Source organism: Amblyomma maculatum, chromosome 6 (assembly GCF_055883805.1).
Source record: "Amblyomma maculatum isolate TAMU_Amacu chromosome 6, ASM5588380v1, whole genome shotgun sequence".
NCBI classification, from domain to species: Eukaryota; Metazoa; Arthropoda; class Arachnida; order Ixodida; family Ixodidae; genus Amblyomma; species Amblyomma maculatum.
Genome location: NC_139349.1, coordinates 126,016,883 through 126,088,971, shown reverse-complemented (window position 1 = coordinate 126,088,971; position 72,089 = coordinate 126,016,883). Strand labels below are relative to the sequence as shown.

Here is a 72,089-nt window from a genome sequence, read left to right as displayed (position 1 = left end):
TTCGTGCTATTAGGCCAACAAATTTATATTTGGCGTACACAATAGATATAAAAAGTGTGTACGCTTTGACAGCTTTAAGGAAACGCAAATGTTTTTATTTGTTAAAGTGCTGTAGAACACTACAAGGCGCTAAATTATTGTAACATTCGTCTCGAAAGCCCTTGTGCAATGATGAGCTTTCTGTACTGTGAGGGGAACGATATTAACGAGGCTTATCCAGAGTCTGTGGCATTGACATTTTCTAGGGCACTGTTGTCAAATGTTGCCGGCGATTTTATTTCGCCTTCATATTCCTAACCAACGGACAACAGGGTGACGGACCATCACCTGATGCGAAACCACCAAATGCTGTGTAAGAAGAGGCTGTGGTGCTCGTTTATCGCCGAATTAGTGTTAATTAAATGGTGGAAGAAAGTAACGCGAATCTATGCTCATTGCATGACATCTTTCATGATAACGTGTTCCGGGTATGCCTCGCTTCGTTTCGCATTTAGTCAAGCCTGTGCAAACTAACGTGTGGATAGAAGGAGCCGAAAAATGTTTGGACATTCAGAGGGCTGTTGTGACGTTTGTGATGTTTTTCGAAATCAAAATGCAAAGCAAACAATAGGAATATATGAGATCATCAGCACCACAAAGGCCAAGGCTGTTCTGTCATCATGCCTGGTTGCACTTAGTGTGCTTTGGGACTGTCCTGGTAGTTTGCTCGCAGGCTGTGCCAGGAAACGGTTAAGAAGGAATTATTGAGCGTCACACTAGGTTGCGATGCGTTATCAGAGCGAATAGTGCAGATAATGTAATATAAAGTGTCCGTCTTCTCCAAGACAACGTACTAGCTCAGTCAGCACAGCTCACGTTAAGCTCTTTACATTTATAACATTATCAACGCATGGAAGCATTTCTGTGACGTAAAATTCAGTCTCCGCTTTTCACTACTCTCACTTCCACGTTGTTGGTTTTCTAGGGTGCTTAGTGCCAAGAACGCAGTGCTAGCTCGGATCCTCTCCTTGGCCATAAATACATAACGAGGAATAGACACCACGTCAAGCTCTTCACTGAGGATCTCCTTAAAACGGCGGCACCCTCAGTATAAAAGACGCCAGCCTAAAGAACAATGCAAACTCTGAGGTGTCACGCTGGTATTTTCGGTTCACAACACGACCCGTTCAGACCGCTCTGTCCGGCGTCGCTCGGTCGTCTTCCTCTGTGCCGCCACGCCATCGGCTCTGCCCGCTAGGACGAGATGGGTGAAAGAGGGGTTCTTCCTCACCCTCTCCGTAGTAGTTCCGAGGAATGCCGGAAGGGGAAGTGTAGCACACCTGACTATGACAGATTGCAGAGAATGTTCATGGCCTCGCGTGAGTGAGTAACAAAACAGTAAACGTCAAATAATGCGGCTTCACACTCTAGTTTAGTTTCACACTCTACACTGTAACAACACACTTGACAATCATTTAATTTCAGCGCCGACATGCATTTCACAATATCTGTACCACCTTCATAAATTATATGTTCTAGATACTACAGCACTACATTTAAATACATGTACCGTCTTTGCATAAGTTACCAAGCTGCAGGGTCTGCTTCTCGGCCGTATGGTACTAAATCCATACCATATCTCCATTTTTAGATCTCTGCAAAGTAAAGGCGAACACCTCTTCTTACTCCTTAATGAGTTGGGATCCTCCGGGAATTTTTATTGGCTTTATATTACTAGTGAGAAGCGAAACATGCAGCTTGATTACTTTTGGCTGATGCTTCTCACGAATAAGAACTCTAGTCGCATTCCGGAATAGTACTTGCCAAACTATAACCATTTTATTGAAAAATTTTCTGTGCTGATTTTGCCCTCCCAATTATTAATTTTCTTCCTGATTAATAATTTTTGAAGTGAAGCCCTTGTAATAACAGGCGTATTCTACTTTTTCTGTACATTAACGAAAATGTTGTTGGCGAATTCTCAATAAAATATAAACTGACCATAAAAAAATATATCTGCTGTTCCTTTCCTTTTCTACTTTGGCAAGTAAAAAAGAGCGTTTGAGTTTTTCAGAATTCCTGGCCAATCTTGGAAGTGATTAATTTTAGCGGTGCAGCGGTGGCGTAGCGGTAGAACATCCGCCTCGCATGCAAGAGGACCGGGGTTCAAATCCCGGTGCCGCGCAATTCTCCACCGGATGAAAAAAAATAAAAAAAAAAAATCCGCGTGTCGATGGAATTGCATAAACAGGTTTGGGGTGCGACCTGATGCCGGTGAACACCTCCGGCAAAGCACTCCCTCACCAGAACAGGAGTTGGCCACCCTGGTGCAGTAATTGGCCACAACCTCCTATGATAAGCTCCATAAAACCCCGGCCCTCAGTCACCAGCGGCTGCGGAACAACTGACCACGGCGGCGGTCAGACCTGTGACGCAGCAGGGGGTGCTAAGAAAGCCTGGCTCCGCTGGACAGGCCGCCAATGGAAACTGACCCTGGCAACGTTTAATGCTAGAACCCTAGCTAGTGAAGCTAGCTTAGCAGTGCTGTTAGAGGAACTAGAGGGCATGAAATGGGATGTCATAGGGCTTAGTGAGGTTAGGAGGCCGAATGAGGCATATTCTGTACTGAAGGATGGGCATGTACTGTGTTATCGAGGCTTACCAGAGAGGCGACAACTAGGAGTAGGTTTCCTTGTCAATACGTATATAGCGGGTAATATAGATGAATTCTATAGTATTAATGAGAGGGTTGCAGGCATCGTAATTAGGCTTAATAAGCGGTATAAACTGAAGGTTGTACAGGCCTATGCACCTACATGTAGTTATGATGACCAGGCAGTTGAAAGCTTCTATGAAGATGTAGAATCGGCAATGCGAAAAGTAAAGACGCAGTATACTGTACTAATGGGCGATTTCAATGCCAAGGTAGGGAAAAAACAGGCAGGAGACAAGGCAGTAGGTGCCTGTGGCATTGGTTCTAGGAATAGCAGGGGAGAGTTACTAGTTGAGTTTGCAGAGCGCAATAACTTACGAATCATGAATACCTTCTTCAGCAAACGAAAGAACCGGAAATGGACGTGGAAAAGTCCTAACGGAGAGACTAAAAATGAAATCGACTTCATAATGTGTTCAACCCCCGCCATTATGCAAGATGTAGAGGTAATCGGGAAAGTGCGATGCAGTGACCACAGGATGGTGAGGTCCCGAATTAGCCTAAATCTGAAGAAGGAACGCTACAGATTAGTAAGAAAGAAACCCATTAACGAATTAGCGGTGAGGGGGAGGGCAGAAGAGTTCAGGATCTCGCTACAGAATAGGTTTTCAGCTCTAACTGAGGATGGCGACGTTACCCTAGAGGCAAGGAACAATAATTTCAGAGATATCATTACTGAGTGCGCGGTAGAAGTAGGCGGTAGGATAGTTAGAGAGGATACCGGCAAGCTGTCTAAGGAGACGAAAGATTTGATTAAGAAACGCCAGAGTATGAAAGCTTCCAATCCAACAGACCAGATCGAATTGGCCGAGATATCAAAGCTAATCAATAAGCGCAAGGTGGCCGATATAAGGAAGTATAACATGGAGAAAATTGAGCATGCTGTAAAGAACGGGGGAAGCCTTAAAGCGGTAAAGAAGAAATTGGGCATAGGGAAAAACCAGATGTATGCAATAAGGGACAAGGCGGGCAACGTCATCACTAATATGGAAAAGATAGTCAAAGTAGCCGAGGAGTTCTATACAGATCTCTACAGTAGCCAAAGTAGTCAGGACCGTAATGAGAGTGGCGGTAGGGAAAAACAGTCAGACGTTCCACCGGTGACGAAGGACGAGGTCAAGAAAGCACTAGAAACTATGAAAAGGGGGAAATCAGCTGGAGAGGATCAGATAACTACAGATTTGCTGAAGGACGGGGGGGATATCGTGCTAGAAAAACTGGCCACCCTGTATACGCAGTGCCTGGTGTCATCGACGGTACCGGAACCATGGAAGAATGCAAACATTATCCTCATTCACAAGAAAGGGGACTCTAAGGACCTTAAAAATTACAGACCAATCAGCTTACTGTCTGTTACGTATAAGGTATTTACTAAGGTAATCGCTAATAGAATCAGGACAACCTTAGACTGCAATCAAGCAAAGGATCAAGCAGGGTTTCGGAAACGGTACTCTACTATCGATCATATCCATACCATCAATCAGGTGATAGAAAAATGCTCGGAATATAACCAGCCCTTATACATAGCATTCATTGATTACGAAAAAGCATTTGACTCAGTTGAAACTTCGGCGGTGATGCAGGCATTGCGAAATCAGGGGGTAGACGAGCCGTACGTGAAAGTGCTGGAAGATATATATAGTGGCTGCACAGCTACCATAGTTCTGCATAAAGAAAGTAACAAAATTCCCATAAAGAAAGGTGTTAGGCAAGGAGACACAATCTCCCCAGTACTATTCACAGCTTGTTTAGAGGAAGTATTCAGAGACTTGGAATGGGAACAGTTAGGGATAAGGGTAGACGGAGAATACCTCACTAATCTGCGATTTGCTGATGACATTGCCTTGCTAAGCAACTCGGGGGATGAACTGCAAATAATGATTGATGACCTAGACAGGAAAAGTAGAAAGGTAGGCTTGAAAATCAATATGCAGAAGACTAAGGTAATGTTCAACAGCCTCGGGAAGGAACAGCAGTTTACATTAGGTAGCGAAATACTGGAAGTAGTAGGCGAATATGTCTACTTAGGACAGGTAGTAACCGCAGATCCGGACCACGAAAAGGAAATAACAAGAAGAATACGATTGGGATGGGCCGCATTTGGCAAGCACTCGCAGATTATGACTAGCAGCTTACCAGTATCGCTCAAGAGGAAAGTATACAACAGTTGCATCTTGCCTGTACTCACCTATGGGGCTGAAACGTGGAGGCTAACCAAGAGAGTTCTACTTAAGTTGAGGACAACCCAGAGGGCTATGGAACGAAAAATGGTAGGGGTAACATTAAGAGATAGAAAGCGTGCAGAGTGGGTCAGAGAAATAACTCAAGTTACCGACATTCTAGTAGAAATTAAGAAGAAGAAATGGACTTGGGCAGGACATGTAGTGCGAAGAGAGGATAACCGATGGTCGCTGAGGGTAACAAACTGGATTCCAAGGGAAGGAAAGCGTAGCAGGGGGCGGCAGAAAGTTAGGTGGGCGGATGAGATTAAGAAGTTCGCAGGGGTCAAGTGGATGCAGCTATCACAGAACCGGGTTAAGTGGAGAAATATGGGAGAGGCCTTCGCCCTGCAGTGGGTATAATCAGGCTGGTGATGATGATGATGATGAATTTTAGTAGCAATAATTGCAAGCAAGAATTGTGCAAAAAGCTTCGCTGAATACCGGTGATGCTTTCACCCCCCCCCCCCCCCCCCCCCGCATATCTAGAGGAGCGCAGATGATCATGCGCTAAAGGAAGAAAGGTTGTTGGAGCTGGTGGTGACACTTAAACTAACAAATACCAAACAGAATTGTAAAACACCTGACTTAGCTACTATTACAAGCAGAGGAGTGCATATTTGCGGCACGCTACTAAAGCGCGCAATATGCCGGAGGTATACTGCGCTGGTGAGGACTGAAGTGACAACTGTAGATAGATAGATGGATTTATTGAAAGGAAAAGGCAGAGAGGTTGGCCGGAATAATTCAAATCTGACCTGCTACTCTGCACTGGGGAAGGGGAAGGGGAGAAGAAAGAAGGTCATGATGTGTGACGATGTGGGAGAAGGCATATGAAGTACATGTACAGACACAGTAGCTTGTTTTACAAGCGCGAATCAAGTCCGCTGGCGCACAAAAAACGGCAAAGAGCACGCACTACCTGGACACCCTTCCCCTTGTCCTGCCAAGCGCCCAGCAGCAGTTCCTCCGACAGAGGCCTCTTGTCTAAACGCTCCAAGGAAGCGGCACACTTCTTTCGCACGCATACGCTGGGCACACCAATAATATATGGTCCACAGTCTCTGGGATGCCACAAGTTGAAAATTCCGGCGAGTCCATCTGTCCAATTAAATGTAAGTACTTGCGCGTGAAAGCTACGTTTAAACGTAGTCTTTGTAGTAAGCATGCCTGATGACGCGGAATATCACGCGGAACATAAAATGTTAATGTTTGATCGAGCCTTCTTAGACGAATGTGTCGGGCGTCTGGCTGGGCCCAGTAAGCTGCTGTAGCTTTATTCATACAACTCGTAAGAAGGCACGTCGTGTCCGCTCTTGAAAAAGGCGCAGCTGTTTTGGAGTCCATTGATGAGCGCGCTTTTCGCTTCAATATCGGCCTGTTCATTCCCATGGAGCCCGCAGTGGGCAGGGATCCATTGAAACAATATCCTGTGGCCTTGCAGCTGGGCAGATGTGAGGAGCTCCATAATGTTTAGTGCCAGGGACTGATAGGCAGTGTGACGTAAGAAGTTTTCCAAAATTTGGACTCAACGATTGGGACAACTGCAAGCAGCAGCAGTAGTCCTAGCTTTACCTTCTCAATGCGTTCATTTTTTACCTGTTTAATGCGCATACGTTTCATTATTTATCTCTCTGTGACCTGACAGCGTACATCTGGCGGCATTTAAAGCTGAAGTGTACTTTGGGGTTGTTATCATAAAATATTAAAATTTATTTTGTTTTACTTATTGACTTATACAAAGAAAATTGCACGTTGTGGCAACTAAGCTTAATATTGTGCAAGGAGGCGCGGACAGCTTGGCGAATATCTTTAAAAAAATTCTTATAAAAGTACTGACACCTCACCTGCGAATGATATTCTGTGTTGAAACAAGGCAATTTTCGAGAGAAATAAGTTTCCGCAAGTTCCATGAAGAAATTCTAGATGGTGCATAGGCCAGTGTACGGAAGTCACGACAAAACAGAAAAGTAAAAACGCCGGAAGCACAATTTCAAGAGTATAGTTGTGAACCATGTACTCTTCATTTGGCCATAGTGAGTGTTTATGGTTTTTCTTCAAATCAATAGCAAGGAGTAGTTTATTGGCCGCTGGAGGTCTCACATTGCTGTTTGCCCTTTCGCACAGCTTGTCTGCACTAGATGCAAATACTATAGTATTATAAAGCGGATGCCACTATGAGTATGTTAACATCAATACTAATATAGAGGCTCCTTGCAGAAATAAAAAAAAAAGGCGTGCAAGTAGTCTGTCGAAAGTTTCCGACCGTGGCGTTAATAGATAGGAGCTTGAAGATGTGGTAAAGCAAGAGATTATAGTTAGTTTATAGCTGAAGTTTACGTTTACTGCAAATAAAGACGCAAAAATGGGCACCATTCACGTCACGCAAGCGAAAATTGCTGAGAAACCGCCTTGCGAGTTTCTCTAAACAAACGCAAAATAGGGTACACCATTTGTCTGAGATGTTTATCTGCGCACAGCCTTGTCGTTTCGCCGTCGTTCCCTGTTATATTTACTTTTCTTTCCTGCTATTTCAATTAAGTAAGATATAGAAGCAGCCGAACCTTCTACACTGCCACCTGTTATCGCAGTTTTGCATCACATTCCCTCTTAACCCCTGTGAAGACCGAATAATTACTCAAAATTTTTTGGGACAATTTCACTGTTGTACGTAGAAGCCGTGCCATTTTTTACATTTATAAAGCCTGTCGCAACTCAATTAGGTGTAGCTTTATGCAAGTTCTTTTTACATTCGGGGGAACGAAGAAAAGTACTGCTGGAATGCAGGTGGGAGGAATGCGCCCTATGCCCATCGATTCCGAGCACCACTGAGGCCTCAGTCGGGCCCCTTATCCACGGCTGCCACAACCGGTAGGTGACCTAACTGGTTGCTTATGCTTTCGCAGACGTCAACGATCGATGTCGCTGCTGAAGCGCTGTTCGTAAATCTCACCGTTTCCTACCCCACAAAATAAACTTCAAGCAAGGAAAAGGAGCGCCCCCTAGCTCGCGCCAGGCGTTGCACCGATTTCCTCTAACGCGAGAACAACTGACTGCCACTGACGGGTCATCGATCAGGCAAGCGTGTTAATTTCGGGTCCGAGTAACGCTCACTCGCTGCATTTTCTTTCCATTCGTTTCCACTTTACTTCTTTCTTGCGCCGCTGCATATTGCACTGCTATTCCTCTTCAGCCTTTGCGCAAAAATTCTTATGCCTTTTATTTTTTATATCTAGGTTGATGCACCACGGAGGGTGGCTAATAAAAATATGCATTATAGCCAGGTTCACGTTAATGTTCCTAAATTTGTACGTACGCTCTTCATTAAAGGACGGACATTATGTCTTTTTTTTTAAATAAAGGCAAAACACCGAACGTAATTAATGCTGTCATGCACTTCACTAAATTGTGAAAGTATACTTATGTCTCCCTGTTCTGCTTAAGAGCACACCTGCATCCTTTCAATCGTTATCCTCAATATGGAAAGTCCCTACCACCTGCTTCCCTTTTAAATAGATTGGAGTAGCAGACTGTTAGCACAAATTGCATACTTGTACCACTTTTCCAGATTCTCAATAATTTTCTCCTCTGCCTAAAACACACAATGGCCTTAGCTAGAGTGAGAGTACATTGCGACGAATAAAATTACAGCTTGGAGCCCTGCCACAATCATTGACAAAACTCACCTTGCCTAAATTTGTAGACATCATCCCTCTGCCCGACTACTGTGCCGGAGTTCCCGGGTTCGAACCCGACCGCGGCGGCTGCGTTTCGATGGAGGCGAAACGAAGTGGCGCCCGTGTGCTGTGCGATGTCAGTGCACGTTAAAGATCCCCATGTGGTCGAAATTACTGCGTAGCCCTCCACTACGGCTCCTCTTTCTCTCTTTCCACTTTCATTCCCACCCTCCTCCCTTCCCTTACGGCGCGGTTCGGGTATCCACAGAGCAAGTGTGACAGTTACTGCGCCTTTCCCTTCCTGTGAACCAATTATTATTATTATTATTACTATTATCCCTCTGCCATACACAGTTCTCCTGCGCATGCCATGAGATAATCCAGTGTGCCATTGTGCCTCCAAAAATGCTTTGCCGCATAAACGAAAGCTGCAGTGAGGTACAGCACGCAATAAAAACAACTGTTCCTTTTCTCCGTAAAAAAAGGAGCAATGCGTCAGCTATGGCTCACTCGCTATCCTTACCACTCTTCCTTCCGAAGAGCTACTCCTAACTGCACTTCTTTAAGATACAAGCTGTGCGCAACCATGCGAGTCATTTGTTGTCCACTTTTGAGCTGTAGTTCTGGAGTACAAGAGTAGCTTAATGGTTTGGACTAATTCATTTTGATCACTATTTCTGAGAAATTCCCTAGTTGACAAATAAAGCTAAACGTGTTTTGAGCTGTATGGTGTATATCTATAGCCTGAATTCGGTAGATAACTGTTCTTATTGATATGTCGCTATACTGCTCATTCTTAACGTTCATCTTATGTTCGTGAAATGCACATAATGTTTTTATGGGATTTTGGGCGATTAATGACTGAGTTTTAGACAATACGTTGTACTCGGAGCGCAACTTTGAATTTCATCTGCCTGGGGCAGGATAACGTTAACGTAATTAGATTGGTACGTCGACCAATCAGTTAAACATAATGCTCCCTGCTGTCCTCAGAAAGCAACTTAAAAGCACATAAAAAAGCGGTATAAAAAGACAATTTCAAAGGCGCTATCGCATGCCCTCATAAATAAACTTGAGTGCCCCCTAATTCAAGCCTTCAAACAATGCACAAATGTGATAAAATATGCAAATGCCATGGTTAACAAAACTGTCTCTCAAATAAGTTCGTTCAAGCCATGATTATACAAACTAATCGTTTTTTCTAACCGCATCTGCTGTCCTCAAATGCAGTATGCTTAGGTTGCTCATTTATAAATTTGTTGTTTGTTTTTTGTAAAACAGTCACAATAGTGAGAAAGAAAGCTGTAGAATAATGCAGTTCTTTCAATAATACTGCATTAAAGGCCAAGAGCTAAGCTTCGCCAGTAGATAGTTATCTTTCTTTCAATGATAAGTTTATATGATAAACAAAGCCTAATAGTATAGCTACTTCCGGCAAGCATCCGAAATGTTTTCTTGTCTACGTAATCTCGAATTGAAATGAGCAAATGTATATGCTAATTAGCGTAGTTTAATTATTTTTTTTTCAATGAAGCTTACCAACATGCTTCTCTTGGTCAAACACCACGTTTAGAAGAGCAATATTAGTAGAAATAGCTTTTGTCAATGGGATACGTTCAGTAACACCTATTATGGCTGATGTTACGCTCCTGTTACAAGTGGAAGGTTACTTTAGTCAATTGGGCATGAGGGAACCAGCCTTTAAAAGAAGCACATGCAAAAATAAAAAAACATCTGCCACAACAATTCCTGCCACAACGCGGCCTCTTTCGTTGCGCACATTTAATCAGCCATCGATGCAACATGATACTTTTATTGTTGTTGTTGTTGTGCTTATTATGTATTGGTTCGTTGTCTTTTTCTTCTGTTTTTTTTTTTTCAATGTTTCTATCATTTATATCCATTATGTGTGCTTACATGTTAAGTTTGTTTTGTCACTAGCTATTTGTTTATGTAATTTTCTTAACCCCACTGCTGCAATAGCCCTAGATGAGGCTGCAGTATGCATAAATAAATAAATAAATAAATCTACAGAGACTTCGCGGCCCTCTTAGTCATCCTTCTGTGAACGAATAAAATCTCAGTCAAGAAGCGCGTCAGGCACGGAGGCAAGACCATGTTACCACAGTATACCGCTTGTTTATGGACGCAGTCAGCGATGTGGGATTTGAAAAGCTATGCATAAATTTTATGCTGAATAACTTAATCACAGTGCAATGCACTAAAACCATGCCTAGCTAAGTAACTCAGAGGAGAACTTGCAAATTATGATCGAAAGTATCTGCAATACAGGATGGTGGGACCAAAATGGATGTGCAGAAATAAGAAGCGTTTGTAGAAATAAAACACTACTTACAGTAGACGGTAGTGTTTTCCAAGTGCTCGGGTAATAGCGTATCTACTTACGGATTGTGGTGACCGCAGATCCGAACCAGGAAAATGAAACGACAGCAAAAAAACAGGGACGCAGTACAAATTACAGGTACCATCCTTTCATTAATTGACAGTTTGCCATTATGGCTTCCTTGTACTCACCTTTGGGCTAAAGCGTGGTGTGTAAGTAAAAGGGTTGAAATTAAATATTGAGGTAACAAAAATCAACTTTGAAAACGAGAATGTTTCGGTGTAACTAATGCATACAGACAGGAAGTAAGGGGAACGCGCCAGGAAATAAGCGCGAATAAATGATATAATTGTTAAAATAAGGAAGTCGAAACTATCGTGGGCAGGGCATGAAATGCAAAGACAAAACACCTGCTTAATGTAAAGGGTTAAAACTTAAATTTGAATAATAGTCAAGCCTAAGATGGGGCGGAAGAAATCGAGATAACCCGATTTCAGAGAGACGGTGGAGAATGATACAGCACCAGATCGCACAGGAGAGGGTATTTCATGGATATGGAATAATTTTTCGCCTAGAACGGACTTGGTTAGGCTGTTGATAAACATCATGACGGTTACATGCCAGTGTTTTTTTAAGGATTAGTTAAGGACCTGGTTGTTGTGATCAAGCTGTTCTGTTAATCGACGTGAAGCGCTAAGTATGATTTACAGCAGTGACGTTCTATCGCTAGTGCTTAACTGCGAAAACATTCATACCTGGATATTTCGGTTCGACTGAAGAAGTCCACAGTAAAGGGACAAAATGAAAATAAAGCCCGGAAAATTATAGCGCGATACAATACATCACGGCGTGAAAAGATGCCGGACAGGCGCAGTGTACGCCTTTGTTTCGCGCTGCAATGTTCCTGATATGTCGAGCCATCTAGCCCAAACCGATGTTCTCTTGACCGAAGCAGTGTTTAGATGATTATTTTTTTCGTCCTTACGAAAGTGATTCGTGAGAACGTAATGTGAAGTACTTCAGCGTCGCAGTCATATCAGATTGTTTCTTTTGATACATGAAAAATAGACATAATGATAAAAGTTTTAATAAGGAATATTAGTTTAGAAATTCTATCGTACGCGAAATTTCAGCATTAGAGGCCTAATCACGCCCATATGGTTGCTATCAACTATCATATTGAGGTCGGAGGGCTCTGTAAACAAAGGAGACAAAGGAATGATTAAACTTCTCTAGCACAACAGAGATACACGCAAGCGGGTGGGGGTGAGAACCTTTATTGATACAGAGCAATATTTGCCGTAGACCGGATGAGGCCCTTGACCCTGAGCTCCAGTGCTGAGTACCGCTGCAATGAATCATCCCTGTAAGCGACGTTGATGACGCGGTTTCAAGCTGAGCAGCGCAGTTTCACAGCTCTTCGTTGAGGAGCAGGGTATGAATTCAAGATCTGGTTGATATTAATATAGCCACATTGTGAGCGCAGGAAGGGTAACTCCCAGCAGGCAGCCGGGTGAACTGGCGATTTGAGAAAATGGCAGACGTTCGAGAAAGAGCAGGATCTTGGGAGATCGGCACCAGCACATCTCAGAGAACGAGTTTTAAAACCAAAAGCAACAGTCTAAACAACGTCAGCTCTTCTTATCTTTAGGAGGAATGTTTTCGTTTTGTGTTAGGTACGTGTGCGGAATACAGCCTAGCGAAACCTCGATTGGCCATATTTTAAAAATATAATAGTACATAATCAGTGTTATTAATGATTTCTAAGTTCAGAATCTCACACCAGGACAGACGCTCTGGTTCAAGCTAGGAATAGAAGCAACACTTCTGTAAGAAATGGCACAGAAAATGACTATAATACAATCAAAATATTCACTAATCGGACCAACAGTATCGTGAAAAAGTTACCCTAAAAGCAATAATATGAGGCGTCTTCATATTCCTCAAAGTTAAACCAGTACAGAAAAAATAATAACAAATTTTAAACATTAACAACACTTTCAGGTTTCGCACAGGTAAGTCAAAATAAACACTGACGGTCGGAAACACCATAAGGAAAGTATACCGTTTTAAAACGTATCTTAGTAAGGGACGGTGATCACCTTATTTAAATGGATCGAAGCCTGCCATGATGACTCAGTGGTTACAGAACTGGAATAGTGAAACCGAGGTTGCGGATTCAATCCTGGTCGCGGCAGCCACATTTAGAAGAGGGGAAGCTAGGCGGCCGTAGATTGTGAGAAGTGCACATCAGAGAATCTCGGCTGGTTGAAATTTTCGGAGCCCTCTTTTGCGGCCTCTCGCATCCTTGTCACCAAGCCAAACTAAATAATATTAGCGCAGGTCTGCTGGGCGCTTGGAGATTAGAGTTCATCACCTCCATACACCTGCGTGATGCTAGCTCGTCGGATAGCCGACATCTGTTCGCATCTGCTGAGGTATAGTCATGAGCGCTGAATGCTTGCTGCGTGTACAATGTTCTTCACCATCTCAGCTACTTCCATAAAAGAAACGGTGAAGCTGAGGCGTGAATAATTTCTATGAGTAGTGGTGTTATGTGCAAAGGACATATTACCAAATCAGGTATGAGTGTAATCAGCATACGTTTTGTTTCTTGGGCATGTGCACGCCATTATTGAGAACGTGTATGTTGTATTAGCCTACACAGGATACAACTGGTCGCGTTTTCTTTATCCTCGTCATCCAAGCTGCTACCGCTGCAAGCCAACCCCTCCCCCCCCACCCTCCCTATTACCTTGAAAGATCCTTTTACTGCGCCACCTTAGGCTTCCTCACGTAGAAAAGCTTTTTAATCTTACCCGTCCACTTAGGCGTCAGTCGGACACCCCCTTGTTGCCTTATTTGTATGCGAATGCGTTACTCCTGGTTGCCAATTGTTACCCCTCTTCGGAATACATGCTCTCTTCATGCCTATTTCTTTTTCTTGACTTAGCTTGTCACATGAATAACCCACGTAACTATCTTGGCTAAATCTGAGATGCTCAATATTTGAATTTGCGTTTAAATATCGTGATCGCTGAATTCATTATCCTTACTGCAAGAATGAAAGCATTAGTAACTGATACTCGCTACCATCAATAAACCAACGAAAGTATGAAGAAATAGCTGAATGGTGAAAATAAAGAAATGATTTAATAATTTAATCATTAAATAAATCTATTAATAAATGAAACTGCTCATGCAAATCTTTTCCAAACATAAATTTTGCTCAGGGGAGCAGCTGGCTGTCTTGATAGCAAATCGGCCTCTAGTTATTGACAGACAGCATACAAAACGCAGATAATTGATTGCCTGCACTGAATTGACATGCTGTTAAAATTATTATGGCAATTTTATGCTGTTGTGCTGCGTAGAATGCAAATAACGTGTGTTATAATATCATGTCTCTGTTTTCCAACTGATGTGACAGAGTTAAACGATCCAAAACTAGTTTAATGATAGGGCATATGATATAGATACGCGCAAACCTATTCTAGAGAACACTGTGTCAAAAGAACAATTCAAATGAGCACTCACCGGAAGTCCTTTTTTTTATTACAACTGGTTTCGAAAAACATTTTTATGTTAACATTGAACACCGTGCCGTACTCATGATTTCTTGTTACTTCTTACGAGAAGTCTCGCTACGACGCTGTACAAATGTTACATGTATAAGAAAAAGGATGGCAAAATTCAAGTACGTTCAGCAAGGAAAATGAGGATTTCGCACATATGCACACAAATGATGCGCATAAGATGTAACTGTCTTTAAAAAGCAATTATTTTACTGTTTTTAACTTGTCAAGAAAAATATGTAAGCAATGGATCATAAAATAAATTAGTTTTCTCCTCTAAACATGAACTGAGACCAATTACGTAAAACCCATTTCCCTTATAAGGCTTATTTGTTAACTCAACTCTACCACCTATCAAGAAACCCAGAATGTGGAACTTTTCACATTTAGATAGTGTCATTTCATTGCAAACTGTGCAATGTGTACTTACTGTAGCGTTTTGTTGCTTTATAATATTGGCTCTTGCAATGTAGCCAAATATTGCAACGTGCCTAATTAGAAAATGCCCGCGGTGTCTTCGGTGTGAAGGCCGAATTTTACTTTCCCGTTCATTCTACTACTCTAATTAAGCACTCCCAATTCTCGCTCATAAAAGTTGCAACAGGGAGTTTTTCAAGCACGTTTCAGCGTTCTCAGGCCTCCCTTGAAATTAGGTTGGTGCAGTACTGTAGTCGATCACGTCTGCTTCTCGTGGTTTGCTTATTCCTGGAATCTGGGATTTCAAGGACATATTAAAATTATTTTCTAGAAGCCGCGACGGAGATTTATTGTTTTTCACCGAAGAGGCCTTTTGTCGGTTTCAGCTCCTCTGAACCAAGCTAACAATTTGATTTACTGCGATCGCTGCAATAGAAACATATTTTCAAAGACGCTTTCTACCCTCTACTCATATTTAAAACTTATAGCCCCGAATGCAGACTGAGTGTTAGAAGCTTTATATTCCTCAAGTAAATTAATTACAAAATTTTTCTTTCCACGAAGTGCTCGAGTTAGCCGCTTTCATTCTACGCATAAACAGTGAAGTGAAAAGTCGGTGATTGAGCTCAAGAATTTAGAACCCTTTTCACTTAAGATACCTAAAAATAAATATCTATTTTTTGAAACACACATTTACGTTAGCAATGGCCTGATACATTATTGCGCACCTGGAGTGGTAACAAATGATATGCTTTCAAGTGTTGTGTAAGGAAAAATAAGCTGTACATACTGAACATTGCCCCTGAATACGCATATGTCTGCAGAACTTAGTTCTTGAATGCATTGCTTATAATACAGATGCAGTCTTCCGCAAACGGTTCGAATTGAAACTTTTATTTCTTCGAAAAAATCGGCCTAGAAATCTCTTAGCCAGGCGAGTGAAATAGTGAATAAGACTGCTTTTAATTTGGAAGACTCCAGTTTTCCCTTATCCGAATTTTTTATATATTTGTTTCCTTGTTTCCACGGATAAACGCTTTCAGTAGTTCTAAAATATGCTATTCTGTTTAAACAAAAGCCTCAGTTTTGACAGAAATGAGTCAGTAGAATTACAAGAATTACAGCTGGCAACCCGGAAAGAGTTGAGGTGTGACAACGAAGTATAAGTTAAAAGTACTGACCAAGAATTATTAAATTGTGTGCTGTACTGTTTGCAGACGTTCCTATCCAAATGCTCAAATTCTGGAAATATTTCACTCAGTGAAAGCGCACCATTTATGGTCAAGGAATCGAAGTAAGAGCTACCTTCCGCACTTCCACTGTAACAGCACAACACAAATTGAAGATAGTGTTTGCAAAAGACATTGATTTCGGCCTAACCCCACTAAGGCTGTTACTACTAATAAATAATGGGGGTTACGTGTTGAAGCGTGCCGATACTAGAACAATAAGCCATTTCGCAGTCTTTTAAAATTTATTGTGCACTACAACCTGTTCTCAATGCTTTCTTATTCATGACGCCAGTTTTCATGTCTTTGAGGTACGTGCTCTGATAAAAAAAAACGCTACAAGCCGGACGAAAACAGTGGATTATTTGCTTTCTATCGAGTCAAGATCGTTGCAACTACGAATTGCTCTGCCCAGAGAAGCATGAAAAATAATCAGTTCGCACCAAGCGTTTCAATATGGTGAGTCGAAGCCTGTATCACCCAGCATGTTGAGGAAGAGACTTCTACTTTCTGGCTTCAGGTGGCCACCGGCCAACATCAACAAAGAAATGTTTCCTTTTACTTTACCAATACCAATTTCGGCTCTTTTGTTGCCAACGTTCTTATTTTGTATCTCTCAAGATATTAAAACATAATTACGACCAAGTAGCATCTCATTCATTCAAACAATGTTTAAACAACAGTGTTTCTTCTCACTCAGACACACGACACAATGTTTTGTCTTTTCTACACCCGGTACTTACCGAAGGCGACAAATGCTTTGAAACTGTACCCCATTACGAGTATCATACAAAACACTGCACGGTCATACGACTCTTCTAGATATGAAATGTGCGTAATCTTCGCTGATGCAATGAGTGGAATATAAAAGAAACCAGCAGTGCATTCAACATCGAGAACAAGTTTTCGCAGTGCGAAAGTCCACGAGGCAACGTTCATGTTGACGTCAAGAGGAAATCTGGCCGATTTCACCTTCTTTCACAGGAATGTTGTGCGCATACGGCTTAGCTAGTTCAGAAGGCATCACCATATAAAGGGCATCTGGCCGCTTGCATGGTGCTTGTCTCGGCACAGTTCATTCCGTCTTGTAGCTGACAGTGCAACGGTTGCACCACTCGGACACAGTTTGCACAAATGTGACCTTCTACGGTGTTGCTTTCGCTGCGTTGCCTTCCTGTTAGTGTAAGAACATCGGAACCTTGCGTTCACACTGGCTTTTGCAGAAAAGAGGAGCAATGCAAAAGAAGAAAATCTGAGAGGTCTGCTTCCGTCAAAGTAAAGTACCTAATGTTTGCACTGACAGAACTAGCCACCATTGTTAGCTACGCCATCATTGCCAAAATTATTGAAGACTGTTGAGACAATGCGAGTTTTGTTATCCACAGAGAGTTAGGAACCGGAGGCGTAAAATTGATCACAGCTAGTTAAATCAGTACAGGAAATACACAGATACACCTAGCAAGTTGGCCTGACAGGCTACAACCTGTTTCATTCACTGAGACTTTTCCTGCAAAAGACGTCATTAAGAGTACGAAAACAATGCGAAGAAAAAAGAAACGAAAATACATTCTTTGTTTTGTCCATTTCTTCAATTTTTCATGGGGCCGTTCACGTAAAAAAATTAGCCGAGATAAGAACTGCATACGAAGCTGTGCTCATGAAATACTCATCAGGCCTGCAAGCAGGTAAGAGTACTTTTTAGAAATTTGTTTTGATGGCAAGGCAGCTTCATTCCAAAGCATCGGTGCTAATGCAACTTAAGGTCACTCTCTAGAGCCCCTATGTTTCAATCCTGGCGAGAACCGTGCTGGCCATTATCGGCAAAATTTGCATGCGCCCAATTTTAGTACCTACATCTTCACTATCTGGAATAAAATGCGAAATATTTAACTCCGAAATAATGCTTTTCTAGTAGTTTAAGCCTTATCGTCTTTTTGAAGAAGTGCGTTGCACACGTTCCGTAGCTTTTGTTATGTTGTTACCTCTGCATTTCTCATTCCTAACCATGAAACCTTTAGTTGCCACGGTTCATGCCATTACGACTATCAGCTGGCCAGAAAATGGCATTCACCGGTCCCGATATGGTAAGAGTGCTAACCAAGGGAAAGAAGATAAAATATTTGCCGCAAAAAATGCCCCTTGAAAACACGGTGCACACTCTCAACCGTTGATCACAATATTCGCACAATTTTATAACGTTTACCCAATCGTCGGCGCAAAGTGTGCCGACAGATTTTATAGAAGCGTATTGTAGCCTTGATTAGTTAATGTCACTGAGTACTCAAGAACAGACAGGACTTTCCTTTCTTCTTTGCTGCCACCATAAATGGGCTAGGAGGGGAGTACAGACTTCTAATACAAGAGTATCTGGTGTCACCCGAAGCCGAACGCTATGACCCAAATCAGCGAATTGTCCGATTAAACTTATTTTTTACTAGACGCCTTCTTAAGCATACGACTAAAATCAGATCAATCGTTAAAAACAGGTTCTTTCGTTTCTCTAACCTAAATCGTAGCTTTTCCAAAGTAACCAACTCAGTAAAAAAATAAAAAAATTACTTTAGGGAAAACGAGGCAATAAAGGCGAAAAAAGAATCCAATCTACAGGAACACAATTGGTCTCAGATCTCAGTGCGTCATAGCGCCTTTCGCACACTGAACGAAAACCAAATATCGCACCTCTGCAAACAACCAGTGTGAACGGGCAAGCGCTTGCCTTAGAGTCAATGTTGCCGCAGCATGTTCGCCGCCGTCATCACTCGATAACAATGTCGCCCTGCGCGAGGCGCTGCTCTCGCTGTCAGGAGTAGACACCGTCATTGCTCTGGATGGAGAAGTGTCGGTACGAGATGTACTCCTGTGGAACCTCCTGCGCCTTGGCCGGTCTCCGGCGGCGTCGCCGGCGCCGGAACTTGAGTGCCGTCAACAGTACGGCGAGCACTAGCACAAGGACGGCGCTGACGCTGCCACCGAGGATCATACCAAGTGTGGAGAGCGTCACCCGAGTGCGGTCGGTGCGAGCCAAGGTGCGTACCTGCATATGAGCGAAAATGTGCACGGCAAGACGAGAAAAACTCCATATTATTTTCAAGTCAGATAATGAAACAACTTGGGATGCCCCATACTGCTATATTCACCAGGACCACTAGAAATGCTCTCTGCGCGTAATCCTTGAGGCGCTGCACTGCTTTTAGCGCTTGTATATAACGTGCTCCTTGCAAAAATGACCATTAAATTCATACACTGCTCGTACAGCGGTCGTAAGCAAGTTCAGTGAAGGTGTTCTCATATTGCTCAATGGACAGCTGCGTACACATGGATACACACTCCTACTTGAGCGGTGCTTTTTTCTGGCTAGACAGATTGATAAAACTATGATAAAAAAATAATACATGTCTTACTAAACGACACTAGCCCATGCGCAGCGATACTACTGAAAAGACGACCATGGTCGACGTTAAATTGCTTCCTGGACTGGTTTGTACGTTTTGTTCTACAAACGTGCTAAAAGCATTGGCGAATTGTTTAATAACTTTGTACGCCTAGCGTCACAATGCTAGGATCCTGACGTTTAGATCCTTAACAATGTTGTGCGCTCAATGCTTGGAAGCGCTGCTTGAATGCTCACGAATAGATGCATGATAGGGTTCGCCATTTGACGCTACATGTTCTGCCATGGGGTTGTCTTAAAACTCGCATGAAAGCGCAGTTCATCTAGCAGTACAATTGCTGCGTTTTTCACCAATAGATATCTGGCCTTCAATGTGGTTCTCTTTACAAGGTAAAGCTTATCCCCCCCCCCCTCAGCTTTTACTGTTCTATGGTCGTCGCTGAAGTGCACGCTAGAGTGTGTTCTTGCATGGGGAGCGCCAATCCTAAGCCGATATCGCTGTACCACTCGCTCCTGACTGCAATGATATTGTTCTCCAGATTGCCTTCTTCAGCTTTCTTACTAGGCGCTTCCAGGGCTTAGTCACACTGCTGAACGGACTGCCTTTTGTCAAAGATGCTAGCACGTATCACTTAGGCTTCGCCAAACTCATCGCTTGGTTTTTTTGTGCACCTGATGTTACCTGGCATTTCTTGAGCATCTCTCTAGTACAGTTCTGATCTTTCTACAACCAGCGTAGGAACGCAAGAGGATGTAGCTTTAAGAGGAAGCTGAACTATAATGGACATCGTACTGTATCCTGGGTTTGATAGGCGAAGAGCCATTCCCCCAGAAAGTGGAACGTAGACGATTAAAACAGTCGGCCATGTGAACCGACAAAGCTGAAATGTAGGGCAGCAAGGCTTACGAAAACAGTGCACTTCAACGTTTTATTAAGCAGGGTGCAAGTAATGATAGCGAGTAAAACGTGGAACTTGCCAAGACACTATATATACGTTTTAAAGACAGAGAAAATGACTGAGCAGCAGTTTTTGTTGAGATATAATACCCACAACAGGAAATACAAGACCGAAAAAAGGAACCATTTCGCTCTGGTAATGTATCATTCATGTTTCCGACTTCGTTTTACCATAATTGACGCTGCCTTCTTGCGAGCTGGGAACGCAAGCTTGGTCGTTTCCAAGCTTCGTAACAGAAGCTGTGACCTACTTACTTTCTGTAAGAATGCCTCTTCAACAGAGTTAAAAGTTTTTCAACGAACTGCTTAGATGCAACGTATTATGATTAGTACACATTCTGGAGAGGTTTTATTTAAATCCCGATCCAGACACATTTTTCTGCAGACACTGGGAACACGTGCAACTGAACACATGTGCTATTTTGATATTCGATGGTGTCAATGTGTAATTCAGTTTGAGTTTTATTTGAGCAAGAATTCATACCTTGATTTCGCAGGTGATTTTGAGTTGGTTTTAGCAAAATAACGCTTCCTAAATGAAGCAATCTCATCTTAGAAGTAAATGGACTATGAAAGTTTTGAGGCTCACATCAAGAGAGACCTGTTGCTTACCTGCAGACACTTTCTGTTGTTCGTGGACATGTCGTATGGTCTCTCGACATCTGCCGTGTAGGGCGTGGGGCGCCCTAGGCTGCGCAGGTACTTTCCTGTGGCCGTGACGCACACAGTGTACCAGGTCTCAGCGCGCAGTCCATCAACTTCATAGCGCCGCACGCCAGGCTCTAGCGACGCGCCCGCGGCAGGCGCGGGCTCCGACGTGGCGTGATACGTGACAAGGAAGCCACCGATGAGTGTACCATTCTGCACGTCCCACTCCAGCGAGAGCCGATCGTGTTCGAGACGTCGGACCTCTGCCGACGTCATCAGAGGAGCGGGGCAGAAGTCCACCGGGTGTAGTGAGGCCACTGATTGGTTGGCCAGCTTATCAGGCTGGGCGCAGCTAGGCCTTCGCGTGTTAAGCCTAGGGTGGTCCTGCAGCCACTCCCACAGGCCCAACAGCCGGCAATCGCAGTGGAAAGGATTGCCTGTAACGTGGATGTCAAGGTGTTGGTTAGCTCAATCAAAACACAAGATATACAAACAATGATACAGCATAAACTATGATAACGATGCGACACTGCTGTTTGTCTCATTTGGATCAGCCTTACATTTCTCGAGAAAACTGGCACTGTTCCACCTCAATAGAGCTTTTCTTTTTCTTGAAAAGCTAACTACTGTAGAGCATGTGAACACGAGTTATTTCATGTTTCTTATGATGAAGTACACTAATTTAAATATGCATCATTAAGGTTTCTGCCTTTTCTTTGCACTAAGCCTTCTGCACACATTGAAGTAGTGAATTATCTACAAGGGATCAAAGGCGTTTAAGTCAAATATTGCCCTTAGCTATGGGCCTGAAAATCCCCTGTATAATCCCCAGCTCGCCCGCTCAGCACGCACTCTTTCTTCAGTACCTGCCATGGTATGTATTACAATAGCAAATATAAAGATTTCTTTTAATTTGACCGGTACATTCGAGTTCCTGAACGCCATAATAAATTTAGTTTGTCAGTTTCCAGTGTATCAAAATAGTAGAATTGACATAAACTGAGCAGGCATAATGGCTACGAAGACGGTTCGTGGTGCAGATTAGTCGAGTTTGATAGTGGGACTTCAACCGCAAACGTGCACAGTTGGTTTACTTACTGCTCACAAAATTTATTGCTGTTTACCCGATGAAGCTACTTGATGCCATCAAATGTAAAAACATTGTTTAGCAAACTGCATTATGTGTCGATTAATTTCCGACTTGCCGCTTCCACCTCTATGGCAATTTCCTGCCCCAGCGTGCAGCGCTCGTTCCGAACCCCTGCAAGAATAAATCGCACCTAGCCACAAATAATATGCAAAAAGTGTAATCTTCATCATATCATATAGAATACTAAATTCGAGCTTGTGTAATTTAAGGTTGTCTATAAGTTCGTAAACTATTTCGTGCTTTGATTCAGTTTTTAAAACAATTAGCTACTTTGTTTGTACACTGATGCAGTTCACGTTAAACCAAAAGCTTTACTAGCCCAAAACTCTGAAGATCCTTGTGCCGACGGTGTTATAAACACTTGGTGACGTCCTGTAAATATAGCGTCTTCATGTAGACAGCCAATAAAGCAGGTGCGAAGCGGATGAATGATTGATTATGATAGGTGTCGGCAAGCTGAAGTGCGATGGCGGAGTGGGCAAACTGGTTCTGAGTAGGTGACGCTACACATGCAGTTCCCGATGTAGCAGAGTTGACGTTGTCTGCCGGCTCGCACAGTTATGTGCCCGATAGACACTGAACCCTCCACACACGCACACACACACACGAGGCAGACCTTACAAATAATTCGACTTAAAAGAAGCGCGGCGGCGGTATAGAGAAGCAAAGGGTCGCAAGAATGCCGCCAGATGTGCGATGCGCTCGCCGCTAAAGATGTGTGACGACGGACCACGGATATTTTTGGGTCAGTAGACCTAGCGTAGACCCCATTTCCGGTTTATAAGGTTCAAGTCAAGTCCGCGCACTGGATGATGCGATCACAAAGTGATCTTGTCACCCATCAACGCAGCACTCCGCCATCTAAAAAGGTAGCCGATGAATTGCGGCGAAAGTGAGCCCAGAGTAAGAAATACCGGCAGAGACGGAAGCAATGCTACAACAATAAGCCGTGGACGATGAATGCAGGCAACGAGATGAGGCAATCCAGCAAAAACGAACCCAGTACGAATAATAGCACCAATGGGAAGCGGTGGCAATGCGGAATGTTTAAAGCATGCCCATTTAGAAGAATACTTGCTAATAATTGATACATTTAAATATATTCGTCAATACATTGCGGCCACAAATAGTGATGCTTCCCTAGTGATAAATCCCGTATCGCACCAAACGGGTTTTACCAAGCACATTATTATCCCGTATAAATTCCATACCGGTATGACGAATCCTATAAGAAGCTTAAACAGGTTTAGACCGGACAGATCATGTCCGGTATGAATCTCAATCCGTATTGTGCGGTCCGATATGGAGCTAGTACAGGACAGACCATTTCCAGTGTGCATCTCAAACAGGACATCCTAGTCCGGTATGGATATCAAACAGGGCAGACCAATCCTGTATTGAGCTTATATAGAGGACAGGCCAGGCCTGGTTTAACTGAAACCGGACAAACCCGTCATGAATGGACCTGATACGGGACAAAGTATTTCCGCTTCTCAACACAATTCGGGCGGATGGTGAAGCTCAACCAGAATTACCACATAGGACTATGCCTGCGCGCTAAATAAGCATAAAACAATACATATTATACGTTACAGTTTTTCTGTATATGTGGAGTACGCGTTGGTTCACAAATCTCTAGAAGATGTGAAGCCGTGGATGTGTGCGCTAGCAAATGCATACGCGCATCCCGCGGCTTTTGCGCGTGCAACAGACGCTGCAGCTGTACGATCTAGAGGTGCATCTTCGTATCTGCGGCTGATCAAGATCTGCCACCTTCAACGCAAAAAAGCAAGCAAGAACGTAGCTTTTCGATAGCGAGGATAAAAACACACTAGAGAATAAATGAAACACATCGCTGGTCATCGAAATATGCACAGATTAGCCCGACAGCGGACGTCGCTTCCTCGACTCTTTACGTATGCAAAACACCTTGTCGGAAGTGAATGCATTGACGCCGGTGCTCCGCTGGCAGCATGTGAAGCTAAAACAAGCAGTATTACAAGTGTTGGTGCACCGCATATCTCTGTGTGTCGCAAAAATTACACACGTTCGAAGATCCAGGTAGAACGAAAGGAAGAAAATGGTTTGCACGGTATAAAAAAGAACTGAACAAGGGTAAATGGGGTACGCCTCAGTTCGCAGATGAGCCAACGTTTCGACAAGTGGACTTGTCTTCCTCTGGGCATAGCGATCATCACTGGCAGGGATCTAAATACGCTTTTGCTTCCGAAGAAGAAAAGCTGGGGAGGGGAAAGTAAGTGTGAAGGAGTGGGGAGGAGAGGATGTGTGAGAAGAAAGTGGGTTATGAAGTGAAAGAAAAAAAATCCTTCAGTATGTACTTATCAGCCTGGAACACGGAATTCTGTGGCCTGCAAAGGAAGTAAAAGCGGCAGTACCAGGAAAAACTACAATGCCGGATAGGTGATTAGTCACCACTTAAGCCGGTTTGGTGCAGATACACCTTACAAAGGGACCGGCTATGCAAAAAGCCCTGATAAAGCATATATCATGGGGGACAATTCTTAAAAAGGAGCGGGTAGGGGGCGAGTACAAAGTCATAGGATAATACCCGCACAGTGAACCACAACAGACAAAAAAAAATAAGAATAATCTTAAGTGTGTATCTCAACCTGGAACCAGAGATCCTGTGGCCTACAAAAGAAGTAAAAGCAACAGTACCAGGAAAAAAATCCACAGTACAGGGTAGATGATTAGTCACCACTTAGGCAGGTTTGGTGTAGATACACCTTACAAAGGGAGGCATTGCGAAGGGCCCTGATAAGGCATATATCTAAGGGGGACAATTCTTAAAACTTTCTGTAAAGGGGGGTGGGAGAGAAGCAAAAAGTCACAGGATAATAACCGCACAGGAAACCGCAATTAACATGAAAAAAAAACAATAATAATAAAAATATGAGGACAAATTCAAGTAACAAGCGATAAGGAGGAAATGTGTTTAGATGAACGTGTAAGGTTATGCTATTGCAGAAGGGAATAGAGTGTACATCCGTTGTGAATAAACTGTACAATTAACGCTATATGAGATTGTTTTCCCGAATAGTTATGATGGAGAGCGAATATACCTAAGGGATTGTAACGCTCCCTTAGATATATTTATTCCTGCTGATTCCAATGTTCTAAATTTATGAACTAGATATGCCTCTCTGTATTTTCTGTCCCTTGCAGATTTAAAGCTTGACTGGAGAATATATAATTTCATTTCTTTGAACTTATGGTTTTTCTGATTGAAGTGCTGGGAAACTGCTTTCGGGAGGTTTTTGCCTACGTCTGCCCGATGTGCATTAAGCCGTGTGTTCATTGGTTGTCCGGTCTCTCCGATGTACTGTTTATCGCAAATAAAAGTCGACTTTCTCGACACCACGGTGTGAGTGGAAAATGGAAAACTTAAAACTTCTTTGTACAGAAAGCCAACGGATAAGCAACAATACCTAGATTTTACGAATCATCATCCGAGACATTGTAAGCAAGGAATATTTGTAGGACAGGCGACATGGCTTAGAAGAATATGTAAGCGATGATAGTGACTACCTAAACGAACTACATTTATTGAAATCAACACTAATCCAGAGAAACTATCCCGGTAACTCCCTTAATACGGCCCTCGAAAAAGCAAGCACTTTAAACCGCAACGATGTGCTAAAAAAACGGCCAAAGGCCAACAATGAACGCAAACCTTCTTTTGTAACTAAATACTCCAATGCCCTTCCGAACATAAACAATATTCTGCGGAAATACCATTCCATGCTAACGTGTAATGAACGCCTCAAAAAATATTTCTGGGGGCACCAAGGATAACATACAAAATTAACGCTAACCTCAAAGATATTCTAGTACATTCTAAACTCGACAACACGCATCCAGCACAACCACGCCCTTGCTCTCGACCTAGATGTAAGACATGCAGTCATATACAAAAAGACACTGCGGTTAAAAGCGATGCAAGCGATTTCACTTTTCACATAAAATCAGGCTTTAACTGCACATCTTCAAATGTTATCTACTTTCTAGAATGCTCTTTCTGTCATAAACAGTACATCGGAGAGACAGGACAACCAATGAACATACGGCTTAATGGACATCGGGCAGACGTAGGCAAAAACCTCCCGAAAGCGGTTTCCCAGCATTTCAATCAGAAAGACCATAAGTTCGAAGAAATTAAATTATATATTCTCCAGTCAGGCTTTTAATCTGCAAGGGACAGAAAATATACAGAGGCATATCTAATTCATAAATTTAGAACATTGGAACCAGCAGGAATAAATGTATCTAAGGCAACGTTAGAATCCCTTAGGTATATTCCGTCTTCCTCATAACTATTCGGGAAAACAATCTCACATAGCATTAATTGTACAGTTTATTCACAACGCATGTACACTCTATTCCCTTCCGCAATAGCATAACCTTACAGGTTCCTCTAAACCCATTTCCTCCTTATAGCTTGTTGCTTGACTTTGTCCTCAAACATTATTTTATTGCTATTTTGTATTTCTTGTTTTTTCATGTTAGTTGCGGTTCCTTGTGCGGTTATTATCCTGTGACTTTGTACTTCCCCCCCCCCCTTTGCAGAAAGTTTACGAATTGTCCCCCTTAGATATATGCCTTACCAGGGCCCTTCGCAAAGCCTCCCTTTGTAAGGGGTATCTGCACCAAACCCGCCTAAGAGGTGACTAATCATCTACCCAGTACTGTGGGTTTTTTTCCTGGTACTGCCGCTTTTACTTCTTTTGTAGGCCACAGGATCTCTGGTTCCAGGTTGAGATACACACTTAAGATTATTATTTTTTTGTCAGTTGTGGTTCTCTGTGCGGTTATTACCTTGTGACTTTGTACTCCCCCCTACCCCCTCCTTTTTAAGAATTGTCCCCCTAGATATATGCTTTATCAGGACCCTTTGCATAGCCTATCCCTTTGTAAGGTGTATCTGCACCAAACCGGCTAAAGTGGTGACTAATCACCTACCCGGCATTGTAGTTTTTCTTGGTACTGCGGCTTTTACTTCTTTTGAAGGGCACAGAATCCCTGGTTGCATGCTGATAAGTACATGCTGAAGATTCTTTTTTTTCTTTCACTTCATGATCCACTTTCTTGTCACCCATCCTCTCTTCCCACTCCTACACACTTACTTTCCCCTCCCCAGCTTTTCTTATTTAAACACCTGCCAGTGATTATCGCTATGCCCTGAGGAAGACAAGTCCACTTGTGGAAATGTTGGCTCATCTGCGAACTGAGGCGTACCCCATTTACCCTTGTTCAGTTCTTTTTCATACAGGTTCGAAGACAATGACAAACACATCAGCACTGGGAAATTGCGACATTCTGAGGTTTGTCTGCAAGAAAGCGATGCATTGTAAAGATGCGGGACGCGGATAACCCTTCTTTATTAGCTACATATAAAGAATCATAACCACTCTTACCTTCACCGCTGTGGAGTCGTGGTTAACAAATTCGTGCAAGGCGCGCATCCGCGAGGCTCTCCATTGCTTTATCGAGATTGTGAAGTTTGTCGATGATAATCCTGAGTGGTTGCCAAAGGTAGAACCTTTGATGGATTTAAAAGAACTTTAGAACGACGAAGCCAGCCCCTGGCAGGCTTATTATATCAATGTCTTGCGTGTGTTTGTGTTGTCTTGCAAAAGTCAGGCAATAGAGGAAACAAACTGTGGAGTATGCAATTTAAAGAAAAATGATTTTCGTGCAAGGTGAAAGTTCTACCTGTTAACACATGGCTCCATCGAAAAAATATTTTTGTATCTTCTGTAAACTGCCGTCTGTGTGATGTGCCCGAAATAATTGAGCAATGTTTCAATAATTGAAAGGACGCAATTCTTTTTTTGGGATGCGCTGCAAAGAGCTCTAAAGAAAGACCTTGTTGTAAATTCGTACAGTGTGCGGTATCTTGCTGTTACACAATCTGATTACGAACCATATGACATGTTTTTCCTTATTGAACTTCATAGCTTGTGGAAGACACACATGTTGGATCGCAACGCTGAACCTGTTGTTCCACCTAGACTCTATTTTAGCAGAATGATGCTGCAAATGAAGGACACTTATGATTCGTAGAAAATGACTTTCAACCTGCTTGGTTTCCGCTGGTGACACGGTGCTTATTTTTGCCTGCCTTTTAAAAAGTTGTGTCTTCTGTGGTGCATCTCAGCAATGGCTGAAGGAATTGTAGTCTGTGTACATAACCCTTTCTGTATAATAAATACAATGTCAGAAAATAAAACTGTGGAGTAGGGGCGCACTGTTTAATCTGCAAGCAGCCGGAAACAATAGACCATGTGTTTTTGCATTGTTGGGAAGGGGTTTATTTCTGGGATGTTTTGCAACGTACGATAAAGAAAGAATTTCCACTAGACTCCCACGGCATCCGGTATTTAAGCATTGATAATGAAGATGGCGTTCCGTATGATTTAATCATGCTCATGGGCCTCCACTCTATATGGCGCTCCAGAATGGCGGGCTATCACTGCGACAGGGATGCTCGACCCGCTAGAATATACTTTCGAGAAAGTGTGAATTGGTTTATTGTCATACAGAAAGTGGCTGCTGAACCTCCCGAATGGCTCTCAAGGGTAGAGCCTTTGCTGTCGTTGCGGGAGTTTTAATGTACTGAGACGAAGCCAGCCTGACATTGGCTGATGATGACCTTCCAATATGTACTTTGTTTTGTGTTATTCGTGTTGTGTTCTTGTGAAATGGTATGAACCAAAGCCAGGAAATAAAGAAAAAAAAAACTGTGGAGTAGTGGTTAAGGCCTCTGACTCAAGGGTGTGAGGACCGAAGTTCGAATCCAGATTCTTTGGAGGAAATTCTTTAATTTTTTGTTTTATATTTTCATTTTTCTTTGCAGTCGTGTTATTTTATATTGTTGCAAGTTTTTCCAGCGTAGGGACTCGTATTTTTCCGGAAATGAGGGCCATCAACAATATAGGACATTCCGGTATCAGAGCTCCGCACGGTTTTATTCCGGACTTTCCTGCCAGTACAGTAATTTCCTTAAATAGCTGACAATCCTATAGTCGAGGTTCTGTAAAATAAACCTGTATATAATTTCCTGTATAACTTTTAGTAGGGTTTTATATTCCCACACGTAGGCGGTCCTAGTGTCTCTAGCAAAATTTGTGTACTCATTGTCGGATAGTGCACAACTGTATTGACCTCCTTTTCTCAGGTTGTGATGAAAAATAATAAGCGTTAACCACCTGGGCCCGCAGCTATAAACCAGTGGTTTTCTAAACCCCCTCTGGGGTGGCAGGCACGGGATTTGGTGCCCTGTTACACCGGGTATCTACCGTTTTTTAACGGCTTCAAGATTTGCACTTGACTCGTGGAAAAGAGGAGTGAACCGTTAGTAAAATTAGCGCTCAACCTCCCTTAGACGTTTTCTTTTAATAATGATCCATAGATTGTCATTGGAAATAGCGCATTGAGCCCTCTCTAATCTCACCATCAGACGTCCTGAAACCTCACACCGAGAGATTTAGTCGATACATAAAGTAAAGGGCATTTCTCTATATAGTCTGACTGGTCATGAGTCTTGCAGGCACGCACTCGACCTGTCTGTGGATTATAAACTGATAAACTATTTTAGCACTGACAAATTTACCTGGTTTTATGTTGTCCAAGAATGACAACCTGAGAGGAAAGGTGCAGTATCTCATGCTCGGAGTGTCGTTGTCTCTTTTAGTGATTCGAAAGCGACAATGTATCCATAAAAATTTTCAATAAGCGATGCAGAAGATTGCAATGTTATTAGGAGTAAATGCTCGGTATTTTTCAGCGGCATGCCTGAGAAGAAAAATAGAGTAAATAAGAATTGTTGCAGCATTCAATTTTACAATGCAGCTGCAACACTTCAACACAATACATCCTAGAGTTTTTGAACCTAATCCAAACTGAGGCATGGCGAAGCTCTTCCCATCATGAGTGGCATCATGAGTTGGAACGTTAAAATATTTAAATGTGTGACTCAGCTAAAAAAGAGCACATGAAGTAAGCGTATGCCCAAAGTTTCAAGATGCGTCAAGCATCACAGTAAGAAACAGTAAAAGTGAGAAACCGCTTCCAAAATAACAAAGTAATGTGGGATACGCGCGTTCTTTTTACTTCAAAAAGCCGTCCCAAAGGCGGCAAGACAATTACGCCCCTAGCTGAGCCTGAAATGCTGTCTCCTTTCAAGAATCCGGTGACATTTGGGTCGAGGGCATTCATTCAAATAATAGGACGACGCCATCAACGCATCGCGTGTGAAAACCACGATGGGAGCGCGAAGTTCGGGCAGTCACAAAGGAAGACAGAACGCTGTAAGAAGCACAGACCGGGATGAACGGCGGCCGCAAAAATAAACAAAAATGATAAATAAGGCAGAAACTGTGAATAACGCATTTCCGCGTCCTTAGCCCTAAAAGGGACGTCTGCGTTTTTAAGGCACAGCCGTGTGGCTTGATTAATGAAAAGGCCTTTTATTTATTCAGACAGCACATATAAAGCAGGACTCTCAGTGTAGTCTAAGTTATGTTTGGCACTCTTTGCATCAGACTTTATTTTGTGGATGAACCTGTTTATCGCTTTTGCATTTAAGTTATCCTAGCTTTTATTTATTTATTACTTTAGCTTTATTTTTAGCTTTTATTTTTTATTTGTATTTTTTTCTCGAGGCATTGCAGATGAAGCTATATGATGTTAAGAAGATAGTGAGGCCGGAAAGCGTGGCGTGACATGGTCCATAGGGTCACGAAGAGTCGGACACGACTGAACGCCTGAACTGAACTGAACTGAGCTTTTATTTAGTTTTCATTCCTAGTTGCCCACCAAATTCCGGTTTTACAGTACTGTCCAGGTCTATAGCGTGCTTTTATTTTCCATGTTGATTTCCGCATAGAAACTAGCAGTTCATGTGGTGAGTTCAAAAGGTGATTCTTGCTCGAATCTGTATGTTGCCTGAGATATCCGGGTGGGCATGAGACCCTATTCAAAAAACGAGGGAGATGAGCGCGAATGTTTGCCACATGTTTATGTGTGCATGTTGCTCGCGGCCGCCGAGGGTGCATAAGGACAAGCTCAAAAAACGTGGGAGATAAGCAAGAATAGGTGCTGCCTGTTCCTGCGCCAATGAAGCCGAAAACTGCCAGGCGTCGGGGTGTGTGTGTAAATATTTTGCCGGCCAATTCTGGGAGGTTGCACTTGATCTTTACAAATCCCCTGCCCTTCACCTGCTACTGTCACAGACCATAGCGGGGTTAAAAAGAATTTCCCGTCCATCGCTTTTCAACTTGTGACAAAGGGTGTTAATAGGTCTTTCCGCCCTTCATCTACTAATCGTCGCAGGTGCACCTCTTATTTAAAGGAATCTACGTCTGCCCACCTGTAATCTGTAAGAGGTGACACGGGATGCTAACGTGTATTTCCTGCTCTGCACCTGGCAACAGTCGCTGGTGAAATGCGGTGTTCATGGGAATTTCCCGTTCTCCAAGTGTCCACTGAGGCAGATGACACGTGGCGTTAACGGCTATATTCCGCTCTCCACCTGTCGATCATCATAGGTGGCATGTGGTGTTTACCTAAATTTCTCACTGTTTACCGGGAACCCGGCAGCCGCAGATAGTAAAATATCTCTATCCGCATGTAGGATATATGTAGAAGCTGGACGGAATTGGCTCATTACACCTGGAGTAGACTCGAATCGCTAGCATAATTTTCATGACAGGATGGTACTACATGAGGTTCTCTCAAATACGCGTTACCTTCAAATATCATGTGAACTTCCGCTTCGGGTCAGCCTACAGCAATGTTCTGCTGTTAGGGACATGCATAAACACTGAAAGGCACCTGTCTCCGGAATTCAGCGCCACAATATAAGGAAAGAGGACAAAAACAAAATATAGCAGAAACCGGTGCCTATGGCGCTGAAATTATTCTTGAATCCAACAAAAGAAAAAACAAAATCAGGGAACAAAAAAGGGCTACTAGTAAAGGGAGATGAAAGACGGTGTCCGGAAGGTAACAACTAGAACGTTAGAAATAAAAACACAGCAACAGCAGTGAATGAAAGTAGTAAGTAATACAACAGAGCATATTGAGCAGGAAAAAAATGTCGTCCAGTTGCTTTTGCGTTGGCACATTTTGCAAAAGATATATAGGAAAAAGTCAGAGGACTTATCAGGACATAGTTGAGCCGTCTTTATATACTCAGATGCCCATATAGCAAATTTGTTGTCGCGTCTTGTACTGTGCACGTTAAGGCACGTATATAGTCCGACGTGTTCCGCTCGCGCGAAAGCGTCGCTCACGGTCAGTCACGCTAAGCCGGTTTCGCTACGCCAGACGAATCCCCTTTATACTTCAGCGCTGCGCGCCGTCAGCGGCTCTCTTAGGAGCATGCGTAGAAAGATCGCCGACCGCAGGCCGTCTGCATCCCGTTCGCAGCCTCCACCGTTCGCGGGTAAAGTGATCTCTAAGCTTCTTCCACAACTTATAGCATTCTTCAATCACAGATAGAAAGGACAGACAAAAAAAAAAGATCAAAAGTTACGGTATAACGGTGCATGCAGCAAGTGGGAAACTCGCTTTGGCCGGCAAGCATAAAAATGAAACCAAACACAGCAGCAGCGAACAGCTCACCTGTCAAGACACCGCAGCTCCACCTTATCTGTTCACACGCGTTCTATTTGCGCTGCTGGACTCTGAAGTAGTGAAAGAAACGACTGGTCACACAAATAAAATACGAAAAGGAACAATGGCTATATTGAAAATTAACCACTCGATTACAAATACACTTCGTTTCTCACAAGCACTTCGCACATTTCTTCACGCGCCGGCTCTCATTGTCAATGCACCGCGCACTGCTGCTCGGTATCCCGTGATCGTAGTCTCTTGCACCAAAATTAGACGCTATATTCGCTCGCGGGACTATCAACGGAGTGTTTTCGCCAGCGTAACGCGATGTGTGCGAGCGCACGCGAGCGCACGCGGGCGCGTGCGTTGCGTCGAACTATATTCGCGTCTTTAGTGCGCGCTGTTGGGCCCTAGCAACCCCCTGCATTGCACTCAACCGAACGTCAAGCTTATCCTCCTAACGCTCCCTTCGCAATCCCCGATGTGCTCTGTAGGGCAGCGGTGCATTACAAGGAAGCAACGGTGAGCAACGTGTTCAAACAAATGCGCAAAATCCCAGTCAACCCGGAGCCGGTCGGCGAGTCGCATTTGCACTTCGACCGATCGGAAGGGAGCAATACGCGTCCTCGCTGATTGGAACTCTCGGGCCGCCGTCACGTGCTGCCCCGGATTGCGCAATTTGAGTGCCAATGGCTTTCCAGGCTATGTAAGCCTCTGAAGACCGAGACATTCACGAGCGTTCGTCAAGTGCAGTGCCGATCGCAAGGAGGCTACACGGCAAGCAGGGTACGCGTAGCCTCCCCAGCTGTACGTCTCTCTGCGAGTACAGTTGCGACTGGCTTGCAGTCTTCGGCCCCCGCAGTGATTTGCATTACATAATGTCCTGTAAATGGTGTGTATAAACACGTCTTTGTCCATCTCATCGACGCTGACTAGGTTTATTTGCTTCCAGCAAGGAAGCAAGCAGCTCTCGATCACGAAACGGGTGACGAGAGCTACGGGCCACACTCCGTACGGCGTAACACTGGTGATCAGCGGTGGGACGTCCGAAGCGTGACCGTGTCATAACAGTGGTTCGCAGCATTGAAATGTCCCACACGTGAACTTGCAACTAGTTCGCAGCGGTGACCTCGCAAAAGCTGCTGATTGAACGGCGGCGGGCAGCTCGGCGCAGTGAGTACCTGGAGTTTTCCTCAATCACCAGACTTTCTTTGACACAGGTTATGATAGCTTAGGGGCAGGTTTGGTGTATTGGTGTATCATTGTGTTAAGCTTGTGTATTTCAAACCTACTGAAAAGTGTTGTGAAAACCAAGGGATGCTCGCAAGGTAAAGAGGTACAGTGTAAAATACTTGTGCGTGTTTCGCTAGAGTGAGTTATCGAACATCAAGTATACTCTAAAACCGGGGCGAACGGCAATTGGCCGGTGTGAAAGATGGAGAGTTACAAGGTCAGATAACTTTTCCAATTTTTGGGGGAGTTGGATACTGATTTGGGCTCAAGAAAGCGAAAAAAAAGGAAATCCTTGAGTTTATCTTGACTAAAGGCCATACGGTTGAGGAAGCTGCGGAGGTTTGGGTAGAAATCTGGAGTCAGCGTGAGTAGAGAAAAAAAAATAAGAGAAACGACGTGAACAGGAGGCAAAGGAAGCCGTGAGCGGGAGGAAAAGCAAGGAGAAGAACGCCATGAGCACGAGCTTAAAGTGAAAGAGTTGGAGTTCGGAAATGGCTCGCCAGTACCTAGTGTTGCTTCTACGACAGTTCACTCTAATGGTCTCCAAAACCGCGACCAACTGCCGCGGTTTTATTTGAATTGAACAATTTATTTGAGTTGAATTAATTGAACAACGAGAGGCAACAAGGGATATGAAGCGAAAGTACGTTACGCCCATAGCATCCTTGTACAACGAAATGGCAGTTCAAACACCACCAATGGCTGACCCCCATCCGTGGGAATTCACGAGTATTACGACACACAAGACCACTCGGCTTCGTCGCAAAGAAAAGCTGGCATCTCGACCTCTGTTTGATGCACTTCCAGGTACCTGCATTGCATATACAGACAGCATCAATTATAGAAAATGGCGGTAGAACAGCAGCTACTAGTCCATCACACAGCGAGCTAAAGGTACATAAAGAATATGTTTCAGAATACCCAGACCCGCTTGTGATGGAACTCTATGTAATCCGTGATGCTATGGAGGCCATAAATAAAATAGATTCCATAACAGAAGCCCACATCTATACAGACTCCTTAGCCGCCATAAAAACAACTGAAGAAAGTGACGAAGACGCTATGTGTTACCCAGGAAATCCACGCACTCACTAAAAAAACAAGATATGCATCCAGATACATTGGACACAAGACTATGCTGAGAACGCTGAGCAGAGAAAGGTTGACCACCTCACACACAAAGTTCCAAACACTAATGCGCCCCCCACCAGGCTCCCTTTCGATGCCCGCTTCGCTGTTCCCATCTTAGCATCCTCTTTAGGGAAAAGTACACGTGCCCTCATTCCCCCGTGTACATTCCCACTCCCTCGTACCATAACGAGATGGGAGGAGGTTTCCCTTAGAAGGATAAGAGCTGGGGTGGCCCTTACCCCGTCGGTAAAATGCCGATGGAAATCGCAAGCAGACATCGAACCAGCCACATGCCCGAAGTGTTCCACACCAGCTGCAGAAGTGGATGCTCGCCACCTGCTATGGACTTGTGCAGGGATAAGGGCATCAAGGACACAGATTCTGTGCGAAGTGGGACTAACCACAACAAGGGAAGAGGACTTTTCTAACTGGCTCACCGACAACGCTAAGAGCGGGAGCCTGCTCCGGTTCCTCACGGAAAACCATTTACATGAGTTTATATAATATGCCTTATGGCAAGCTTGCGTACAAAAAAAAATGCTGCCCTTTTCCGTCGGCGAGGATACGGTTAAATTCCTCGTGAAATATGAGCATACGTGCGAGAGGAATGACATCGGGCGGTCCCCTCTGGACACAGAATGCGATAGTTTTGCATCCTTGGGAGGCATCGGAAGACACTACGTGCCTGTCGAAAAAGGCATTTAAAAGCTACGACGATGTCAAGGAAGCGCTACTGCGGTAGTGCAGATTGTCGCCTGAATCTTTCTGGCAGAAGTTCCGCTATGCGCATAAGGGCAAGGTGTCGCATGTTGATTTCGCATTTCGTCAAAAAGCCGAACTAGTTGAGTGGCTAAAGGGCGAAGGGGTTTACGATGACTGCGGTAAAATCGTAGAATTCATCGCGTTATAGAGCAGTTGTGCAGTTACATCGATGGTGTCCGTCTCTGATTGCTAGACAGGCTGTAAAAGGTTAGGCTAAACAAGGCAGCAGAGTTATCTGATGAATATTTCACCCGCCTAAGACTGCACAGTAGACTGGGTGTAGAAAAAGCAGAGAGGACAGATGTTTTTTCGAAGCATTCCAACGAAGAGAAGTCATTCATGCGTCGCGAGTCTCGGAAAGGCTTGCCTCTCATGAAACCAAAAACGGTAAGGAAAGGGCAGAATGGCTCTCAGAGTGCTACCGACGTTCCTAGCCAGGACAACGATGCAACACAATCTTTTGAAAGGCGGGAGTCGTTGACGTGCTATAACTGCAAAAAGGAAAGGCACATCGCAAATAACTGCGAAGAGAAAATTGCTTTTGCAACAATTCCAGAGACAGACAAAATCCAGCCACTGTACGCGTGATATTAAGGTAAACGGGTGAGTTTACGGAAGAATACGCTGGGAAGTGGCCAGGAAACAGAGTTCCTGTTCACCGGTCGCCATGCTTTACCTTAAAGGAGATTTTGGACAACTTAACACAAAAGCCGCTGTGTCAGGCGCACTCCTAGAACAATTTTCCTACCTCTTCTCGAACAGCTAGCAGCACCTGCTAAAGAGTCAGGGTAAGTCATTGTTTGCCGATTTGGCGCATCAGTAGAAAACCGCTGTAACAGAATATCTATACAGCGAGGAAGCCTCGGAGAAAATTGAACTTGCACCAGAGAATGTAATGCAGCTTGGGGAAGCGGCGAGCAACGCGACCGCAGCAGCGAACCGATCGAGCCTCGAATAGAACTCTCCAGGGTTACCTTGGTCGTCTTGGTCGAGCCGCCTGCTGATTAAAAAAAAGAATGGTTGGAGCCTTTTCTATCGGTGAGAAATCCGTAGTGGCATTTTCAGGCGAGGTAAACTACACGCCGGCCCACATATCAGTAAGTGATCCGGTTCCCCCAAATGAGAGTGGGGATCTGACAGTAACTGAACCGCGCCTCGAGTCAAAAGCAGAAGCTTATGTAGAGCACGCGGAGATGTAGCTAGTCTTGGAGATGCTAAAATTGTGATTTTCAAAATCATCATCGTCATAGAGCACGACAAGCCTAAAAATGATAGATGGCTAGCTCTCCTATGCCTGTATATACGTACCGGAAAGCAGTGACTACCTCGGAGTTAGAAGAAAATTTCTCCAGTCTTCTGCGCTGTTCGCCAGCAGCTAAACTCTCCTTGGCTTTCATTTAGAACGTGTCTTAAGTTCACCGGCGTTCTATAATTTGTTTACAAGAAAAGAAATGCGCAGCATCTGTCACTCGCGGAAGGCAAGAAGCGCCGCCCGCCGGCGTTGGGGCGCACTCATTCCCGCTTGGTTTATAGCTGACGGCAGATGGATAACGTCACATCCTTGACATCACCCTAATTGAGTGACAACTATTTTAGTCTTGGGTACTTTCAAACTACGCGCCAGTCGCAGTACCCGCCATCATCCTCGCGGTAGGCGAGTGGCACAGAGGTAAAGCGCTCGGCTGGGGATCCAAGGAATGGAGGCTCGATTCCAGGATGGAGACTAATTTTCTTCTTTAATGAAGAGGAGTCACACACCTCTGCGGCCACCTGCGCTGCATGCGACGTTACTCGGTCGCGGCATACGGCATACGCGAAGCTCGGCTCCGACTCTCGTAGTGAAGCTTTTCGCTTCAAAATGAGGTGACGCTCATGGTAATTGTGCAGCCCACGGGTTTTGATCAGCGAAGGCACACCCATGACGCAGACGCTGTAGAGAGCCAACAAACTTAGACGCTTTCATTTGTGCATTCGAGACATAGCCGCCTTCGACGAGTGTATCGCATCGAACTTTAGGCAGATCGGGGCAGCATTGAAGGCCGACCTTGCTTCCTCAGTTTTGTGTTTAAACCCAAGTCATTTTAAGGGGTCTATTTTCATTTTTATTGCTGATCATTAACTGTTGCTGTTGTGGTCAATATGACAAAGTGTTGTTTGAACCTTCTCTACTGCATCATAGACTTCTCTCTTGTTGCAGCGGGAACAAAAAGGAGGGCAGCAAAATCGTTTGATATATTTTGACTAATGAATGTATCTTAATGTTTTGACTAATATCTTTGTCTTGCCCTTTAGTTTCCATGTGGAACGGACGCGTGTGGGTTATATTTTAAACGACCTTGGCACATGTGATGTAATGTAAATGCATTGTCAATTCACACTTGTATACATAACAGCACACATGTGCATTACGTAATGTGCCTGCGATTACTCTATAACTTTTGTGGGGCTCCGCAGCCCCTTTAAGTGCTTTAAACCGCGCGTGCGTCTTCCTGTTTGCATTGTGTTTGCGCGGGCAGTGCGAGTGCGCATAAGCGAGCAGCCAATCTTGGGGTGCGGGATGTTAGCGTCGAAAACATTAGCGTAGATAAGCGCGTCGGAAGCAAGGCGCGGGGCCTTTTGGCCCGGCGGGGAGGCCAGCACGGGGCGGCCGGCGAGCGTCACGGCCAGCGGGTGTGCATGGACGACGGAAAGAAGACTGGCGACACGAAGATAGAAGGAGTGCCTGCAGAAACGGCCTAGGCGTATTCGCGTGAGTTGCTGCCATGCCAGTAGCAATGTCTCTTGTGCCGCAGCTAGTGGTTTGGCCGTATCGTTTGCCCTGTTCGCGCCGCAGTGTGTTTTGTTTGCCGCGGTGAAGCCCCGACCCTCGTTCTGTTTTATCATTGGTAGTGTAATGTCGTGCGCGTCGACAGCATGTCTCCAGCTCATTGGCGTTTCCTTGTTTGTTGCTCCTTTTATTTAATGTTTCTGCGTTTATCCGGAAATAAAATGGTGTTTTTAAAAGAGACTGGAATTAATTGTTACTCTTCGGGCGAGACCCTTTTCTCGCGAACCCCTTTTCTGAAGGGCAGACCTTCAGTTTATATCTATTTTTATTTGCCAAATATTCAACGATGCGTATATTTTCATGTACACTGATATTACAATTTACATATATGTGGTCATCACGAGCAGCCTATTTTTTTCCATACGTAAAAGGGGTTAGTGATGCATTTTCCCGTTATGATGTGTGGTATGTGTACTGTTCTGTGTTCTTAACTGTGTACATTTTCATTGTTGGTCATTTGTCACTGCTCATATCTATCTCTGATTACACGTTTTGTTTTAACACAGAGCAAGGAAAAGTTAGGCAGGGAATTAGAGACTCCTTGCGCAGTATTAAGGCCAATAATGAATGCCTCAGTGCAAAATTTGTTTTTTTTTTTCAATTTTCCGTCTCGTTTATTTTATTGGTGCCTTTTTATTCCCTCTTAATTGTTTTTCCAGCCACACTGAAAATCACAGCTACTTAATTCGACCGCGTTTATTATTGCGGCATCAAGAAACCTTTGTTGTGGCATATAGTGCGTGCCTCGCAGTTCGAAGGCATCATGTTCCCTTGTACCCTATCTAAATCAACACTATATTCTCTCCAGATCCGTTACGTGTTTTTGACCGGCGGAAGCTTCCTGAGAAATATTTTTAATCGACTTTTCACCTGTAACGTAAACCAGAATGATAGAATTAAATTTTCTTATTTTGCGCAGGTTGCTGATTGTTCTCCGAAGTCAAACAGTCCCTTTTGACCAATGTAAGGTTTTCGGAGCCATACTTTCTGCGGGACTGCGGCCACCGGGTTTCATTTCCAATTTTCCTAAAAATATTATTTGATTGCATATTTTCAACATCCACATTGACAATTCCAATGAACGCTGCACTCACCGGAGAGCAGCAGTTCTCCGAGCCGGACCTCGATTGGCTGTAGCACTGAGCTGGAGAGGTAGGCGAGCCGGTTGTTGCGTAGGTCGAGGCTCACCAGTGCCGTCAGGTTCGCAAAGGCGTTGACAGCGACCCATGCGATCTGGTTGTCGCGCATCCAGAGCGACCGGAGACCGTTCACGTTGCTGAAGACGCCTTCGTGAATACGGGCGACCCGATTGAAAGACAGGTCCAACTGCTCCAGGTAGCGTAGATCAGACCCGAACCGCGCCAGGTCCACGATGTGGTTCCGCGTCAGGTTGATCACCTTCAAATGGAACGTACCCATAATCCCAATTTCTGTCCCCTTGCAACTTTCACAGCAAAGCAGTTATGCATCAATTTGGTTCATTCTGAATGTGTTACGATCCCTTTAATAGAATGAGGAAGAAAGAGGGAGAACGTATTTCTATCTGACAAAAATTGGAACCACTTAGAACATAACGAGTGATGGCGGATATGTCAAAAGCAAGATTAATAACCGGTGGGGTGCAACGCATAAGTACCACCGGCACTGAAATAGCGGTGATCAAATGTAAATTGTCCGAGTATCCTTTAACTCGCCCGTACATATTCATGGCCAAGGCCGAGAGCACTAGGTATCCGGTCTGATTTACAAGTCCCTGCCCGAATTCGATGGTCCACGGTGGACTTCGCCACAGGCTGGAGAGTAGATAAAGTTGCTTGCTCTATACCTCGGTTCCGACATAAGACAAAATTGTGCGAACTAAGCCAGCATAACTAGCGTCTTAGTACATTACGGAAGTGATCTGTAGTATGTAGAAATATGTAGAAAACAGCTAGTAGATGAGCCCGATAAAGAAGGACTTTCCGCTGCATAATATGCGAAGGACAGCAGTAATTCTAACTGTTTCTCTCGACCAGATACAAAAGCTTCTCTCAAAAAAAGACAGATCGACATCGGCTAGAAAACACCGCGTCCCCATCCCCGCGGCAGACCGAAATAGAAGGACGGACAAATTCAACTCTGCCACTGAGGTGTTTCCTGGTGAATTCCGTAACAATAAGTTCGGGTATGTGCTTTTCATGCGCAGTCATGTGGGGATAAAAACAAGCAGCTTTCATTGCCTATTACATGCCAGATGAAACTACCGTGCGTCTTCGGCGCCAAGCTGAACCCATTTAATCGTTGTTTAACGTTGCCGCAATCTATACCAAGCGCCAAAATTTCCCACCTTTCACCATAAATAACAGTCGATACGAGTTCTGGCTGAAGTCCCCGCTCATTGTGTTCGTGATGTGTATAGACTTCTGCAAGGAGGAGATTGTTAAATTACGCGGCCCGTCGTAAAAGTATGTTTTATACACATGATGTCCCATCTAAGATGGAAACAGAATAAACAAAACGTTTGACCGTTCTTAATAACTGAAATGAAGATATTGCTGATAGGGATCATGTTGTAGCGGTCGTTGCGATTTAGTTGACATCAGCTAATACATATTTTATATATCACTCTAAGCATTCAAGTGTGAATAGGAAAGTTGTCAAGTGCCGCAATGAAAGTCCGTAAAGCTATTTTTGACAAGGGGGCCTTAGCGCAGACATTTTTATTCGACAAAAATAAAAATCGCGAAATTAAAAAAAAATAAACTTCACATTCAAGCGCGTTCCTTACAAAGGAATTTGCCACGATTACAGCGCTAATATATTTGCTGAATGGACCGGTGTAATATTTGCGCCTTCTGGGATGCCCACAAAAGTGTTTTGTTTTGCTGCTGGCTGAGACATAACCGCAAGCGGCGTTCGCCGACGAGCCGGAAAAGTCCACTGTCAGCAGTCCTTGACACATACCGCGACTAGCAGCAAAGCGAAGTTGCATCATGAGAAGTAAGCTGCACGGGAGGGGTGAATTCGGCACCGCTTTACGAAGTCGCCGCTGGTAAATTCGCTGCAATCACGGCACATACAGGCACATGGAGCACGTTTTCACGTAGTATAGTTTTAGACCTCTAGGGGCTTTCCTTTTCATTAGTTTTTATCATTTTCAGCGATCAATGCCAGTTCACATGGTGGACGATTTTACGTCCACTTCGGGACAAAGAAAAAAAAAACATTTTGTTCAGCCCTTACAACAATTCCAGGTTCTCTCACTTCAGTTGTAAAAGCTATAAGCTGGCTCTTGATGTTACGTTCACGAGGAGGTTGGATTTATAATGTCTTCTCAAGAAATGATGCTACTCAAAGGAGCTTGGAGATATTCTCGAAAGGAAGCTACAATCAAAAAATCTACATAACTATCGGTAAAAGGACTAACATACTTTAACTTCTTGAATCATTAAGGCTGGGTATGTCTCAAACTGCAATGTATACTCACCTGCAGACGATCGATGCCTTGGAAACGCTCCGAAGGTAAGATGTCGATGGCGTTGTACCCTAGGTCGAGCACCTGCAGCTTCTTAAGAGGTTTGAAGGCCCCGGGCGAGACCTTCATGATGTTGTTGTGCCGAAGCGAGAGAGTTGATAGCTCTGGAAATCCCACGAAATCATTTGACGCCACGATGGAGATGTTGCCGTGCTCTATGCTAAGGGTACGCAGAGCAGGCAGGCTTCCCTCGTTCGCGAAGTCTTCGCGTAGCCTTATCACTGGGTTGCGGTTTAGGCTGAGCGTCCTAAGTTCATCCATGTTCGAAGTGAGGAGCACGTTGGGAATGAATGTGAGATTGTTTCCGTCCAGAGACAACTGCTCAATTGTGCCGAGGTCATCGACAAAGGAAGATTTTAGAGAAGTGAGTGTGTTGTCGGCAAGAATCAGCTCCTTTAGACTCGGAAGACCGCGAAATGCACCTTGGCTTATCTCCGAAATAAGGTTGTCAGTCAAGTTTATGTTGGTTAGCTCCACATTTCCTTTAAACGCATTGCTCGGTATTAAACTTATCTTATTGTGAGAAAGTGAGATGACCTGAAGATTGGGCATTGATTCTGAAATTGATGGTAAGGAAGTCAGGTTGTTACCCTCTAGGTGGAGCTCGGTGACGTTCACCAATCCCCTAAGTTGTGTTCCATCCAAAGAACCAAGGGCGTTGCCTTGAATGTTCAAGATCCTTAGCTGAGAAAGGGGTTCAAAGAGCTTGCTTGTGATTGGGCTTATTTCCGTATTTTCGACCTTCAAAGTCTCTAGGGAAGAAAGGCCATAAAAGATGTTATCGTGAACACCGGTGAGGTTGTTGCCCGAAAGGTCGAGGTGCTTCACACTTGGCAGGTACAAGAAGTCAACCCTGGCACTGATCAGCTTGTTATTGCTAATATCTAGGTGTGTGAGAGATGTCAAGTCGAGGAAGGACCCCGCTTCGACATCTTCTGCCATAACGCTAGAGAGGAACAGTTCTTGGAGGGGTATCTGACCTTCGAACATATACTTCCTTATGACGTAAATTTGGTTATGGGACATGTGAAGCACTCGAAGCTTTTTCAATGACTGGAATGTCTGCGGCTCAATATCCATAATGTTGTTGTGCGAGAGATAAAGCTCTTCCAGGCTTTCTGCACCTCTAAACATGTCCGTGTTGACGTGACTGAGGGTGTTGTACTCCAGGTACAGAGCTCTCAGCTTGATCATCCTTTCGAATGCCCCGTCTTCTATGGCAATGATTTCGTTATGATTTAAATGGAGCCGGTCCACTTCGATGAGGTCACGGAAAATTTGTTTCTTCAGTCTTTTGAGCTTGTTCCAGTCAAGCCAGAGGATGTCCACTTTGTTGAGTCCGCTCATACTGTCCGCGTGCATGTTGCTGATTTCATTTTGTGTCAAAATGAGGGAGCGTAAACTAGATGGATACCGACTGAGTATGTCTCCCACGTCAGTAAGCCTGTTACCGTGAAGATTCAAATGCTGGAGGTTAGCCAGGCTTTGAAAGGCTTCGTTCTCGATTGTCTCTATTCGGTTGAACTGCAGGTGAAGCTCTTGCAAATTGGGCAAAGAGTAGAACACACCTTTGCGTATTTTCTTCAACAGGTTGTTTTCCAATCGGAGGTCCCTGAGCTCTACTAATTCCTGAAACGTTCCAGGAAACAGGTCAGCAATAAGATTGCTATCCAGGGAAAGAGATCGCAGTTCGCGGTTGTTCTTGAACATTGTGGGGTGTATTGAGCGTAACTGGTTGTGGGAAAGGTGAAGTTGGAACAAGTGCGGTAGAGGATAAAAGGCGGCGATCTCAATCTGCGTGATGGCGTTGTTAGCTAAAAACAATGCCGATATCTGCGAAGAGTTAAGAAAGGTATCATTTGTGATTCGCAGGATATTATTGTTAGTAAGCAGAACTTCGCGAAGATGAGTCATGTTTCGAAACGTGCCACTTTCTATGCTGTGTAAATGATTGGAACTCAACTCGATGGTACGCAATCTCCTCAATGGCGTTAGAACCTTTCTTCCGATTGTGTGTATAGTGTTCTGGCTGAGATCCAACGCTTCCAGCTCTAGAAGGTGGATAAAGCAAGAGTCATCTAGGTCACTCAGCTGGTTCATGTGAAGGGACAAGGAGGTGAGCCGTGGCATGGTGACAAAACTCCTCTCGTTGAGGTCTCGTATCTTATTTGAACTCACGTCTAACCTTTGCAGGGCCGTGAACCTTGTGAATCCATCGTCCGGTATGTCCTTGATCTCGTTTTCGGCTAGCCTTAGTGCTTTCAGACTCCGTAGTCTTCTCAGTGCGTTTAGGGGAAACTCGCGCTGACCGCTGTCAATTAGGTTCAGCTCTTCCAGGCTGTTCTCAAGGCCACCAAACGCATACTCGGTGATGTCTGTGATGTTGTTTTTGGAAAGCTGTAGATTCGTCAGCTGGAGTCCGTAAAATACGTAGCTTTCTAATGCTTCGATATTGTTAGAATTTAACTCTAGAGAACGAAGGGCTCGGAGGTCTTTGAGTGCACCCTTTGGAACTTCCTTCAGCTTGCTTTGGGTTAGGGACAAGGTCTCGAGCGAGTCCTCCAGACCTTCGAAGACGCCATCTTCTACAGTCACCAGCTGAGTGTTGGACACAAACAATCGCGATATAGTCCTGTTCGCAAAAAAGCCGGCTGGCAATGTAGTCATGTTAGAGCGGAGGTTGTAGATGCTGAGCATCTTCACAGGGCTGTGGATTTCCAGAAGAGTGCTCCTTATCTGGTCAGGCGTGACTGAGTTGCACTCGAGGAAAACATCACTGTCGAACTCGTAACACGGGCACCAGGGTTTTCTGTTCCACGAGGGGCAAACGTCTTGCTTGGCTACCTCTTCGGCGCTGAGTTGGTGTGTTAGCAATAGAAGCATGGCCACAACTGCCGGAAACCACGCCAGCAGCCAACGGCACCGGGGCGGCAAAACACGGCACTGCGTGTCTGTCATCTGGGCCCGCACCCTGCGGAGCCGTAAGATCTCCATGTCACGAGGACGGCATCTGCAAAATAAATTGTAGCAATGTAGCATGTATGCAGTTGAAAAGGCTCTTTTTTCACATCATAAATGACTATTCCCTTCTTCAGTGCTAGTCTAACTGTCCCCATATTGTGTTACCAAGGGTACTTTGAAAAGCCTGTATTTCATTGCCTTTTTCTTTCTTTCTGACATCACATGCTTTTTATAAACCTAAACTTTGCATAAACTTACTGACCGAAAATTAATTAATGACAAGATCATAGCGCAGAAGCAGCAAGTATCCAAACTTTCAACGTTTTGAAATGCCAAAAACTGCATTTTCCACCTCTAGTAATATCGGATTTTTTTGTTCGAGAAAACTTCGCCGTATATCGCAAAATTAAGGTTCCTTTGTGAAGAGGCACTTGCCCACCACATATAAAATTTTGATTCAAAACAAAAAATAGTCTTAGGACCTCGCTTACCGTTCTTATCAGGACGCACGCAAATAATGAAGATAATTTCGATAACGCAATATCGGCCCGGGCAGCTAAGCATTTCTTCTGAAAGGAAAAATTGACGTAAAGACTCAGCCCAATCCTCAAATCTGTTCAACGTAGCAAATGTTGATGCTCCACAGAATAGGATACAACAAATGACTAATATCCAGACGCCAGTGACGATGACAATTTTCCAACCTCTATGCGGACTATCGACGCGCCTGGCACATAGAGGCAAATACCACTTAATGAACTCGTAGGCTCCGTTTAAAAAAATTACACGATGTAGTTGATGGCTCCACTCAGCGGCTTCTCATTAAATAAAAGCAGTTCTGCTTGTCCATATAAAAGTTCTGCGACAGTACCACACAAACAACATCCGCGCTCGCCCTTCACCCACGTCAAGGAGCCTCCCAGAACTTTGAAAAGCGGCTCTAGTTTGATCAGGGTTCCTGTGTGCCCAATGTGAAGGCGAACTTTCATAATGCGGCTTTGCTAAGTAAGGCTAGAAGCCATTCAGTGTTACACCTCCTAGCACTAACGAAGGAAAATTCCTTAGATGGTCTAGTGCAGGCCGCGTTCTTTCAGGCAGTGCAATGGTGTTGAAATTCTGACTAAAGAATAAAAGCGTTTACAAGAATAAAACTAAGCCGCGCTATGGTGTGGTATGGTAGGGCATGCAGAGGTATGGCATGGTTTGATATAATACGACATCACATGATATGTTATGGTATGACAAGGTGTTGTGTGGTATGGTAAGGTATGACATGATGTGTTATAGGACAGTAGGTATGGCATGTTGCGGTATGTTATGGTATGGTACAGGCAGTGATAAAAGAAGGTATGATACAGTATGATGCGGCGTAGTATGGTAGTGTATGGTACGATATGGTATGATATGGCGTGGTATAATGTGTTATGGGAGTGTATGGTATGGTATGCTTTGATATGGCATGGCAGTGCATAGTATAGTATGGTATGGTATGATCTAGTATGGTATGGTATAGTATGGTATGGTATCGTATGGTATGGTATGGTATTGTATGATATGGTATGGTGTGGCATGGTATGCTACGATATTGTATCGTATGGAAGCCGCGATGCACTTCTAAAGCTCAGTATTTTCGATGACAGAGGCCGTAACGAAAGGATCTTGATTTTTTAAAATTTAGGGATGGACGTCAGGATAGAACTTAAATTCTGAAGTAGTAAAATAGAAATTTCGAGCGCACGCGTGCGCGCGCGCATGTGTGTGTGCGTGTGTGTGTGTGTGTGTGTGCGTGTGTGTGTGTGTGTGTGTGCGTGTGTGTGTGTGTGCGTTCGTGCGTGCGTGTGTGTGTGTGTGTGTGTGTGTGTGTGTGTGTGTGTGTGTGTGTGTGTGTGTGTGTGTGTGTGTGTGTGTGTGTGTGTGTGTGTGTGTGTGTGTGTGTGTGTGTGTGTGTGTGTGTGTGTGTGTGTGTGTGTGTGTGTGTGTGTGTGTGTGTGTGTGTGTGTGTGTGTGTGTGTGTGTGTGTGTGTGTGTGTGTGTGTGTGTGTGTGTGTGTGTGTGTGTGTGTGTGTGTGTGTGTGTGTGTGTGTGTGTGTGTGTGTGTGTGTGTGTGTGTGTGTGCGAGCGCGCGCGCGTGTGTGTGTGCGTGTGGTATCTGACTAATCCGCGCGAAGCGCATTCTTTCTGGCGAAGGACGAAACAAAGAAGCACAGAAAGGTTAAGGAAAAAATTAACTTACAACTTTCCCACGCTAAAGCTGAAATCGTCAGTGTCATACCTGAGCTATCACACACAAAGCAACAAACCAAATCCATATTAGACCCTTCCCCCCTACCCCCCCCCCCGCCCCACAATCATGTGCACCGCTGGCAAGCAAGCTTAGCTCAGAACGTGTTTGGAGTTTCCAGATCTGTGTCATGATATATCATAAGAGCTGGCTGCTAATGTTTCCAGTCGTCACAACGCCGTCGTCAGCTGAGGATCCGAATACATGCTGAGTGTTTGGGTAATTTTAATATGCATGGTAATGCATTAATTTCTAATTGAAATTTCAGTAAAAAACGTGTAGAGTGCGTACTCTAGATTAAAAATACTTTTTGCAATCGAACTCTAATTTCATTAAATAAGTATACTAAGCAGCTGACTTATTCCAATGTTGTTGAATATTCCGGGTGGTTGCCTCCGCGGTCTTCACGGCACGACATTTGGGCCATCCCACTCACAACAGGGGATGGACGTACACAGACTGGAATCACCCATTCTTCACCGCGAGGTACGGCTGTGTGCGCGTGTGTTGTGTGGAGTGTGTCGGTGGGTGGCGCGAGAGAGGGTCGCTCGTGCGCGTGCTCCCTTCAAGTGTAAGAGATACTCAGCGTTTACGGAACAGTGCGGTGCATAGTTCATAGAGACGCTCTCCGAACAGTGTCCATAGTGAGTGCAGTTTGGAGAATTAAAATTCATGTTGTTGTTGTTTCAAAAGTTCTCCTTAACGTCATATATTTTTGGTGCCGAAACCCGGGATATTCGCGAAAAACAACGGCAACTTGAAACCAGCGTTCCAACTGCAACGGACGACAGCGAAGGAGCGTCTCCAAACAAAGAGAGAAGTTACGCGCGCCGAACTGAAGCGACTCAACGAGGAGCTTGAGCGACTAACGACGGCGGATGACTTCGGCCCCCAGCAACGAGACTTCCTCGCGGAAATATCAGATGAGTTGGAAATTGTTTCGAGAGATTTGAAACAGTTAGATGCCCTGATTGAGCCGCATGTGCGTGACGAAGGCCTCGCGGAAGAATATAAAGGCGTTCGTCAGTGCCAAGCTCTGATGACACGAATGCGGACAAAGCTTCGGCGTTGCAGTGAAACGAATTCTAACGGTGCAACAAGCACATTGAATGCAGAAGAAACCGCGTCCAGATTACCTGCTGCCCGTTCGGGACAACTGTGGTTGCCTAGGCTGGAGCTTCAGAAATTCAGCGGCAACAAGCTCGACTGGCAACCGTTCTGGCAACAGTTCCGGCAAGCAATCCACGAGAATAACGGCTTGACCAGCATAGAAAAGTTCTTGTACCTGCGGACAGCGTTGACAGGAAAGGCGGCGGCCGCTTTGACCGGCGTCCAAGCGACGGAGAAGAATTACGACTACGCTGTAAAGACACTCCAAGAGCGTTTCGGGCGTCAGGACGTGCTCGTGCAAGAACACCTTACGCAGCTGTTAAACCTTCCCCAGGTTAGAGCTCTCAGTGACGTGAACGCGCTGCGACGCCTCCACGATCATGTTCAGTGAAACATCGCAGGACTTGAAGCTTTAGGTGTCAAATCGGACAGCTATGGTGCGATGCTGTGCGCGGCTTTGTTTCGGGTATTGCCGGCCGAATGGGCTGTTGAGTACCATAAATCCCACAGTGCAGACAAAGACGTGCTCGACAGCTCGAGTCTCCAAGCCATTCTGCAATCAGTTCGTCTGGAAGTGTAGAGCAGGGAAAAGGTACACGGAGGAATCACGAACGCTCCTCAGCAAACGCGATCTGACCGCGCCAGTGAACGGCGTCCCAACAGCGTCTACGGCAAGGGCTCAGCGGCCAGCCTCCAGGTGGGTGCCAAATTGAGCAAGGAAAGATGCCCTTTCTGCGCTTCAGAGAAGCACGAGGTGGCAGATTGCAATGCTCCGATATCAATTGATGAGAAGAAAAGAAAACTGCGAAAGGAAGGGAGGTGTTACCGATGCGCGAAGAAGGGGCACATGACGAAAGGATGTAAGAATTGGACACAACGTTGCGCGAAGTGTGGCCGACGACACATCACCTCGATTTATGATCCACTGGAACCGAACGCCGAGGGCGAGACCGCTACTGGGTTGTACTCAACAGCGTCTCTTAGCAACAGCAATAAAAATGCCGTACTGCTGCAGACGGCGCAGGTGTGGGTCGACGGACCGAAAAGAAAACGCCTCGCTCGCTGCCTGTTTGGCGGAGGCAGTCAACGATCGTTTATAACAGAGAAGCTCTTGCGAATACTGAATCTTGAGGTGATCGGTGAAGAGGAAGTTACCATTTATCCTTCCGGCGGCTCGACCAACGTTATAAAGAAAAAACGACGCCGAGTGAAGCTCCGGCTACGAAGCCAGTACGACCACAAGGAGCACAGCGTCGAAGCCCTCGAAATTGAAGAAATCTGCTCCGACCAACTGCTGCTTCCAGAAACCGCTGTTGAGATGAGTCAGGTGGCTCATTTGAAATTATCGGATGTCACCATCTCACCAACTCGCCTCTTCACACAAGGCTTCAAGTTCTGATAGGCTCTGATTATTATTGGACTTTTGTGCACGCAAAAGTAAGGAAAGTGCAAGGGGACTTGGTTGCGCTCAAGACTGACTTCGGCTGCACTCTGCAAGGCCCGATATCACTGTCTGCTTCAGGTGTGTCGTGTTCCACCGTTGCCGTTCTGCACACCAGCGTCTGTGACAAGAACGCCAACCTTTCAGACGAACTTTGAGCGTTCTGGGAGCTGGAGAGCCTCGGTATCTCCTCAAGCTGCTGCCTACTTGGAAGCGAGGAGCAGCAGGTGAGAGAAGACTTCGCTCGTTCTCTGACTTTGACCGATGGGCGATACGGGGCAAGCCTCCCGCGGAAGTCACTTGACCAAGGGCTAGTCAGCACCGAAGTTGTAGCAAGAGAACGCCTGGCCTGGTTGATGCGGCGTCTGAGACCCAACAAGAGCCGGCTAATGGTCCATGATGCAGCCATCCGTAACTACCTAGATAAAGGCTTTGCTGAAATGGTTCCAGCCGACGAAATCGACCGCACCTCGTCTCGAGTGTATTATATGCCTCGTCGTGCTGTCTTCCGTTCAGAGAGCTCTACCACCAAAGCTCGCATAGTGTTCGATGCATCTTCGAAAGCACAAGGCTACTTGTCACTTAACGATGCCTTCAGTAACGGCCCGAACCTAAACCCCGACCTGCTGCGGCTCATTCTAAATTTTCGATGCCACAAAATTGCATTGACCGCCGACATCGAGAGGGCCTTCCTTCAGATTGGCGTCAAAGGTGAGGACCTCGACGCACTGCGATTCCTCTGGTATTCATCTGCGTCATGTGAGGGCTCATCGGAGGGTGATATAGAGGTCTGGCGCATGACAAGAGTGCCTTTTGACGCCACAAGTGGTCCCTTTATGTTGGCTGCCACCATACGACATCATCTGGCTAATGTCTCTGAGGACCTCTCTCACTCCGCACAAATCTTAGGCAGCTGCATGTATGTCGACGATTTGATAACCGGAGTCAGCAGCGCGGAAGAGGCGACGAAATGTTACTAGGAGGCAAAGCAAATAATGAGCCCAGCAAGAAAGAAACTGCGAAAGTAGAGTTCCAACAACGAATTCCTACAACAACGGTTCGATGCTGATTGCGTTGGAAACACTTGCGGTGACACTGCGACAATGACTTCAGCCATGACAAGAATATTGGGGCTCGAATGGGACAGCGAAAACAACGAGCTGGAGTATTCCCTGAAAACGGCGCTAGAGCTTCTTACTGTCAACAGGAACACTAAACGCTTCGTGATCCAGGCCACAGCGAGAATCTTCGATCCCCTCGGTCTGCTGAGCCCAGTAACAATCACAGCCCAAGCACCTCTTCCGGTGATAGGAATTAGGCGCTTCAGCAATCTGAATCGCCTACAGCGAGTCACAGCTTGGATGCGACGCTTTGTTCGCAACTGTGATCGGAAAAAAAGATCGACTTGATGGCCTGCTCTGCGCATTCGAAATACAACAGGCGCAGAAATGGTCGCATCACGGAGAAGTTTCCTGGGCGAGATGGAAGAACGCGTTCCTGCATGATCCGTTTACCAGGTGGTGCTTTTGTAGCCGTTGGAAATCAGAAATTAATGAGCTAGCGTTTATTCGGCGGGGAGGATGTTGAATATTCCGGGTGGTTGCCTCCGCGGTCTTCACGGCACGACATTTGGGCCATCCCACTCACAACAGGGGATGGACGTACACAGACTGGAATCACCCATTCTTCACCGCGAGGTACGGCTGTGTGCGCGTGTGTTGTGTGGATTGTGTCGGTGGGTGGCGCGAGAGAGGGTCGCTCGTGCGCGTGCTCCCTTCAAGTGTAAGAGATACTCAGCGTTTACGGAACAGTGCGGTGCATAGTTCATGGAGACGCTCTCCGAACAGTGTCCATAGTGAGTGCAGTTTGGAGAATTAAAATTCATGTTGTTGTTGTTTCAAAAGTTCTCCTCAACGTCATAAATGTAAATGTTACTAATAGATATTGACTTTTCGTTAGCGCTAAGTAAGGAACATTGTAAGAACGTCAATATATCGGCAGATAACACAGGTACCATCGGCAGTATATAATATCGTATTCTATGACACCTGTATGTGTTAAAAAATAGAAGACCTGCTTTCTGGCGAAAACTACGGATAAAAAGAAGGTTTGATCGGTAAAATAAAGACGACCTATTTTTTTCTGTTCCTTTTCTTGTCGGATTCCTCCTTTCGTCACCTACAATATAACTCTTCCAAAATCTGCATTAGTATACGTGCCTTGTTTAACTATCGATTACAAAATAAAATCTCTCCAACCATTTTTCTTGTCCTGTGCACAATATTTATTCGTTATTAATGCCCGTTTGAAACCGGTGACCTTGTAGCGAACAAGTAAGGCCTTTAAAATACGGCGCTATTGTTTCGCTAACATCTAGCAGTCTCACGGGGCCCACAACGAAAATGGCACTTCAGCCATTCCGAAGTGTTAGAGATCCTTTTCACCGGAACGACTACACTGCTGTCATCGAAAACAAAACGCAACAGCACCCCTTTCAGGGCCACGCATCGCTGTCGAGGCAGCAGCATTAGTGCCGGGCACCAGATCCAAATAAAAGATCGCCGCTACGACTACTTAGAGAAGGGCGGAAGGCGACGACGACGCACAATTCCGTTGAAAGCTAAGATGAGGGGCAGGCCGTAGAGAGAGAGGGGCTTTCTCGCTTCCTCTCCTTCGCACTTACTCTGGCTCGGTTATTTTCTTTATTTCGACCTCAGTGCTGACGAGTATGAAAGGAGCCATTTACATCTGACTGACCTCAAAACGTCGCCACCATCTGACACTGGCTGCTTTGTGGGTCGGAAAGAGATGTGTTCGCGGTCGTTTCTGCGCTGACGTCGGCAGTGGCAGTAAACGTTATTAAAGGAACGGGTGTGACCTGCCCTCGTAAAACCATGCGTCCCTCAAGACGCCTTTGCTTCGCTGAGCGGTGCTCCTTCCCATTGCAGGTTAGAGGCAGTGGACACGGCAGAGAACGCCGTTATTTCCGCGTTATGTCTTTCTCTACATGTACCGTGTTATTGCTTTGAATCTGCACTGATCGCCGATGGTCATCGCGCCACGAATATGGCGCACTCATTGCCTCCTCACGACAAAACACGGATCGAAGGTATTTTTTCAGGGCTTGGCTGATTCTTTAACTCCAAATCCTAGTTGACTTCCTACGTTACGTCAGTTTACGTTCTCAAAAGAAGTAGCAGTGGCACATTCTGATACAAAGAAACTCATTTCCATATTCCCCAGTTTCCCTTTATTTCGCACATGAAATCTGATACATTCACTTAGCTCCAGTGCCTAACTTTAAAAGGAGGTCGGGCTTTAGGCGTTACTATTGCATCTTGCATAATTCAGGAGAAATGAGAGGGTGTGTTGTGCGGGTTTGTAAGGTGCTTCGCCATGATACCAGACATTGCTGCAATGTGGTTGCCATATGTTGTACAATCGGCATGTCATTGGATGATTCCTTAAAATCGAGGCGACTTCACTCTTTCTTCTGAATGGCTTCAACAAAATGTCGAGTTGTCAGCATTTTTCCATGTAATTTAAAAAACATAGTAAGGATAAGTGCAAAAAGGAAACCGCTCGACGGATGTGTTCCAAACGATGCGACTGTTTTTATACGCCCAAATCGCTGAACATAGCGTCGACAATCGACCTGCTAATAATTATAATCGTTTTCCATCGCAAGAATTGTCCATCATTGTTTGATTATGTATACAGAGGCAAAGTGAACTATTTCAGGTATTTTTATTGCCGATAAATAAATAAATTACATTTACCAGACATTTCTGAGGAGCAACTTGTAAAAGAAATATTAAAATTCCTCTCAGAACGACTTCAGAAACTGAAACATAAGTAGAGAGACAACAGCGACTGACAAAGAGGAAAGCATAGGGGTGGAAATTTTTTATGTAAGCCTTCAACAATGTGAGTTGATAAAGTGATCGTGGAGTTATGTGGTTAGACATCAGAAGTAAACCTACAGAGAATATATTCAGATGTAACAGGATGACGCTTTAACGCAGCTGTGTGGATGGGCTTGCGTGGCCTATAAGTATATATTGCCAGTCGAGATCGGCACAGAATGCCACTGGAAGGTTGATCTTTGTTCCGCATCGTATGGACAACCGGAGTTTGCAGCTCCTTACAGCACTTTGATTTCATGTGTTCTCGTTAAGTCGCTTAAGCCATCGAACATTGTGTTACGTCATGTACAGTCGTGAGCAAAAGTGGTATACAACACTTAGCCGATGGCGAAGCTAAGGAACACGACGTTGCAACGCCATCTATCAATAGCTACCTGGGATCAAGATAATCAGGGCGATGCCTCATTTTATCAGCATGCATATGTCTTTGTCGCTGTCCCTGTGGCTATCGCCAAATGGCGTTTAGATACCGTTTTGCTAAACTGTACCACGGGCTAGCTTTCGTACACCACTTTTGCTCACGACTGTACGTCAGTCTGCAGCTACCACCTGTCAGGGCCATGGCCACCCTTTTTCCCTGACAACTATGACCTCGGATTGTGGGTGTAATCGAAACTACCGACATCGCTAAAACACACGCTCACATGCTACCTGCGCAATATGTACACACTACCTGAAAGGTTCGCGTCCTCCATTGAATCGACAAACCTACGGTGACGGCTGTTTGATTTTCTTCTTCCTTGCGCAACGTAGCCTGTTGTTGAGAGCGTTCACCAGCACCTTTTTGAGCCGAGTTACTGTTTGAGCTACTATAATAACAGCTTCATTGCCACTGCAATTATAAATGTAATTTAAGTTATAACGGACAGATAGCCATTAATCTGGCAGGTTTTTGTGCTGAAGCTGAAAAGAGAGCCTCGACTTCAAACATGTTTAAGAAAGCCCTTAACAGTTGGCTTCGTTTGGGTTATATGGTCATCGCTGGATTAAGGTGGGGACTACGCAGTCTGCAGCCCAGAGCCTCGTTTCTGAGAGTATGACCAGAGGATCGATTTATTCTAACCGGCTCCCCAAATGAGTCCATAAATAAGGGAACTCCGAGCAAGAGCTAGAAAAAAAAACCAGGAGTAGACGGGGTCTTCGCTTGATTGTTTAGTTCTTGAGAGACTTTGTCGAGCTGCAAAAACAGGAATTCCCCACTACTCTGGAAGATCTCTTTCTTGTGAGGTAATGTGGACTTGCTTGGACTTGCAGAAGTGTTGTTACCGGTCTCGTATCGATCCCTCCGTCCTTTAGTGGTGGTGGACAACATCGGAAAAATGTAGCTGTTACAATAGATGAGATTAGGTGGGAAATATTTTTCTACCGCCGCCATCACTATGCCTTACATATATCAAATAATTCATCACTCTTTGCTCCAACTTTAGGAGAGACAAATAGGCCGCACCAAAATGAGCCCACGACTAGTCAGCGCTGTGTCTGTGTCTTACCATGTCCTTGTCTTATGCACTGCATCTATATTAACTAAAATGCCCAACCTTTTGCCTGTTTGCATGAATTTCTAGTGCAATGAGCCCATCTTCGTGTTTCAATCAGGTCTTTCGCCTTAGTTCTTATCTTCGCGGGAACCGTTTGCCACTCTCGCAAGCTTTCTCTCTCCCTGAAAGCGAAAGTTTTACCTTTATAGATCATGGCGCTGTTCGGAGGCCAATGGTTGTTGAGAAAGCACACGATAAGAGTATGCAAGATCCTGCGCAAGGAAAGCTCGCCTGTAAAAAGATTGCCTCTTCCTGAGATCACACAAAGGCGCATTTCAACGAACGCCACAAATGAAACGTGTCTGTGGGCTAACACCGCTGACACGACTGCGAAATTCCTGTGGCAGTGCACACTGCTACAGGTCAGAGCCAACACCACGAAGAAGTACCCTGAAAGACTCGACGCGGTAGGTGCTGTGTCTTGCCTCCTCTTGTCCTCGTCTAATACATTGAACCAATATTACTGCGTTAATTGCTATCTCCTCGTCTCAGCATTAATGGCTGCGCTTGTGTTCGGTGTGCTGCAAAACTAATGTATCCCTCTCACAGTAATCACAATGATCACGCCTTGATTATTTTTAGTTTCGTGTGGTTAAAACAAAACGGAGTGTATCGCAATAGTATGGAAGCGAGGTGGGACCACCAAGGGAAGGGGAGATTACATGAGCATTAGCCCATGGATACTATTTTTCTTAATCCTGCCCTGTATGCGCTTTAACGTCCCAAAGTGAATCAGGCCATGAGAGACGCAGTAGTGGAGGGCTTCGGAAATTTCGGCCAGTTTGAGTTCTGTAACGCCCACTGACATCGCGGACCACATTGGCGTCTTGGTTTTCGCTTCCATCAAAACGTGGTCGACGCTGCCGGGATTCGATTTCACATCATTCGGCACAGCATTCGAGCGCCCTAAGGAGTGTACCAGCGCGGTGAGGCCTATAACTATTTCCAAGCGAACCCAATTCAATTTAATTTAGCTTCAACCATAATTGATATGCATCTATGCATCGCGGATGTCTCGATGTCCAGCAGTGAAGCTCAGAAAATAGCCAACAATGAATTTAGCGGCCCTACGATGCAAATTTCTCGCCAGTAACAACAGACGCAGAATAAAACAGGGAGAATTTTTACGAGTCAACGACTCACAAAAAAAAATAAAAGAAAAGAAATCAATTTTCACATGCCAGCCATGGTTCGTTTAGCGTATTTGGAGAGGGAAAAAGCAAATGCTTAACGGCTGCTGGAACTGTTTCACGAAGCATTGTGTGATGGCTACATTGCCTGTGCCAGAACTTGGGATAGGGGTTGCGTGGGGCTCAGCGAACCACAGACCTCTCCACAATTTTGCCTGTTCGTGTCGCCTTTTGTCCGAAAACCGGATACGAAAAGGGTCGCTGAACGACACGCTATGCAGCTACACGTGCACTGATGCGAGGATGGCGAGGGTTTCGGGGAACGGGAAGAAAGGACCCGAGGTGACAAGGAAAGCAACAGAAGGACCGTGGGCCAGAGAGGAACGAGAGACGCTCTAAGCTGGTCAACCCAGCTTCGTCTCCCGAGGGACGACTGCCTGAAGATACGAAGACGGCTCGCTAGTCCTGGCGGCGCGTCTATTGAGCTCGCCGTGTACACTGTCACCATCAGCGCTGCCTGCAGATATGGCCATCATCTCCCACCTCAAGCACCGGATCATCGCTGTGGCGTCCAGACGCAGCCTCAAGACCATCGGGTTAGCGGGGGCATCCAGCTCTGATTAAATCTGTTACTGACCCTATTTCGTGTATGACTCCTGCTCTGCACCTCCAAAAGAGCCCTATAACGGGTGCATCACAATTGAACACCGGAGGCCAGCTAGAAATGGTTTCTTGAGGTTTCTTCCCTTTCTATTCAAGCAACCTCTAAGGGGATCCGAAGCTCTGCGCAATGGCACCCGATTTAATATGTTTCTGAGAACTCGTTCGCCACGAGCTTTCTAGACAGCCTCAAAACTAGTTGCGATCGATGTATGAGTAACATTAGCGAAGCACGACCTCCGGTACCCAATGCTTCTTGCAACCGTTCCTCAAGCCATTAGGCAGTTCCTCTTTCCCTCTCTGAACACGCCGAAGTCGAATTCGCGCAGCGGCCAAATTCTAGGCATGTAATGTACAGGAAATACCCCCCCCCCCCCCCCCAAGAATGGAGCACATATTGATTAACGAACCGCACGCCTGGTGGAATGCATCGTAGTGGCATTTACAAACGCAATTCATTCTGCTTGTTCATTAGGCCAGAAACAATTTTCATCAGACTCCTTTCGTACCGCTAAATTCTGCTGCCGAGGTCTGCGGTAGAGAGGATGCTACGACAAATCGCACTTTGGACGTAGTGTGGACGTAGTCTGGACGGCGTTTGGCGAATCTAAAAACGAGGCGACTCATCGGCAAATTAGCGAGATGGAGTGCCAGGGAACGAACTCAACAGCTTTGCGGACAAATGCAGGTGAGTGGCGCACTACGTTGAGAGGCCACCGCGGCGCAAACGTCAGCTGGAGCATGGAGGATGTTGCAGAAACGTTTGCGCCACTACGCCCACTCAAAGTCGGCCATTCTTCACCGTAGGGTCAACTGCTTGAGACATAGTTTGTAATGTGGGAGTATAGGGGCGAAAGGGGAATAGTAGGAAGGAAGTTCACTTCCTATCGAGAACGCCAGAGGAGCAGAGGTGCGTGTAGGGTCCGCGCCGCGCTTCGCTTTTTGTTAGGCCCTACGAAAGTTGGCTTGACAAATGGGTCTAGCGTCCGGGAGTAAAGTACATCGAGAATCGATGCCAGCGAAGGGCGCGTGCATCACGCCCATTTTCACGCGTCCAAACATGCGCTCGGGAGGACCGATGGGTCTGCCGATGTCTCCCGCCTTCCAATGCTGCCTTTTTTGGTGAACACTGCTTCCTCTTTCGCAGCTCCCCCTTTCACTAGTTTGTGTCCTTCCCACCTCCACCGCCAACTTCTTTTTTTTATTTATTCCTCGTTCCATTTCGCCTAACGCTAATCGCTTTGTTGCTATTTCCCCCAATGAAGTGTGAGCCAACTCACCATTTAGGCAGGAAGCGGAAACCTTCCGCAAAGGCCACCACGCTTTAGCAGGATTGAACGTCTGTAGAGCGGTGCTCTAATTACATCGAAGAGGCATCGCTGACGCACCTTTCGCTATTCTAAGAGTCACATAGAATTAGTACCACTAAGATACAGCGAAAGCGACGGCGGCACTCCTATGTAAACCCTCTCCACTCGTTTGCTAGTCGTGTTCGCAGCCATGGTGGTACTTCTCGCATTCTAAAACTGCGTAAAGCCAGCGCCCTCTAGTTCTAAAGACAGCAGATAAAACGATACGAAACTATCGCAAGTACGCTTTTATCACCCTTTACATCACCTAAATATTACAACTGTAAGAAAATAAAATGCAAAAACATTTTTTATGAACTTTAACACTTTACACATCTATTCTTCAGAGTTTATTGCGCTATTAAAGCAAACATAATTAACAGGAGTACCATCATGGCTCTATATAAGTGTAGCACAACCTCTTCGCAGCTCTTACCCTCCTAAAGAGACAGTGATAGTAACATCCGAGCCGGCTTTTCACAATAAACTTTTTCTTGTTTTTCTATGCCTCCCCCCCGCCCCCCCTTAGGTCTGCATACAGCAGAAGCGAGAGTACGACCTGCTCATTAGGGCGCTAGACAGAGATAACAATGTGAACTGTGCTATGTGGTTGTACTGCGGTTCGCTTTTCTTTCTGAGAGATTCGAAAGGGGAAGAAAGATATAAATATTAGGACTAAATGGCACACGATAGAAAGCTTACAAGTCAAGGCAAATATGGAAGATCACGTGTTTGATTTCGGAAGACACCACCACAACGCAAATTAGTGAAAGAAACAATTCAATACCGACGCGTCACCTCTAAATGCGCCGAAACCAATTAAAAGGACACTTGGGTATGACGTAATAGCGCTTCACACACTGATGTTTCTCATTTTTATTTTTCTTCGTTTTATGTTCTCCTTTATTTTTCCATGCACCCTTACTTAGGATCAACACTGCCGTTTCATTCTGAGACGTTTCACGCCTTTAGAAACATTTTTTATTATTGTAAATTATTTCAAATGTGATGAACTACAAACGTAATGTTTTATAATTAGCCTCATCCAGCAATTTCTTTTGATTCTGAGCATTCTAACAGCGTGTAAAACGTTCCTCCTATTTTCAATACTTTAACTGTTTAGAATAGTTAGCTGATCAAGCAAACACACAAATTTTATACTTTAATGTCGCCAAGTGTTGGTTTTTCATTCTTAAATTTTTCATTAGTTTTCAATGGTTTCTATGAATATATTGATAATTTCTCCTACTGTTCTTATTAGCATCATCAAGCACTGGTTCTTCATTTTGTGAGTTCTTCTTCATTTCTCTATTTTTATCAATGCTGTCCAGTTATTTAAATGAATTCATTAATTACACGCTCAAAATATTAATAATTATTATCATCAAGCATTGACTCTTTAATTAGCAGCCTGCGCACCTTCGGACCCCCTTTTTTCTAGTGTTTATTTTCCCAATTTTATATTAGTTATTTCTTTATTTCATCAAATAATTACAATGATTTCATTAAACTGTCACCAAAATCACACACCAACCATTACCAATCCAAACGACCATGATGTATTGTTTTAGGAAGCCTTCCCCCCCCCCCCTCATAATTTCCGACACGCGGTGCCGACTACTACTACTATTACTAATACGATAACAGCATTTAGACAGAACCCGCTGTATAAGCAATCGCTTAAAAGGACCCAGTACACATCTCTCGTAGCAATAATTTTGAGATATAAACTTTCTTCGGACACTGTGCGATGAGTTTCTTTTTTGTTATTAGTTGCTTACGAATATGGCCTGATGCGCGTTAAGAACATATTCTTTCCTTTTTAATTCGAAAACATTTCTTGGCTTATGGGGGCATAGAGAGAAGGTGTTACCGTGAAATGTGCACAAGGATAAGAAAGACTGTACCTAATGGTAACGACGAAATTACCAGGGAATACGACTGCTAAAACAAATCAAACTAACTTTTTGTACACATATTTATTGGTCGCAAAAGCCATGATAAAAACAATGAAATAAAAGAGCTAAGACTGATAACAGACCTCAACGAAACATTAGGTCAGCATTAACAGTAAGCATACTATTGCGCCTTTCTAGAATATTTGCTTCTTTTCGGAACTAGAGAAGGAGGCTTCTTTGCATCGGGGCCAAACCGGCTATTAGAGACACAAATCTCGATGTACTTTTGGTGTAGCTTATTAGAGTATTTGAATAATGCTCCGAACTTGACCACGACAGATTGAACATCAGACCTGCAAGGTGACGAAATGGCATGGTCAACGCTAACATGAATCAAATGCGCTAAGTCTTTCACATTAAATATATGGATCGCTTCAGATTCACTGATCTCACGTACCATTTTTCACAATTACTCCGCCGAGTCTGTGGCCACAGCTACAACATCCTTCCACGTCTTTTCTACAGTCAAGAAAACTTGCAGACCACCCTGGCAACTGTGTAGCTGTTTGAATCCTTAAATTGTGGACCTCAACCAAACCAACTTGCTTCGTTTTTGCATTTTAACGCGGTAGCGTTAAGGAGCTCGTGTCGCAGAAAAGCCGGTGTCGTCGGCGGTGTTGGCCGTGAGCGATCAATCCCGGCATGCACTACGTAAATAAAAAGCAACTTCCAAGACGGGCTGGGTGGGAATCGAACCAGGGTCTCCGGAGTGTGAGACGGAGACACTACCACTCAGCCACAAGTTTTTTTTTTTTCTTTATTGCCGACTTGGACATTCAAAACAAGACGATGAACAATAAAACGTGCCAGCACACTTTCGCATGACACGGCAGGTTAAAACTTTTTCAGTAACGCTCTGGTCCCTCCTCAATAATCGAAATAGTCTTTCGCCTTTTACCACTCAGCCACGAGTTCGATGCTTGAAAGCGGTACAAAAGCGCTTCTGGTGAATGCGGTGTTGCCTTAGAAACGTGCCGTAGAACGTTATACTGCGGTGTATATCGGTAATTATGAGCATGTTACTTACAGAAGTCGCAGTTACACGAGTAGCGAAGTACGTTTCCGCTACATTTCTTCTGCGCTTTGCGCACATGCAAAGCCATCTTGCGGCAAACACAGAAGAACCCCTCCTCGCAATGTGCGGGGCTGCCCCGACACGTGGCGCGCCACTCGCCCCTGACGTTTCGCCATGCACCCTCACGGGTTGTAGAATCAAGCGTCTTTCCTTTCTTTAGATCACTCAAGAGCATACCGAGCGAATGAGTGGGCGGTGCGAACGAGGTGCAATAACGCTATTGCGTTCCACTCTTGAAGGTGAAGCTTAAGCGTCCTCCAAATTTTATTACAGTAGCACAGGAGACTGGTAACGGTAGGCACTCTGGTGATGTGAAGGGATGCCCCAATGATAACCCTCACTTTAACGGCTTGCATATCATCGCAGATTTTTGCCATGTCCTTCTCAAAAGCTTCTTTCAGGTATTTAATCCGAAGTCGTTGCCCTGTCAGCACAGGTTTAGCGGCCTTTCAGCAGAGGTCCCCCAATCTCCCAGAGGTCCGTCCGCCTGGAGCATGGTGATTGCACTGTACGCCAGAGCCCGAAGGAAATCGTGAATCACTCCATTCGTTTCATTGTCTTTCGCACGTCGCCTAGAGCTAACATCGAACAGCGTCGGCTGAGACGTTCCTGCATTTTCAGCTTCCTGAACCACCATACTGAAATTCAAATGACGAGATGACGCTAGATGCTCGCGAATTCGGGCGTAGGGCGTCTTCCCTGGATGGGTGATCATCTCGGTTTTACAGTACTTGGGTACTAGCGCGCCTGCCTTCAGTCTTTAGCTGTAATCTCTAAAACCTCGTGTTAATTTCCCCAGGCATCTAATGTCTTTCCTTTTCTTCCCACCTCGAATGGTTGTAAGCAGTGCTGTGAATGTACAACGTGTAAATATCGCTCCTGTCTCTGCGTGAGCTGCTCGCCGCTTTGTTGGGTAATGCGGCATCAGATGGGAGCACGGGCCCGAAGTCAATTATTATTTGTCGGCCGCATAGGCCGCTTCTCACATGCGCGCCAACTGTGGGCACAGCAGTTCGGTAGGCACAGTTGTTCGAGAAATCGGGAAAAATCGAGTTTTACTCTATTAAGAACATGTTTGCGGTTCAAAGACCGGGTAAAAACGTTTTTACCCCGAAACGAATAATAGTACTTATAATACATACCCCAGCGGCCTTAGATTTAAAAGCTGTGAGAAAATATCGGACCTGCCTGCAGAGTCTATCCTCTAGCTGAACTGACACTGCAGGAAATTTGAAGAGTAGAGACTTAATCCTGACAAAATCAACTCCTGGACTCGGATTCTGCACATTTTGATTAGGAGCCCGTTATAAAATGTCTAAGCCCTGCTACAAATTTCTCTCGATTGACTAGGAGAGAACTTTTTAGACGGGCTAGATGGTTTTCAGCTTCAGACGACATCCTTAGCGCAAAAAAAACACACGCACACGAGAGAAAAGGCGGGACAAGGGACAAGCGCTACTACATCTGGTTTATTGCACTGAAAAGACCTGCAATATATAGGACAGACCACACATGCGTAGAACAACCAACACACCCCCCTTCACCGAAACCGCTCGGTGAAGGGGGGTGTGTTGGTTGTTCTACGCATGTGTGGTCTGTCCTATATATTGCAGGTCTTTTCAGTGCAATAAACCAGATGTAGTAGCGCTTGTCCCTTGTCCCGCCTTTTCTCTCGTGTGCGTGTGTTTTTTTTTTTGCGCTAAGGATGTCGTCTGAAGACTAGGAGAGAAGCCATCAGAATGGGGCCACGAATTTTACTTGGCAACTGTAAGCATTGATGAACCGTCTAGGTCAGCGAAATATTGCCAAAGACAGATGAGGAAAGACCTCAATCTCCGAGCCCCAAAGCGAGCCGTGGCACTTCCTGTCGAAGATGCTGCCAGTTGAGGCTGCTGCAGCGCAGAAGATTAGCTTGAAATGGAATCCTGATCCCAGCCTATGTGGGTCGCGAGATAAGGTTTCCCGAGAGGAGCTCGACATTTGGATCGAGGCTGAATCTTTGCTCCTTTAACGTTGACCTCTCGCCCACAACTGCGTTGTCTTTCCTACCACGGGTTCTAAATGAGTTTGGCAATGACGATGACATGCTCATGAATCTACGTAGCAGCAGCGCGGGTGCGCACAAATGCGTCCACTCCATTGCAGGGTTCGGGCATCGAATCCGAAATATAATGGCCGTGCTCATGAAATTTATGTTGCCAAACTTCTACTCTCTGGATACATCGTGATGCTCTGACAGAAAGTGTGCTGTGAAAAAGTAATCTTTTGTTACAAGCGAGGCTGCAGCTAGCATTATTGCACTTAATCAAATGTAAAGCAACCCATTTCTTTAGGTCACACATGGGGTGGAATTTCCGATTGCATGTATACCCTGTTTGTGGTTCCCGCTATATGCTAAGACAAATATTGTGTACACAACACTTCTAACATCAACTTGGCAGTAAAAATATTTTGCTGTCTTCGTGCTTATCAGTAGCTCAAAAGCTGATAACAGACCCGCAATTCATGTACTACCACGTGTTATTACCATTACTTAGCTTGCAGCTGACGAAGCGTGCGTTACTTCCTCTTTGCACACGAAACTTTTACATAACGTTGAGTGCATACATGGTTGAGTTAAGCATGGCGCCCGCTACTCATTACAAAAACGTTCAGAACGCCCAGAAGTGTGCAGCTACTGTGTGACCACTAAAGATTTCCTGCTTCCGTTTATAATACAGAGCCACCATTCCCTATGCATATTATCCCATCGAAATGTTACTAACGAACCCAGCCCTGTTAAAAGCAAACTCGCACGCCATCCGAAACTTTCAGTACATGATGGCCATTTGCTCAATGCAGCTTTTTGTGCACTACATTTCATTGTCGTTCCATTTTCTGATCTGCGTTATGAGAGAGAGAGCTAGCTTACTCAAAATAGCCAGCATTTTTAACAAATATTTTTCAGCCATAATGTTCGTACGTGAATTTCAAGCTTATTAGCTTTCCTGGTACGGTTTGCTGGTAACCGTCCATTGTCTGGTCACGCCATCTTGGCATTCTCAATGCAACCTAGACTGACACACCCGGACATCGCAAATCCTGATTGCTTCCTTCTGTAATGTCGGGACTAATTTTTACCATATAAATTCTTCATATGGTCCGCTATAGAAAATCCTTCCTACGGCCGGTTATATACACTTCTCTAAACTATTTAGAATGAAAAATCATTTCCTGTAATGAAGCAAACCGGCAAGTGGCACAGGAAGAAAGTTTTTTTCAGTGCAAACAAGACGTCTGCCACTGCCAAGGCGCCTGCCACTGTCTTTCGGAAAAGTTTATGTAAGTCAGACCGAAACGTGTCTAAATGAAAGGTTGCGAGAATACAATAGAAACCTAAAAAAAGGTAAGGGTAAATGTTTTGAACATCATGTAGAATGAAAGCCAGGACTGGGTACTCTAGACTTCATAAATTGTCAAGTCATTAACAGAAACAGTAAACAGCTAACAAGAGAACTAATGGAGGCAAGACAGATAAAAAGCCTAGAAAGCAAATGTGTGAGCCTTACTTCGGTAACATTATATAAAAAAAAGAATTGCTGTTTCTTGATAGCACCGACAAAAACAAGAATCTGTGGCACTAGTGATTGCAGTGTGATAGGATTGCGAGATGTCTTCTGTTATTGTATAAAAAGAAATATGTGCATGTAATAAAAATTCACTTGAAAGTTGGCGCATGTTTTGTCTTCATCGTGCCGTACATCTTTCCGACCCCTACAGTCTTCATCAGGCACTATGCAGCAATATTGAAATCGTGATGGGTTTGGTATAGTATTTGGGATACGACGTTCGTGTGCTGCTTGAGGTCCATGGTTAAGACTGTAAAACACGCCTGTGAACACGTGTTGTATTTGCTTTGCTTGTATCTAGTTCAGAAAAATTTCTTGCTTTGCACGCGGAATGTGGAAGCAAACATAACACCGAGCAATGACAGCCACCACAAGGTCGTTTTAGGCGAACTAAGCTATTCTCACTAATGACATCCTAGAAAACTCATAACTAAGGAATGTTGGGACCTGTAGGATGCATTACAGGTTCCAATGTACGCAGGGTTCTTGTACGCAATTAGAAAAATAAACCCACTTGTACAACGTGACACGAACATAAAGTAATACGAAATGCGAAACAAAAGTTACTTTAACAGGGAAAGCTAACACACCCGACGGTAGTTGTTGTGACACCCGTTGGATCGAATGTAAATGTTGACACTGGCAAGCCTTTATTCGTGTGTGCATGTTTTGCTATTATTGATATCGGGACAAATTGTTCAAAGCAAAAGCGCCGCTGCAAAAAAAGAACGCAAATCCTTGCAGAGATAATGATGAAAATATATGCAAAAGGAAGCGAAAAAGACAGTAATAAAGAAGGAGTCTTCAGCATGGAAGAAGCTGCAGCCACTAAAGTTCTGTCCGTGAAAGGAAAAGGGACACAGTTCCAGGGCCCGCAGCACTCGTGTCTGGCTGTCGTGTTCATTCTTCGTGGCATTGCCGGTCTGTTTAGTCCCGAATTGGACAGGGTGCATTGGCCCCGTCCTTCTTCGCCACCTGCCTCGTTGCTTGTCCTGCTGTCTGCGCCGGGCCACCATGTGTCTTAAGGCCCCCGTACGGTCGTTTTTAGAGGCGCTGCGCTCGTCCGCCTTCCGCCCGCTGCCGGACGCGTTCGGCACGGGAGGCGCATAGGGTGCTATACGGTCACTTTTGGGCATCTTTTGGGTGGCGGATTTCTCCAGCGCTCTGATTGGCGCGCCCGGCGCGCGCTGCTTCGAACGTCGAAACGCCGCATATGACGGCTGCGGCGCTGGTTTGGGGAAACTTTTCCTCTTCACGGTGGCTCTCGATCGTCGGCTATCAAATTAATTTTCACCCTAACTGTAGAGATCTTGAGCCCCCGCATATACAGCACAAACAGTATGAACTGACCATTAGTAGAGCGATTAAGTCGCCGGCGATGCAATAGTCCAGCAACAGCGTAGACGCACGCATGCCCCAGCGGCGCCTGCTTTCGCCGTCGACTTGGTGTGTTTATGTTAGTATGAGGAGAAGATGATACGAATTTTTTAAGTACTCCCGGACGTATGCATTTAAAGGTAAAGTGTATATATCCATATCTCCCCTGCCTGTACAGGTTCACGCGTTCACTTCGCTATAACACTCGCGGCAAAGATGCAGGAGCTGGTCATTTAATGATTTCATCCGAAATTACAGCCTGAACGCATTTTACAACAAGCCTGTTTTACTGAGAAAATAGACTGCAAAGCATAAACAAGCATGCACATCATTTGTAACATGTACAGAAGCGCTATTTTGCGTGCGGTTCTTCCCGGTGGTAGCAATCTCTTAGTGGTGTACATTTCGCCACGTAATCCTCATTTCTGGCTGCAACGTACAGCTGTGGTGTTGCGTATGAGATGCATTTGCACGCAGAAAATGTGTCGAGGTTCATGACAGTAACAAATCTTTAAAAGTGCTTGGAATCATTTGCTATGGTATCCATGCCATAGCAGATGATTCAAACAGTGCATGTTCAAATTATCTCTAAAATTCAATGCGATTACTTCTTCAAAGACATTTAAAATAGCTGCTCAACTAGTTTATTTGTATTCAGTTTGGTTTTCAGCACTATTCATATTTGATTCAGCAGCAAGACTATGCTATTCATAATCAGTTTGGTTGGCAAAACTACAATTCGCATGCCCCTCAGCACGTAATACCAGTTTCTCCATCTCAGTGCTGCCTATATTAATGAGTGCCTTCATGTAAATTGCAGCATACACTTCCTTTTCTTGACCTATGCCATTTGGTCTTCCTAGGTTTCATATGTGTGCACAGCTTTTGTCATTTCAGACACTGAAAGTAGCAGATGAAATCTGGCGATTGAGTGTTAACATGCAACACAGCTCAAGCTACTCAGCTGCGGCATGTACTGAAAAGAATTGTTACCAATTGAGACAGCCTCTACCAGCCAAATTTCAAGTGAAATATTTGTACAGTTAGTGTTGAGCACAAATAAACAAGAATTCTGGCACAATTGTGCTGCTGCTGAGGAAGAGTCTATAAAGTTTTCGAAACATTGCATGATATAAAATGACTATTCTAAGTACAAATATGTATATATTGGATGTTTTGTGTGGAATGAGTGTTTTATTCTTCTGTTGTAGTTTTATTTCAGTGTTTCTCATACTTAAAAACAATACAGCTAAGAGTAAGCACTGAAAAGTCGCGTCACTGCACGACAGAGTAATAGTGCATGGCCAGAGCGGTCAGTTGGGATCAAGAAATACTAAGCGTCCACTGCCTTTGCATCAGCTAAGCATCCCCACTTGTAGAGAAAAACTGTCTAGGGGCTAATTGTAAAACAGTGACCAAGTGTAGTGGCATGTCACTTAGTTGCCAGGACAGCATGCAGACTTGATGGAATTTTGACTTGTCTGTGAACATGAAATACTATACTTCTATGACTAGTGTACTTACCTACCAGAGTCCTTTGCTTTGTTTAGATAACTATACTGCAAGCCCATACATCAAGTTCATCGTGGAGTGAATACACAGATCCTCAATACAATTAAAAGAACAGAAACCAATTGTAGTGGCATGTAAACACAGTGCAGTTCTCCGAAAGAGTCACGGCAAAACTGCACCTTGTGATATCAAATAAAATATCTCCTCTGAGAATTCAATACTCTTCTGAGAAAGAAAACTGTGCTTGGAACTCTGAACTGTCAAATAAAAGAAAAATGGAAGAAAGCGAGTGTGTGGATGTTAGGAGTCCTTTCCACGGGAGGCTAAATGCCTTGCAAACCCAGATGTTTTATACTCGGTAGCTCGTGTAACAAGTAACGAATGCTAAGATAGAGAGGCAAGGAATGCAGCACTGAACTGCAAGATGTTTACTAGGTCAATATTATAATTGCATATAGCGAGAAAGCTGCTGGATAATATTGTCAATCCAAGAAAAATGCTTTTATTGACTGTTTACAGTCACCTGGCCTGTTTGAGACTGATTAAAAAAATGCTGGCGATGCCCACCATCGAACCGTTTGAAATTATGGTTTCGTTTTGTACTTACACTTATTCCCTTAATCAACTGAAACTGGCAGTGCTTTTTTTCCTCAATGCTACCTATGCTTAAAAACCCATCTAATGTAGCTTTGTGTTTTGGATTGCCCATCTCACTGAATTTTATGTATTTACGGGCAGATATGGAGGCTTCTGGGTCATTTTACAATATCACCAAGCTGCAGGTGTACCGTAAAGAACACATTTCATGCTATGGCCAACCGCTGCAAGATCCTTCGTCAGGGAGTCTGTCTCCACAAAAGCATTGAATGTAAATGTATGGACCAATGAGGCTTTACATAACTGCCAGAGGATGCATGCATATGTAATAGTCATTCGCAACTCATCCATATGTGCCATTTAGTAACTCAAATAGCATCTGCCTTGCAATGGAAACATGCCACTAGGATGCTACACGTGCTGACCATTTTATGCTTGTAATACTTGCTGTAATGCTAGTTGGTTCACACTGACCATTTGAGCGGCGCAAGGACATGATCACAGGAAAAGAAGATGGAAAGAAAGAGCACCTTTCAATCCCTCTTCTTTTCCTATGATCGTGTTCTTGTGCAGTTTTATTGATCATGTTATGCTGGGTTACTATTTCTTGAATGCGTAACAGCGCCCTCGCTTCACTGCCACTGGAAGGTTCTAGTCTCTGCCTCGTTCAATAGCCCTGGGTTTAGCTCGCCCTACCAGATTCTGCTCGCCTGAAGAGCTCATGCTGCATGATACGTCATCCTGTCCCATGTTAGATGTGTGTAGGTTTCTATATGCATTCCTGATTCTATTATTTTTTCTTTTTTTGCCTGTGTTTCAATGTTACTTTTTAGACGTTTCCAGGATCATGCACACATTCCTGTGAAGCTTTGTGGATGCGTTCCTACCTGCGCTGTAGTGTGTTCATTTCCTTCTCTGCCATTGTCATTTCCCTTCATTCGCTCTCCAGGCCTTTGGGCTGCGTCGAATAACATTGGCCAGCACTACTGCTTCTTGTGCGCCTTGTTTTTGTGCTTTTCGTTCCCACTTTGTTCCCCTTAAAGCTGGATAGAAACTAGTCCATGCAGTTTCACACTTGGGAGAACCTGCCTGCTTTAATGCGAAGTCCCCAAGTAGACGAGAAGGGGGGGGGGTGTACTGTTGTAATGAAGCAGTGATACACAGTGATATGCACAACATATAATAGTGATGATCGCACCTTGTAAACTAGCAGACAATGCTGTTCCGCCTTTGAGCAGTGTGGATGACCATATTACTGGGTTCTTTTCTATCACAAATTGAAAGTTGGCAAAGCACTACTCTTGCTCATTCATTGCAATTGTGTTTTCTTCATGCATGCAGCCTTGTACTGTAGTCTCACTTCTTCACACTTTTGCAGTGTTGCATGTGGAGACAGGCTCTGTGGAATTTTCCATACAAAGGGGTCCTTGCAATGGGTATATACAGTGACAGCTTCATTTAGGGGAACATTATAAAAATAGCCAGCGAGCTCAACAGGGAAAGAGAAGTACATTGCTCTGAGAAGACACATAACATGCTGTAAGGTGCTGTGTTCCAGAGTCGTGAAGCGCACTAAGCTTTCGGTCAGTCCGAGATTGCTAATTAGGTACATGCTGACGCAACTGCATGAATTTTCACTTGACAATCATATCTGTGGAGTACTTAGAAGCACTCCAGTGATTTTAGGTGTGTGTAACATGGCTTTTTTGAGATTTCAGGCTGTTTGTGCTGCCTGATAGTAATGCTGCACTGCTCTGGTTGAAGCCAGGAAATTCAACAAAGCAAAGGATATTTTATCCAGATTTCTGCACGCTATACCATGAACATAAAATGAGTGTTGCATGTCTGTAGCAGCAAGCTTAAGCTGTTATATGCATATCCCCAGTTATAGCATCTCACATCTGTTACCAGTATAGTGGTCTTTGAAGCCAGAAAATAAATGTTTATCCTCCCCATTTTAGTTCTCCTCAATATTTGGTTCTTGCCAAGTAATTTCCATTTTTTTGCTACACTAAGCAGCAGCATTTAACATTCTCAAGAAGCATGTTTATGCAGCTCAAGGCAATGCAAGGTAATGTGGTTGTGCGACGGAATTTTACCCGAATTATCATGCTGTAGAGGGTTGACACTATCGAACCTTCACGGTTTAGTGTCAAGGAAACTTGTTTGAAAATTCATCTTGCTCAGTTGCAACTCATTATTTGAATTCATCTTCCCTCAGTGTGATCAGGGGCCCTGCCCTGATAAAAGTGTGCAAGTACCTGTATATAGTTGTGTCCTTGCAACTGGAAGAATGTTTAGCCAGGTTGAAAATTCTTTTCAGATTGTACATTTTTTTTTTTTCATTCTGCACCATAATATTGCCCAATTCATTTCAGTCTTATAATGGGCCTTACCATCTTTCTTAGCCATTAATTTGTTGGCATCTTGCTCGTTGGGCCAAGGATAGAACGACACAAGTTGATTACACGGCATGTGCTCTATTGGGACACGAATCTCGCCTCTTGTTTTTGGCTCAGCACCAAACCCTCGGTACCCATCATAGATATGTACCCTTTTAAGAGAGACAAAAAAATTAACAGTTTTGTCGGCTCACCATCATGATGCCCAGCACCCACAACATAACGATTAATCAGAACAAGACGTGGCACAGACAAGACAGGCTTGCTATAATCTAGCTATAATTGCAAGAATTATACTTCATGAAGAATCAAGCCACTGAGTGGTGCCGATGCTTCTGCAGTCACATCAGCAAGCAGACAGTGGATATCATTTCATTAATGCAAAATAGTTTCCAGAAAGGTCACGTCGCACCCAAGCCCGTTTTCAGGCACAGTACACACGAGCCACTTATGATGGACACGTTGCAGGGACAAGGGCGTGCATGCATGGTCACTACAGGGAGAGGAACAAACGCGATTACCTGCACAGATCGAACTTTATTTCAGCATTCAGAATGCAAGATATGTGTAGTGAGCTTTTCAAACGAATCAAATCCTTGTAGGCAATTTCAACCACGAAATAATTAAGAAGTAAAAATTAAAAAAAAAAGAAATGAATCAATGAGAGCAGGAAATCTGCAGTAAATAATAGGTGCATGTTATTGCCATTACGAAAAGCATTTTTTTTTTTTGGCTGTTCATAAGACAATGAGGGAA

General features: G+C 44.5%; 1 protein-coding gene across 1 annotated transcript; it reads right to left on the bottom strand.

Moving 5' to 3' along the window:
- Positions 1-18,800: 18,800 nt before the first annotated feature.
- LOC146186717 (uncharacterized) lies at positions 18,801-45,392 on the bottom strand. Its single transcript, XM_084605726.1, has 4 exons — positions 42,361-45,392; positions 39,989-40,292; positions 21,115-21,587; positions 18,801-19,187 (listed from the first exon to the last, which is right to left on the bottom strand). The coding sequence occupies exons 1-4, from the start codon at positions 45,364-45,366 to the stop codon at positions 18,954-18,956; spliced, it is 4,017 nt and encodes a 1,338-aa protein (XP_084461852.1). The 5' UTR covers positions 45,367-45,392; the 3' UTR covers positions 18,801-18,953.
- Positions 45,393-72,089: the final 26,697 nt, after the last annotated feature.

What these genes read in the sequence shown, in the direction of transcription:
- LOC146186717 (XM_084605726.1), bottom strand. Translation starts at nt 45,366, where the DNA reads ATGACAGACACGCAGTGCCGTGTTTTGCCGCCCCGGTGCCGTTGGCTG. An exon ending in AAGGCATCGATCGTCTGCAG is followed by an intron (nt 40,293 to 42,360) that starts GTGAGTATACAT and finishes TTCCATTTGAAG; the next exon opens with GTGATCAACCTGACGCGGAA. An exon ending in CGGAGAACTGCTGCTCTCCG is followed by an intron (nt 21,588 to 39,988) that starts GTGAGTGCAGCG and finishes TCCACGTTACAG; the next exon opens with GCAATCCTTTCCACTGCGAT.